This window comes from Lithobates pipiens, unplaced genomic scaffold (genome assembly GCF_037356315.1).
Source record: "Lithobates pipiens isolate NorthernLeopardFrog02 unplaced genomic scaffold, aLitPip1_a1.2 Scaffold_1, whole genome shotgun sequence".
NCBI lineage: Eukaryota > Metazoa > Chordata > Amphibia > Anura > Ranidae > Lithobates > Lithobates pipiens.
In genome coordinates, this window is record NW_027507685.1 from 207,923,409 (window position 1) to 207,995,497 (window position 72,089).

At 43.6% G+C, this 72,089-nt stretch overlaps 1 protein-coding gene across 1 annotated transcript; it reads right to left on the bottom strand.

The window, feature by feature from the left end:
- Positions 1-24,056: 24,056 nt before the first annotated feature.
- On the bottom strand, positions 24,057-47,245 carry LOC143982454 (olfactomedin-4-like). Its single transcript, XM_077481168.1, has 5 exons — positions 47,115-47,245; positions 43,171-43,335; positions 36,718-36,930; positions 29,209-29,368; positions 24,057-25,256 (listed from the first exon to the last, which is right to left on the bottom strand). The coding sequence occupies exons 1-5, from the start codon at positions 47,169-47,171 to the stop codon at positions 24,379-24,381; spliced, it is 1,473 nt and encodes a 490-aa protein (XP_077337294.1). The 5' UTR covers positions 47,172-47,245; the 3' UTR covers positions 24,057-24,378.
- Positions 47,246-72,089: the final 24,844 nt, after the last annotated feature.

The following is a 72,089-nucleotide window of genomic DNA, read 5'->3' on the forward strand; positions in this document are numbered from 1 at the left end:
GTGACAGGTACTCGGGTACCCTGATGTGCCGTGACAGGTACTCGGGTACCCTGATGGGCCGTGACAGGTACTCGGGTACTCTGATGTGCCGTGACAGGTACTCGGGTATTCAGATGGGCCGGGACAGGTACTCGGGTACTCAGATGGGCCGGGACCGGTACTCGGGTACTCAGATGGGCCGGGACAGGTACTCGGGTACTCAGATGGGCCGGGACAGGTACTCGGGTACTCAGATGGGCCAGGACAGGTACTCGGGTACTCAGATGGGCCGGGACAGGTACTCGGGTACTCTGATGGGCCGGGACAGGTACTCGGGTACTCTGATGGGCTGGGACAGGTACTCAAATACTCTGATGGACTGTGACAGGTACTCTGATGGACTGTGATTGACAGGTACTATTAGGGGTGGTGACAGGTCCTCTTTATTGGGGGGGGCAATCAGTGTGATTGGTGTACACTGTATGCGGTAACAAGATGTTACCGCAATCTCCTCCTCACACACGATCGGTGTGTGAGGAGGAGAACCCGGTAACATCCCGTTACCGCGGTTTGTTTACATTTTAGTGATCGGCTGTGAAAGGATCACAGCCGATCACGTCGGTAAACAGCCGGCCAATGGCTGTTTACCAGCGTCGGTGACGAGCAGTGTTCCCGGGGAACACGCCGCCACCGACGTGCACGCGCAGCGCGCTCGCGATCGCGCGCATGCGCCGTGCACGTTCGGAGTGTGACCATCTGTGATCGGCCGGGACTTCATCACGGCCGATCACGTGGTAAACAGCCATAACGAATGGCTGTTCACCCCCCTTCGGTGGCGAGCGGTGTCTCCGTGACACGCCGCCACCGAAGAAACAGGGATGCGCGCGCACGATCGCGCGCATTCCCTGTTTAAACAGGAGGACGTCATATGACGTCCTCCCGCCACAATAGGTGCGCCGCCTGGCCGTCATTTGACGGCCGGCGGTCGGCATCCAGTTAAACAGCCTGGCCACATACAGAGGACCAACATTGAAGTAGTATCTTCAGGCATTCTAGGAGCAAAAATTACACATCACATTCCATTCCTACCCATCACACCTTTGAAGGCCCACCCCAACGTATATTCTATGAGGCCTGGGCTGCAGATTGGTACTCGGGTACTCTGATGGGCTAGAGACAGGTACTCGGGTAACTTGATGAGCTGCAGACAGGTACTCGGGTACTCAGATGGGCTGGTGACAGGTACAGGGTTACTCTGATGGGCTGGTGACAGGTACTCAGGTACTCTGATGGGCTGGTGACAGGTACTCGGGTACTCTGATGGGCTGGTAACAGGTACTCAGGTAATCTGATGGGCTGATGACAGGTACTTGGGTACTCTGATGAGCTACAGATAGGTACTTGGGTACTCTGATGGGCTGGTGACTGGTATTCGGGTTCTATGAAGGGCAGTGACAGGTACTCAGGTACTCAGTACTCATATGGACTGAGACAAGTACTCAGGTACTCATATGGACTGTGACAGGTACTCGGGTACTCTGATGGACTGTGACAGGTACTCGGGTACTTAGATGGAATGCCAGGTACTCGGGTACTCAGATGGACTGTGACAGGTATTCGGGTACTCTGATGGACTGTCACAGGTACTCGGGTACTCTGATGGACTGTGACAGGTACACGGTTACTCTGATGGACTGGTGACAGGTACTCGGGCACTCTGATGGGCTTGTGACAGGTACTCGGGTACTCTGATGGGCTGGTGACAGGTACTTGGGTACTCTGATAGGCTGGTGACAGGTACTTGGGTACTCTGATGGGCTACAGATAGGTACTTGGGTACTCTGATGGGCTGGTAACTGGTATTCGGGTACTATGAAGGGCGGTGACAGGTACTCAGGTACTTAGATGGACTAACAGGTACTCGGGTAATTAGATGGACTGCCAGGTACTCGGGTACTCAGATGGACTGTGATAGGTATTCGGGTACTCTGATGGACTGCCACAGGTACTCAGGTACTCTGATGGACTGTGACAGGTACTCTGATGGAGTGTGACAGGTACACGGGTACTCTGAGGGGTTCTGACAGGTACTTGGGTACTCTGATGGACTGTGACAGGTACTCGGGTACTCTGATGGACTGTGACAGGTACTCAGATGAACTGTGACGGGTACTTTGATAGGTGGTGACAGGTACTTTGATGGGTGGTGACAGATACTTTGATGAGTGGTGACAGGTACTCTTTAATGGAGGGGCAATCAGTGTGTGTTGGTGTACACTGTAGGCGGTAACGAGATGTTACCGCAATCTCCTTCTCACATACGATTGGTGTGTGAGGAGGAGAAACCGGTAACATCTCATTACCGCAGTTTGTTGACATTTAGTGATTGGCTGTGAAAGGATCACAGCCGATCACGGGTTAATATGACCAAATCATTAGCATTAAATATAGCAGTCCCTCTGGATCTTCTTAAACAACTCACAAACAACTTTACTTTCTCTTGAGCCACTTCGCTGATCCCATATTTAGGTATCAAACTGACATCGGACATGAATAGTCTATTCAAAGCAAACTACCCCTTTATGGTGCTCAAATGTAAAAGTGGCATGAAACGGTGGTCCAGATGTGGTCTATCCTGGCTAGGCAGACTTCATGCGGTCAAAATGACCCTTCTCCAGAGGTATATTTATTCCGCTCTCTACCAATTCCGGTCCCCAAACAATTCCTCAACAAAACACAATCAGATATACTACGCTTCATTTGGGAGAAAAAAGGCTGTAGGTGTCCGTCGGATACACTCTACCGCCTGAGAACGCAAGGAGGCCTAGCTCTCCCCAATCTCTGGGAATATTACCAGGCAGCACAACTAGCGCAAATATCTATGGCTTTCTCTCAGAACACGAAACCAGATTGGCTAGCTATGGATTGGGGTGCAATCATAACCGCAGGCCAGCTATAATGGCACCCACTCTCTCACACTCAATTGCACTCTGTTCCAAACTTTTCACTCTTAAAACCATTATTTCACCACTGTGACCCCTATCACATCTGTTTAACAATCCTGATTTTCACCCAGGGGTGGAAATCAAAGCTTTTAAATGGTGGACAGATAAAGGCCTCTATCGGACCAAACACTTCCTTTCCCCCTCAGGTCACATTGTAGGGAAAACCTAGATATGCCTGACTCAGAACTCTATAGGTTCTCTCAGATTTCCCATTTCCTACACTCCATTTGGACCACTAAACCATTACCCCCTAATATCACTCAATATGAACATTGGAGTGTCAATGCAACGGATCAGAAGGGAGGCATCTCATTGATCTACACAGCTCTCATGTATAAAGAGACCAAACCTTCTTACATTCGAGTCTGGGAAGATGACATGGACAACACTTGGGAACACAGCAATTTGGTTTTGAGCTTCGAACTGGGATTTTAAAGGTATCCTCAATATCTCCCTCATAGAGACTAGTCTAAAAGTACTGATCAGGTTGTACTATGTTCCCTCCAGACTGGCCAGGTTATACCCGGTTACATTGCCAGTCTGTTTCAGGGGTTCGAGATGGAGGGTTCCATGCTCCCCATTTGGTGGACCTGCCCCCACATCCGATCATTCTGGCGGAAAGTTTTTTGCACCATTAGCTCCCTGACAGGATCTACTATAACACCACACCCTAGCACAGCCTTGTTCAATCATTCCATCCCTGGGCTTACTAAAGCCTCCCAGACCTTGTCATTTTTTCTCTTATTGGGTGCCAAAATAACGATAGCCAAGGCCTGGAAGACACATTCCACCTCCTTTCAGATGTTTTTTTTTTTTTTCATCAATAGATTTTTATTAAAGTTTTTATAGAATACAATGAACTAAAAACAAAGACAAGGAATTGCAAATAGCAAAACAGAAGATCAGAAAAAAAAAAAAACACAAAAAGTACGATATACACAGTCTGTCCTTATGTAGTAGGTGAAAGAGCATGGTGGGATTCCATCACAATCTATGAGAAGCATAAAATCGAATCCGTAAAAGCATGTAACTAGGTATCAGTGTGATCGATACCGAGAATTTCTGTTTAGAATCAAGTGTTCTATCTACCCCTCAAGGGTTATTACGTTTAGGCCATATGGACCAACATTTATCAAATTTCCCACTTTGTAAAGAATTAATAGCAAGAAGGCGTTCAAATGTGTGGTTCCTGTGAACTGCCTTTGAGATATCTGTGAACTGCCTTTGAGATATCCTCCTTTCAGATGTTTAAAAGGAAAGTAACCTGGATCATAGTTCAAGAACAAATTGTGGCCAAATTTAATGACAAACTTGAGAAGTTTAGGAACACCTAGGAACCCTGGGCCACCTTCTGTAATATTTCTCTCATTCCTGGAATACAATCTGGTAGCATGAACTCCTAACTTACTTTTTGATTTAACTAACCTATTCCCCATCTTCTCCTCTCTCACACGTTTCTCTCTTTCCCTTCTCTGTAACGCCTCTCTTGGCAAGGATGTGGTACTTTCACATTAATTAGTTGATAAGTACCTAGCTCATTTTTGTAACAATGTAGGCTCATCAAGAATTATTCATTATTTATTTTACATCTACAATTGAGCCATGGTATGTTACTAATGGGAAAGCTTGGAGGTCCCGACCCCGGGGTAGCAGCAAGATCCCTTTTGGGGCACCTGGGAGCCTGAGGACCACTGGACTTCCCCAACTATGGACACAAAATAACTCTATATAGTGTCACTTGAACAAATGAGACTTAGGTTGGTTTGATGCCTCCAAAATTGATAACTGTGACTATAACGCTGCACCCTGTAAACTGATTTAAGTATTCTGGAATACTCAATCAAATGTTTGCACATATGGTTTATTTGATTGTATTTACAATCTTGTACTTCTTTTGTTGTTACCATAACATTTTCAATAAAAATTATTCAAACAGAAAAAAAAAAAAAGTGTTTCCCAGTGCTTACCTTTCATACAGTTTCAAAATTGCTACATCTGTAAATTTCAAAAGCCAATATAAAGTAATAGTAGTGGTAAAAAAAAGCACTTGTGGGTTTAACAAAACATTTATTTGTATAATTCTCATTTAAGAGGGCATGGCAGGAGGTGTTTCCTATGCCTACATAATTTTGCTAATAGGTGTCCCTTGCTCCCATCTCAAAAAGTTGGGAGGTATGTGATTGGGGAATCAAGTGAGTTCTCTTGTTCTGCTCGCAGGGCTGAATGATAAAAATATTTAATGTATGGCCAGCTTAAAGTGGACCTTCATCTTTTTTTATCTTTCCATCTATTAAAGCTTCTGCCCTTGTTGTTTTAATCTTTGGATAGTAAAACATTTTTTTTCTCCCAGTAAATACCTTATACAGCCTACTTCCTGTTTCTTGTCTGGTCATTAGCCGAGGCTTATGACAACATATAGTTACATAGTTAGTCAGGTTGAAAAAAGACACAAGTCCATCCAGTTCAACCAAAAAAAAAATATATATATAATAATATCATACCAGCCCATATACCCAATTCTATACCCACAGTTGATCCAGAGGAAGGCAAAAAACCAGAGCAGAGCTTGATCCAATTTGCTAAAGCAGGGGAAAAAATTCCTTCCTGATCCCCCGAGAGGCAATCGGATTTTCCCCGGATCAACTTTACCTATAAATGTTAGTACCCAGTTATATTATGTACAATTAGGAAATAATCCAGGCCTTTCTTAAAGCAATCCACTGAGCTGGCCAGAACCACTTCTGCAGGGAGTCTATTCCACATTTTCACAGCTCTTACTGTGAAGAAACCTTTCCGTATTTGGAGATGAAATCTCTTTTCCTCTAGACGTAAAGAGTGCCCCCTTGTCCTCTTTGTTGACTGTAAAGTAAATAACTCGACACCAAGTTCACTATATGGACCCCTTATATATTTGTACATGTTGATCAAATCCCCCTTTATCTCCTCTTATCAAGAGTGAATAAATTCAGTTCCTCTAATCTTTCCTCATAGCTGAGTTCCTCCATGCCTCTTATCAGTTTGGTTGCCCTTCTCTGCACTTTCTCCAGTTCCCCGATATCCTTTTTGAGAACTGGTGCCCAAAACTGAACTGCGTATTCCAGATGAGGTCTTACTAATGATTTGAACAGGGACAAATGATATCTCTCTCTCTGGAGTTCATACCTCTCTTAATACAGGAAAAGACTTTGCTCGCTTTGGAAACCGCAGCTTGGCATTGCCTGCCATTATTTAGCTTATGATCTACCAAAACCCACAGATCCTTCTCCACTATGGATCCTCCCAATTGTACTCCATCTAGCATGTATGATGCATGCATATTCTTAGCCCGCAAGTGCATAACTTTACATTTCTCAACATTAAACCTCATCTGCCACATGGTCGCCAAATTAGACAGAGCATTGAGGTCGGCTTGTAAATTGGAGACATTCTGTAAGGAGGCTATTCCACTGCATAGCTTTGTGTCATCTGCAAAGACAGAAATGTTACTTTTGATCCCAGACCCAATATCATTTATAAAGATATTAAAAAGTAAGGGCCCCAGCACTGAAACTTGGGGTACACCACTGATAACCTTAGACCATTCAGAGTAAGAATCATTAACCACTACTCTCTGAATTCTGTCTTTTAGCCAGTTTTCTATCCATTTACAAACCGATATTTCCAAACCTGTAGACTTTACCTTACACATGAGCCGTGTGTGCGGAACTGTATCGAACGATTTTGCAAAATCCAAGTATACCACGTCCACCGCCACCCCTCTGTCCAAGGTTTTACTTACCACCTCATAAAAAGAAATCAGGCTTGTCTGACAACTTCTGTCTTTCATGAATCCATGCTGTCTGTTGCTTAAAATATTTTTTTCCTGCAAGAACTCGTCTATGTGGTCTTTTATTAATCCCTCCAGTATCTTCCCAACTATAGAAGTTAAACTAACGGGTCTATAGTTACTTGGTAAAGACTTTGTTCCCTTTTTATTACATTAAAAATGCAAGCAGTTTGAAATGACTTTTTTTCCGTTAAATGTCATTTTGTGCAGGGACTGTTCTAAACACGGGAAACATGTGGCACTTCACAGGCATACTATAGATACCCCCCAGGCACGATATTTAAAGGAATATTTTTTTTTCACTTTAATCGTCATTAAAACCAGTGCTCCCGCCAAAACGGCCATTTTTAAAAACATTTTAGGCATTGACCCATGTCCCCTGGGGCAGGAGCCAGGCCCCCAAACCCTTTTTAGGACAGTATCTTGCATATTAGCCATTAAAATTATCACTTTTTATTTCGAACGTTCGAGTCTCATAGACTTCAATGGAGTTCTAACGTTCGTATGAATTTGTGGTCCGTTCGAAAGTTCTGATGCAAACCGAACCGGGGGGTGTTCGGCTCATCCCTAGTTAAGATCATCAACATTATCATAACTCACAGGCAGCAGGCACTCTATCATGGCTCTGGCTTGCTCTGTCACAGTGTGTCACATAACATGGCTGCTGGGTGCTGATTTTGTAAACTTAAAAAACAAGAGCAACCAGTTGGGACTTTGTATTAAAAGGCAGGGCTGATAACGCCAAGCGTCTCCATCCCTAATAATTGATGAAAAGGAAGAAAGGTAGGACTTTATATGAAGCATACACCCCTGGAGATGTCATGATATACATGGTACTAAGTATATTAGAACTATGGACATTCCATGACAGCAATGAACTTTGTTCTATTTATAGCCCATTCACACAGGGGCAACACGACTTGTAGGCGACTTGAGTCAGGCAACTTGGACACGACTTGAGTTAAGATCACAGCGCGACTTGGGACGACTTCAAAACGACTTGTGATGACTTCAAGCCCGACTTGGGTCGACTTACAAGTCGCCCCAGGCCAGGCGACTTTTGCCGAGGCCAAGCAGAGAATGAGCTCAAGGGGGAACAATGGGGCGGTGTCACATGGGTTGATGTCACATGGGTTGGTCACATGGGTTGATGTCACATGGTGACCCCGCCCCCTTACCATGTGACATCAACCCATGTGACCAACCCATGTGACATCAACCCATGTGACACCGCCCCATTGTCCCTATATAAGTGGCAGCGCAGGGCGGCTCTGGCATTCCGGCCGGAGAGAGCGTCGTGTCAACATCTCCTGGAGAAGAAGAAGAAGAAGAACGGAAGGCGGCGGCGGCGGCGGCGGCGGCGACGACAGAAGACCGGGCCACCGCCTGTAAAAGAGCTATAAGAAGGCGCGGTGGCCCGGCAGAAGAACCGAAGAGGGGGACAAGACCCCCGAAGTCGGGAGAAGAGGCCGGCGGCGGGGAGGAAGAAAGCCGGACTCCTCCGCTAGTAAAAGAGCTACAAGAAGATAGCGGAGGAGTCCGGCGAGAAGACCCCCGAAGACGAAAGACCCCCGGAGCTGTGCAATAAAATATTTTTTCCCTGTGTTGTGTTTTTTTTTTGTACTTTTTTTCCACAGGTGAATGGGTAGGGGTACATTGTACCCCATACTCATTCACATAGGGTGGGGGGCCGGTATCCGGGGGCCCCCTTATTAAAGGGGGCTCCCGGATTCCGATAAGCCCCCCGCCCGCAGACCCCGACAACCAACGGCCAGGGTTGTCGGGAAGAGGCCCTTGTCCTCATCGACATGGGGACAAGGTGCTTTGGGGTGGGGGGGCCGCACGCCCCCCCCTCCCCCAAGGCACCCCCCCATGTTGAGGGCACGCGGCCTGGTACGGCTCAGGAGGGGGGGGCCGCCCGCTCGTCCCCACCCCCTTTCCTGGCCGGCCGGGTAGCGTGCTCGGATAAGGGTCTGGTGTGGATCTGGGGGGGACCCCCACGCCGTTTTTTCGGCGTAGGGGGTTCCCCTTGGAATTCATACCAGACCTAAGGGCCTGGTATGCTCTCGGAGGGGGAACCCACGCCAAATTTTTTTCAGAAATTTGCCGTGGAGTTCCCTCTTGAGAGCTGATAATTCTGTCAAAGTCGCCTCCGTATAAACGGAGATCCGACTTGGAGGCGATCTCCATTGAAATCAATGGGTACCAGTCGCCTACAAGTCGGATAGAAGTAGTACAGGAGCCTTTTCTGAAGTCGGAGCGACTTCAGTAGTGTGCATTAAGACGGCTCTCATTCACTTACATTGCTTTTTAAATGTTGTCCGACCTGAGGCGACCTGAGGCGACTAGGGGCGACCTGAAGTCGGATCAGGAGTTGCCCCTGTGTGAATGGGCTCTTAGGGCCCGTTCACACTACCGCGACACGACTTGCGCGCGACTTATCGACGCGACTTTGACGCGACTTTCGACGCGACTTCGACGCGACTTCGACGCGACTTCGACGCGACTTTGCGCGACTTACAAGTCGCCTCAAGCACAGGCGACTTTGCCTATGGCCAATCAGCGCTACTCAGCTCTTGTGACATCATTGTTGTTCCTGTCGCTTCCTGCTTCCTGTCGTTTGTCTTGTCCTGTCACCACAATGTTGTCATTGCCTTATTTGATAAGAGCTGTAGTAACTGCTGGTGTGGCAGTGTTAATGGAAGAGGAGGAAGAGAGGAAGCGAAGGATGAGGATGAGAAGACGACGCCACTACTGGATCCATCCAATTATTGCAAGTAGAGACAGTAGAGGCCAATTTTGGGCCATCTATGAAAATTTGCGTGTTTTTGAGGACAAGTTTCACAACTATACCCGGATGTCAATTGCAAGGCAAGTACATATGCTAATAGACTATTTTGTCCCATTTATTTTTTATTTTTTGAAAGATATATTTTGTAGCATTTAACGTAGAGAATAAAATGGCGAAGATTGATATTCAGCAGAATTGTTTGTCATCTACCTATGCTAAACATCAACTGGGGTGATCGGCAAGCTTGCATGTATCACATTAAAGCGGTGCGCTGGCTGGCTGGAAGGTGAAAAAAGTCCTGCTAGCCGCATCTTTGGAGCAGTGAAGGAGCGGTGTATTCACCACTCCTAACCACTCCTACCCATCAAAATCAATGGGACAGGGCCGCACAACCGCTGGCAAAGCGCCTCTGCATCGGCACTACCCTTTTTCGGGCGCTAGTGGGTGTTAAAACCACCCCGCAAGTGCCCCCAGACCACCGCTAAAACGACGGTAAAACGCAGCTAAAATAGCAGCCTTTTACCGCCGACGGCCGCACCAGCCCAGTGTGAAAGGGGTCCTAGAGTCATCAGATTTGCATATGTTATTACATCGGTAATAGTGTAGCTACAAATGTCAGATATTTCTCATGTAGAATATATCAAATTACATTTTTTATCCATTTTACAGTTTTGATGAATTGCTTCGTCTAGTTTACAACCATCTGGAGCGACAGAACACCTCATATAGGAGGAGCATCTCACCTACTGAAAGATTGATTATTACGCTCAGGTAAACTATCTATTTTTTTGATGCACATTACCATTATCACATTGTTATTATATGTGCAACAATCTAGCCTGAGCTCATTTGTCTTGGCTTCTCCTACGGGTCATATGAGTGCAATTATTTTGCAATCCTGTGCCCCTTTTCAGTGCAGAGTGAACAGAAGTCCACTTTGTGCAGATATCACGAAGATTAGTTGAGACAGCGCATCATCCTTCATTTGCCAGCAGCTGGCTGGACTGATGACAGTGGCAGCCTCTCAGCAAGCTGCTATCCACCCCTCCACATTGAGCGTGGGGGAGCAGAGCAGCTGAGAGACAGCACCTCCCATCTTGGGGAGAGGACAGAACAGAGATATAGACGATGTATGTTGACTCAGTTCTGTGTGAAGAAACAGCAGTGGACAGTTGCATCATTGCTGCGATGTTGCATCCACCTAGGTACGTAATTCTTCCAAATAAAAATATTGTTGAAGAAATATTGCAAAATTTATCACACCAACATCCTTTTTTTTTTGAAAAAAACTTTAATTATTAGAACAATATATAACCATATATCAACAAAACAGAACATATGTTTATTTTTAAAATCTTACAGGTTATGGTACACTGGCTCATATGGTGAGGAGCTGGTGGAAGGCCTTGGGGATGGTGTTGGTGTAACATTAGCTGAAGTTGCTGATGTCAGTGGGGATGGAGAGGGATAGGGTATAGGTGGATGGGCAGGATTAAGGGCATGTCCATACTCATTGGAGTAGGGACGGAAGTGAGGGGGATAGTAGGGATGGGTTCTGGGTGGTGGTGGGGTTGAGTATGTGTAGTAGGGTCCGGATGGTGGTGGTGGTCCAAACATGGAAGCGGATGGAACAGGATCATTTGTAATGCTCGCTTCTATGAGATCCATCACTGACTTCTTTACGTCATTTTTCCTCTCCGGCGGTACTCTTTTTAGCATTTCGGCGACCATGAGTCCAAAACCATGGTCTTCCGAATGCAGCTCGTCCAATTTCTGGTTCATACGATCAACCAGTTCGGAAAATCGTTCTATGTTTTGTGAGTTACTGCCCCTTGCTGGTCTACTTCGTTGTTGACGGAGTCGGATAGGCTCAGCCGGCTGCTGACTAGTGGAAGCCTCTCCCTGGTTGCGGTCCGCTTCTTCACCTTGCTGTTGTTCCAGCAGCAAAGGATGATCCAGGGAAAGCGACAACGAGCCTTCCACTTCTTGAGATGCTGCCTCCTCCTGTGCTGCATCCTGCCGTTCACCAGCAACTGCCCAACTTGATTGTGTTCTGCAATAAACATATAAAAGAACAGTTACCCCCTTCTTAGTAGAATTGTATAGTATCACTTTACAACTATGTAAGATTTTATCTTACTCTCTCAGCTCCAGGAAAGGCCGCAGAAACTCTAGTTCGTCTGCGTGGACATAGGGGACGATACGCTTTCCTCCAGACCCACTCCTGGCCTCATTCAATTTGCGAACGTAGCGAGAAAAACAGTCGCGCAAACCCTTCCAACGGATTTGTAATATTGATACTGCAAAACATAAATAGGAACATAAAATGGTTTATGTCTTTTGTCTTTCAGATACCTGGCAACCGGTCATTCCCTAGTTAGTCTACATTATGAGTTTATGTTGGGCAGATCAACGATCAGCTACATTATCCAAGACACCTGCCAAGTCATATGGGATGTGCTTAACAGCATGGTTATGAAACGGCCTACACAAGATAATTGGCGTGATATAGCAGAAATATTTTGGCGTCGGTGCAATTTCCCAAATTGCCTTGGAGCTATAGATGGGAAGCATGTGCGTGTCGTTAAGCCTGTTGGTAGTGGAAGTATGTTCTACAATTACAAAAAATATTGTTCTTTTGTACTTCTTGCTGTTGTCGATGCAAACTACTGCTTCACCTATATCGATATAGGATCCTACGGAAGTAGCTGCGATTCGCGTATTTTTGCAAATTCCTCATTTGGTGAAAGGCTACGATCTAATCAGCTAGATATTCCTGAGAACTGTCCTCTTCCGGGCACAACTGAACCCCCAATACCCTATGTGTTTGTCGCAGATGAGGCTTTTGCATTGTCGCAACACCTAATGAGGCCTTACTCCAATAGAAATCTGACAACCCCCAAGAAAGTCTTTAATTACCGGCTGACAAGGGCAAGAAGGATGGTTGAGTGCACGTTTGGAATTCTTGCCAATAAATGGCGTTTGTTACATACGCCTATCGCATTAAACATTGAAAATGCAATTACTGCTGTCAAAGCAGCTTGCGTGCTGCACAATTTTGTACGGGTACGTGACGGGTACCGTTTTGAGGATTCCCTTATGCATGACTTGGAAAGTGCACATATCACTGCTGCAAGGGGATCCTGCGATGGTGCCACTGTTCGTGAAAAGTTTGCATCATACTTTATTTCACCGGCCGGTGACTTAGAATGGCAATTGGATGCCATTTCCTAACTGTATTGCTCACTGCTTTGCATCTAGAATTTGCTAATGTGTTATTACGGTTATAATGTTTTCCTGCTATGTAATCTTTATTTCATGTAATAAAAATGATATGTTGGTTATTTTTTTTTCTATAATGTAATAATAAAAGAATCATTCATTCACGATCATTCATTATTAACATTTATTAACACTAGCAGTTAGCATCAGTGAAAGAATACACAAAAGTGACGTGGCAAGTGACGTGGCAGGTGACGTGGCAGGTGACATGGCAGGTGACGTGGCAAGTGACGTGGCAGGTGACGTGGCAGGTGACGTGGCAGGTGACGTGGCAAGTGACGTGGCAGGTGACGTGGCAAGTGACGTGGCAGGTGACGTGGCAGGTGACGTGGCAAGTGACGTGGCAGGTGACGTGGCAAGTGACGTGGCAGGTGACGTGGCAAGTGACGTGGCAGGTGACGTGGCAAGTGACGTGGCAGGTGACGTGGCAGGTGACGTGGCAAGTGACGTGGCAAGTGACGTGGCAGGTGACGTGGCAGGTGACGTGGCAAGTGACGTGGCAGGTGACGTGGCAAGTGACGTGGCAGGTGACGTGGCAAGTGACGTGGCAGGTGACGTGGCAGGTGACGTGGCAAGTGACGTGGCAGGTGACGTGGCAGGTGACGTGGCAGGTGACGTGGCAAGTGACGTGGCAGGTGACGTGGCAAGTGACGTGGCAGGTGACGTGGCAGGTGACGTGGCAAGTGACGTGGCAGGTGACGTGGCAGGTGACGTGGCAGGTGACGTGGCAAGTGACGTGGCAGGTGACGTGGCAAGTGACGTGGCAGGTGACGTGGCAAGTGATGTGGCAGGTGACGTGGCAAGTGACGTGGCAGGTGACGTGGCAGGTGACGTGGCAGGTGACGTGGCAGGTGACGTGGCAAGTGACGTGGCAAGTAATAACACCATGAATTTAATAAAAAGGTTAAACTTACATTTGTCACTACGATCGGTCGGCAGCATTGTTTCCCAATCTTCGAAAGTCACTCTACATATTTCCAACCAAGCACTATCCCTCTTGGATTGATCCTTGTAGTCGGGATCTTGCTTGTTATATATGCAGGGTCGCTGCCTCACATGTCTGATGAGGGATTCATTATCTACTGGCTCCCTGTGCTGCACTTCTCTGCGGCCTCGGGATGACATGTTATCTTCTTTCAATCTTCTTTAAATCACTTCTTTTCTTCTTCACTTCACCTACCCACACTTCACACAGGAAGTGATCAGTGTATGGGAAGGGGGAGGGATGCCATTGTGTTCTTCTTCCTGTTAAGTCGCTTGGTTACAGACAGCGATCCGACTTGTAGGCGACTTGTATTGAAATCTATGGGTACAAGTCGCCTATAAGTCGCCTTGAAGTAGTACAGGAACCTTTTTGGAAGTCGCTCCGACTTGAGTAGCGGTCATTAAGACGGCTCTCATTCACTTTAATGGAATTACTAATGTCAAGCGACTTGGGGCGACTTGCGGTCTGACAAGTCGCGTCCCAAGTCGCGGTAGTGTGAACGGGCACTTAATGGTTATATTATGAACTTACTATGTCAATATTTTATTATGGTATTACTATCATTGTTATTTTTATATCAATAAACCAATGACTTGCCAATTGTTGTTTTACAATGCTATCATAGAATGTCCATAGTTCTAATATACTTAGTACCACCCATCTTCATGTATATCGTAATATCTCCAGGGGTGTATGCTTCATATAAAGTCCCACCTTTCTTTCTTTTCATCGATTTTGTGAACTTATGACCAATAAGTGCCTACTACCTGTGAGTTCTGATACCATCCATTATGCCAGAGAGACAGACACAGTGCAATGTAGTCTATTCATAGACACCCCCAAAGCACACCTGTGTTGAAGTCTTGAAGTCACTGGCAGCCCCACGATTGGATCTGCTTCCCCTCTATTCCTGCTGCTGGATATCGCCAGCTGAGCTCCGCTGCCTCTTTCTGCCCGTCGCCACCTCTGCCGGCCTCACAGCCTCTCAGGTCTCACTCTCCGGGCCCCGGCTACTACTGGGTGGGGAGCGGAGGAAAATGACTCTGCCGGGGAAGGCAAGCAGATAAGCAGGCAGGCGGCTGGCCGGGATTTGAGCCAAAGCAGAAGAACATGTGAGCTGAATGGGCATGTGCCAAAAGCTGAAGAAATAGTCCATCCGCTCTGACCAGCACATCATCATCAGAAAGGGACACAGATAATAGAAAAAATACACCCGCCTAAGCTAGTAGGAGTGGGGGCGTGCAATTCAGATTTTTTTTTTTATTATTCTGCACTGACTGTCTTTGAAAATTGCCCCAGCTCCTGTTGAAGTCAAATCCGGGTACAGAACTGGTCCGGGGACAGTGTCCTCAATCCGGGGACTGTCCCCTGAAACCGGGACATCTGGTCACCTTACAGTAAGGACTATGCAAGTATAAATGAGAACTCCTTTCTATTAAAATATATATGACTTGTTTCACAGTTGGGCAACTTTTCCAGCAAATTTGGATCTCCGAGTTGCATGACAAGTTGTACTCCATGATTCTCAATGATAACCATTCATATCTGTGCTACTTCAAGTTGCAACAACTTCAAAGTAGTCCCTGTACTACTTTGGTCTGACTTTCATGTGACTTGAGGCACATAGGGCGTAATATTACACAGGCATTCCCAGAAGTTGGGGCCAAGTTGCAGCAGCAAAGTGGCAGCAAAATAATGTGACTTTCAGGTCGCAGCAGTGTGAATGAGATTCATGGTCAATACCTTTGAATTAGGCACTATTCTCACTTGCATCCTGTAAGTGGGTTGAATTCGTCCCTGCACTACTTTGGTCTGACTTTGATGCGACTTGAGGTCCATATACCTCAAGATTACACAGGCATTGGTTGCACAAGTGCAAAAGGGGCCTAATTCAGATGTGTTATCAATGAATCTCATTAGGTTCCTTTCACACTTGGCTGACTATTCATACAACTTGAGGCCCCTTTCACAATTTTGCGATCTAAAAGACCAGCGATTTAGCAGCGCTTTTTCCTGCAAATTTGATGTGATCTGAAGCAATGCCAATGTAATCTTGAGGTCTATGGATGCAGGAGTCACAGGAAAAGTTGCATAAGTGTGAAAGGGGCCTCGGGGCCGGTTCACACTGCTGTACTGTCTGACATCGGATGTGATTTGGCCCACACTGCAAATCACATCCGATGTCTGTGTGATGCAAACTCAGCCATACAGATTGTATGGTTGATTTTGCATCGCGTTTTGTGCCAAACTCGCACAGGACCCTTTTTTTGTTCCACAGCAGAATTGGATCGCATGGGTGTTGTCTGAATTTGCAGCTCGCTCTGCGATATGCAAACTGATTTGGGGGTGTCATTAGCTTTCTACTGACACTCCCAGCAGTTCGCATAACGCAGTGTGAACTGCCTGCAAGTTGTATGCGATGCGGGAACCCGCACTGGATTCACAGCGTTCCCGCATCGCTCCAGTGTTAACTGGCCCTGACCCTAGGTTCACACCTATGCATTTTTTTATTGCATTTTGCAGTTTGCCAAAACACTCTACAGTCCATTTAACTAATTGCCGACCGCTGCACGAACATTTATGTCGACAGAATGGCCGTGTGGGCGCGTGCGTCCCTGTCGCAAGCTCCGTGACCGTTGGAAACGCGGACTCTATGTCCGCTGTTGTCCCGCGATCGTGTCACAGAGCTGCAGAATGGGGAGATGCCTTTGTAAACAAGGCATTTCCCTGTTCTGCCTAGTGACATGACAGAGATAACGACTCCCTGTCATCGGGAGCAGTGATCAATGTTTTGCCACTGGTAGCCCATCCCCCACACAGTTAGAATCACTCCCTAGGACACACTTAACCCCTTGAACGCCTCCTAGTGTTTAACCCCTTCCTTGCCAGTGTCATTTACACAGTAATCAGTGCATTTTTATAGCACTGATCACTGTATAAATGACTGGTCGCAAAATAGCGTCAAAAGTGTCCGATCAAAAATCGCAGATAGCCGCCATTTCTATCCCCTATTTCTATTCTCTATCCCCTACTTTGTAAGCGCTATAACTTTCGCACAAACCAATCAATTTATTGTGTTTTTGGTTAAAAAATAAATAAAAAAAATTAAATGTAGTAGAATACATATCGGCCTAAACTGAGGAAAGAACATTTTTTTTTAATATATTTTTGGGGGATATTTATTATAACAAAAAGTTTTTCAAAATTGCTTTTTTTTCAAAATTGTTGCTGTTTTTTGTTTATAGCGCAAAAAATAAAAACCACAGAGGTGATCAAATACCACCAAAAGAAAGCTCTATTTGTGGGGGAAAAAGTACGTCAACTTTGTTTGGGAGCCACTTCACATGACCGCGTAATTGTCAGTTAAAGCAACACACTGCAGAATCGTAAAAAATGGCCCGGTCATTGGGCAGCCAAATGGCTTGGGGCTGAAGTGGTTAACATGGTTTCCTATGGTACTAGTTCATATATACATAACCGTGATCGTCTCACGGGGAGGAAGAATGGGGAGATGCTAATGTAAACAAGCATCTCCCCGTTCTGCCTAGTGACAGTGTTACTGATCTCCGCTCCCTGTCATCAGGAGCAGAGATCAGTGACGTGTCACACACACAGCCACGCTCCCCCACAGTTATAAACACGCCACAGGACACACTTAACCCCTACACTGCCACCTAGTGGTTAACCCTTTCACTGCCAGTGTCATTTATGCAGGAATCAGTGAATCATAGCACTGATTGCTGTATAAAGGACAATGGTCCCAAAAATGTGTCAAAAATGTCCAATGTGTCCGCCATAATGTCACAGTCACAATAAAAATCACTGATCGCCGCCATTACTAGTAAAAAAAAAATATTAATAAAAATGCCATAAAACTATCCCCTATTTTATAAACGCTATAACTTTTACGCAAACCAATCAATTGAGATTTTTTTTTGATTTTTTTTTTTTTTTTACATTTTTTACCAAAAATATGTAGAAGAATACATATCAGCCTTAACTGAGGGAAAAAAAGTTTTTTTTATATATTTTTGGGGGATATTTATCATAGCAAATTGTAAAAAATAATGCATTTTTTTTCAAAATTGTCACACTTTTTTTATTTATAGCACAAAAAATAAACCACAGGGGAGATCAAATACAACCAAAAGAAAGCTTTGTGGAAAAAAAAGGACATACATTTTGTTTGGGAGCCACGTCGCACAACCCCGCAATTGTCAGTTAAAGCAACGCAGTGCCGAATCGCAAAAAGTGCTCTGGTCTTTTGCCAGCCAAATGGTCCATGGCTTAAGTGGTTAAGCATTATTTAAATCACATTATTTAAAGCGTTGCTTTCCATTTGCATTAGAACCTAGTTTCTGAGAGTCGAAGTCTTATTGGCCTTATTTGAGCACTATTTTTTGACACTGCAGGATAATTTTGGGGCGCTAAAGTAAATGTCCCCCAATGAGTTCTATATGGTTGATTTGAGTGTGAGTATAATATACACCAAATTGTTGGGGTCAGTGATTGCAAAAATAAGCTGTGGTTAAGTACATAATCCTATGCTGTTGCTCTGCCTCTGCTGGGCAGAACATTTACTGTTGGGCAGAAGACCAGTCTTCTTATCAGTCCCACATGGCAATGCAGAAAGCTTTTTAGCCTCCAGGCCTGTGGGACATGCCCAGAGGATTTGGCACACTTAGCATGTGTGTCTTCCTCACCAGAGGAAGCCTTGAGGCTGAAGTGTGGATGCTGGACCACTATGCAAATGGCATGTGTTTTAAATGGGTGAAAGCTTCAGCACCCCCACTCAGAAAGCATCTGAATGTGAGCTTGATCATAATGAGGGTTTGTGGTCCTGGAGACTGCTAATGGTGGTAAAGTGGAAATAAACCTTCCTAGTCTGTACAGACAGGAAAGGTAACATTCTAGCATCTATTTAGATCTGCAGTTGCCATGTTGCCATATATGCAATCAGCTATGACACCAACTATATGAGTAGTTTGGTTGAGGGCTGACATAAGCACACTGACAGCTAGCCATACCTGGGTTAATTTCAGCATACCTTCAGCGAGGTTCTGATGCCAAACCTGAACCCCTTTAAAATCACACAAAATCCCACACAAAATTTAATTTGGTGTGGGGCAGCAATTTTAATAATGCGCTGTGAGTGGCCAGAGCCACGATATCGTCATTCCCGCGCAGTGTTCAGCATCTGCTGGACTTTCAGCCGAGAATCCCCTGTGCGCATGCGCCGCTGCAGCCAGCGGCGCATTGCGAGGGGAATATCTCCTAAACCGTACAGGTTTAGGAGATATTTTTTTACCTACAGGTAAGCCTTATTATAGGCTTTCCTGTAGGTTAAAGTCAAAAATTTGACTATACAACCACTTTAATAGCACTTAGTTTTCCAACCACCCAATCGATTAATAAAAGTTTCAAAAAGTCCTAACCTAGATACTTCTGTTGAAATACGAAATAAATTGGGCTTGATCTTAAAATGTTGAACACCAAGGGAAGTTAAGCATTTATTAAGCAGTGCCACAAACTTATAATAGGTAAGCCATTCTGATGGCTAAGGAGGTGATTTTTAATCTGATTAAATGCAAATAAATAGCTTAGGTAGCAAAAAGGAAGGGTCAATAATTTGTCTGAACAAAATCCATTGACCTTTTTCGAAGCTGATCCAATTTACTAATTACTAATAATAATGCCCAAGATCTACAGGCAGGGGGCTTTTTAGACTCTATAAGCCTTCTTTAAAATAAAGGTCCCCAATATATCTGCCCCCAACTGAATGAGTAAAAGTCACCCAGTACCCCCACTCAAACACAAAAAAATGTAAACTAAACACCCAGACAGTTTGGCAAGTCCTTTACTAAAAATGTAATGAAAAAAAAGTCTCATGATGTAAATCCTTTGAAGCATGATCCATGTCAATCATAATAATGACTCCCACAGAAAAATAAAAATGCTTGCCATTGAAATGTTCCACTCTAGACAATTGCTTGCCAAAAATGACTGCTCCCTAGTGGACAGCTGAGCTAAACAAAGGAACAGGGTATACCCAGTGATGTCATTGACTAATTATAGACAGAACTATATGTGGTCAATGTTTGGCGTTTTTTTTTTGCATTTCTGAGCTTCAGGATATATTTCTTGGTTCAAATTTTCTTGCACAACGGTAAATTGGATCAGCTTCGAAAAAAGGTCAATGGATTTTGTTCAGACAAATTATTGACCCTTCCTTTTTGCTACCTAAACTATTTATTTGCATTTAATCAGATTAAAAATCACCTCCTTAGCCATCAGAATGGCTTACCTATTATAAGTTTGTGGCACTGCTTAATAAATGCTTAACTTCCCTTGGTGTTCAACATTTTAAGATCAAGCCCAATTTATTTCGTATTTCAACAGAAGTATCTAGGTTAGGACTTTTTGAAACTTTTATTAATCGATTGGGTGGTTGGAAAACTAAGTGCTATTAAAGTGGTTGTATAGTCAAATTTTTGACTTTAACCTACAGGAAAGCCTATAATAAGGCTTACCTGTAGGTAAAAAAATATCTCCTAAACCTGTACGGTTTAGGAGATATTCCCCTCGCAATACACCGCTGGCTGCAGCAGCGCATGCGCACAGGGGATTCTCGGCTGAAAGTCCAGCAGATGCTGAACACTGCGCGGGAATGACGATATCGTGGCTCTGGCCACTCACAGCGCCAGAGCTGCGATACCCGGAAGAAACGCAGAGGGAACATGTCAGCTCCCTCGGCGTGGATCGGGCCAGATGTCGGGGCCTTTTTCTAGGTAAGTATTTCATAATGAGCTAGTATGCGGTGCATACTAGCTCATTATGCCTTTTCCTTTGCAGGTCAGGAAAAAAAAAACTTCAGCGGGTATACAACCGCTTTAAAGGAGAAGTCAAGCCTGAGCTTTTTAGACTGGGCTTCTCTTAACCACTTCCCGACCAGCGCACGACGATGTACGTCGACAGAATGGCACGGGCAGGCATATTGGCGTACATGTACGTCCAATATTCGTTGCCGCCGTGCCATCGGGAGCGCGCCGCCGGCGGCGCGCTCCCGCGCTGGTCGGGACCCCCGTGAGTCCGGTCGCGGGACCCGCTGACTCGATCGCCGCGGGCATCCCCGCGATCGTCTCACGGAGCGGCCGAATGGAGGAAATGCTGTATAAACAACATTTTTCCATTCTGCCTAGCAACTAGTGACGCTGATCTCTGCTCCATGTGATTGGAGCAGAGATCAGTGTACACTAAATGAAAGCCCAACCCCCCCACTGTTAGTAACACACCCCTAGGAACACTTAACCCCTACACTGCCACCCACTGGTTAACCCTTTCACTGCCAGTGTCATTTACACAGGAATCACTGCATTTATATAGCAGTGATTACTGTATAAATGACAATGGTCCCAAAAATGTGTCAAAAATGTCCGATGGGTCCCCCACAATGTCGCAGTCACAATAAAAATCGCAGATCGCCGCCATTACTAGCAAAAAAAATAATAATAAAAAATTATTAATAAAAATGCTATAAAACTATCCCTATTTTGTAAACGCTATAACTTTTGCGCAAACCAATCAATAATCGCTTATTGCGATTTTTTTAACCAAAAATATGTAGAAGAATACGTATCGGCCTAAACTGAGGGAAAAAAATGTTTTTTTATATATTTTTGGGGGATATTTATTATTACAAAAAGTAAAAAATAATGCGTTTTTTTCAAAATTATCGCTCTAATTTTGTTTATAGCGCAAAAAATAAAAACCGCAGGGGTGATCAAATACCACCAAAAGAAAGCTCTATTTGTGGGAAAAAAAGGACGTTAATTTTGTTTGGGAGCCACGTCGCACGACCGCGCAATTGTCAGTTAAAGCGACGCAGTGCCAAATCGCAAAAAGTGGTCTGGTCTTTGACCAGCAAATTGGTCTGGTCTGAAAGTGGTTAAGAGTCACATGAACACAATTAGTTTTGCACTCCTGTGACCCGTTTTCAGCGGAGAAGGATCTGAAGTCCGCTCTCCGCTGATGCCACTGCCATCAGTAGAGGTAGGGCGACATCTCGACTTTCAAGTTGGGATCCACCAGCTGCCCTGATTGATGGCAGTCTCAGCAAGCCTCTGAGACAGCCTCTGCCCGCTCTTCCACAGCTCAGCTCTCCAATGAGCGCGGAGAAGCAGAGAGGAAAGACACAGACCGTCAGCAGCTTTCCTCTCGGATCTGTGAAAACTGAGCCATCTGCGGTGTTCAGTGGCTCAGTTCTCAGTGCAGAGACGGCGGGGGACAGACGGTCTGATGCTCCATCCACCAAGCTAAGTATGAATCAAAAATAAAAATAAAACCCATACTTCTCTCTTAACCACTTAGCAACTGCCCTATGTACATTTACTTCGGCAGGGTGGACGCTGTGTGCTGGATCACATATCTGGTACGTGATCGGCACTTCTGGGTAGGGTGGCTGTGCTGTTATTTGTTACAGAACAAGCTGATCAGCAATTACCAAGGGCCCACTGATCGGCTCAGTGATTTACGGAACAGAGCTCTGTGTCAGACAGGCAGTATTGCTGTTTTTAATTACCTGCAAAGGTAAAAAAATGACAAGATCACTTAGTAAAAGCAGCATACAGTATATTACATGCATTACACATAGTTAGGTACATGGTTAACCCCTTGATCGTGCCTTGATGTTAACCCCTTCCCAACCAGTGTCATTAGTACAGTGACAGTATATAGTATTAGCACTGATCACTGTATTAGTGTCACTGGAGATGTCAGTAGCAGTTAGTCAGTTCCCCTGCCCACTCCCCCCCAGCATCAGTTTATGATCGCAGGCCCAATATAAGTGATCACTGCCATCACTAGTATATAAAAAAATGATCTATGGGTGGTTAATTTTTCTAGACTGGTGTCAACAAGATACCATCTCATACAGTACAAGTTCTTACACTCACTCCTGCCAGATTGGCTAGGATCTTCCCCACTCAGTCATCCAGCTGCTGGTGGTGCACTTCTTCTAGGGTGCATTTCATACATATATTCTGGGAGTGCACGGCTTTACAAAAGTTTTACTAATCCATGAGAACGTTGTATTTTTGTTAATTTGGATCATAAATGTGAATGCATCATGTCAATTTTATGTATCATTTGTTAAAGCGGGAGTCCGCCGTTTCTTTTTTTTTTTAAAAGCCAGCAGCTACAAATACTGCAGCTGCTGACTTTTAAAATAGTGACACTTACCCGCCCAGCGCGCCCGCGATGTCGGCACCTGAAGCCGATCTCTCGATCGTCTCTCGGGTGCTGCCACCGCCATCTTGGGTATGGGAATCAGGAAGTGGAGCCTTTCGGCTTCATTTCCCTTTCCCTACTGCGCACGCGCTGTGCAATAAGGATGGTCCCCGCTGTCTCTGGGATCCGTGTGTTTCCCAGCAGGCAGCGGGGGACTTTCAGAAAGGGGCGTAGATTCTGCGGAAAGGGGCGTACCTTCTGCAGAATCTATGCCGGAAGTGGGTGCAGATACCTGTACTGTACAGGTACCTGCACCCCCTCCCCCCTGAAAGGTGCCAATTGTGGCGCCGGAGGGGGGGAGGATTCCAATGAGTGGAAGGTCCACTTTAGGGTGGACCTCCGCTTTAAAGTATATCACCTTTATCTGTAGGCAGTATGTTGAAAAAAAGTCAAATTCCATGAATTATATTTTCTAATAACTTTAAGTGTCATTGAAGTGAAATGCAAGCAAAACCTAAATTCTTTAGTTTTTGGAGTGGAGAAGCATTAGAATCTTGTACTTTATTGGCATATGTAAGCCCATTGAGACTAACTTTCTGTTCTGTAATCATTGTCACTGGGACAGGAAGTTAAGGGAAACTTAAAAACTGTCCACAGAGAAGTAGAAGAAACTCAATAGGGACACTTGTTCAGGTGCCAATTATTAAAGGGAAAATTTCCCCTCGATATGGAGAGATTTCCTCTCACTCTAGGACAGGAATCCCTCTAATTGTAACGGAGACTACAATAACAATCTGAAAGCGGTTCTAAACCTTTTCTTCTCTTTTTACAGTAGAGAAAAAAGTTTTCCTCTGAATTATCACATTAATGCTTAGTTTCAGGTCAGTTGAAACTTAAAATTTTGATGAACAGTTAGTTTGAGGTGCAAATTTCTACAAAAAGAAAAAAAAACCTCACACCATATTCCATGCTAAAGTGTTTATTTATTTACTATTATTTAATAGGAAATTACATAGAATTTATGCATCATTTCATTTGGTTCAGAACAAATGCCACTAGACAAAGATTAAATATTCCCATGTACAGTATAATTATCAGTGTTATTCAATAGGCATTCCCATGTATTTTGTTTTTTTTCTGAACTAGAATAATCTGGAAATCTTCACACATTGGTATGTTTTTGTTATGGTTTGTCTGGGGTGATCATAGTTGATGAAAATGGATCTCCTACGACATCTGACACATATAACTTGGAGTAGCTTGGATTAATTTTATTTTGGTTGATCTATTTGATTTGGATAGGGTTTATTTTGGAATGTATAATGTTAGATTTGGGTTTGGATAGTGACATAAAAGAGAGGTCATAATGGACCAGGAAGGCATCATTATACATGTAGAGCCTGTGATCATTTGGATTGTAGGACAGACTTTGCACTCTCTCCTTCATCTTATCGAAAACTACACTCAGCCTCCCTTCCTCATTAGTTTTGGTATCATACATGTAGAAGATCTCCTCTTGCTTTGTGCTGATGGCTCGGGTAGCATACAAGACCCCGCACACCATGAAAGCATTGCTGACTCCACGTTTGAACTGGGTGGTGTTCCAGGTCTGCAGTACTGCAAGACTAGTATCGTTAAGTTTGCTGATAACAATATTTCCATGATTCTGCTCAGTTGAATAAATGACCCAAAGACCCTCTTCATCAGCTGATAAGTCAATGTCTTGAAAAGCAGTGTGAGAATAGGAGAAACGGTTTGTGTATGTGGCACCAGGGAGAGCTGCTCTGGAATACACATGCTTATTCCAGTCATATTTACAGATGTTCAACGTGTTCCAGCAGTTATAGTACATCATGTTATTGTACAAAATCATTCCACCACCTTGACCACAATCAGAATAATCAAGGTTATTGCTAATCCTCTTTGAGAGAACCCTCTCTGTAGCACCAATGTAGATTGTGAGATCATTATAAGAAGGGTAGAAGCGCAGAGTTTCCATGGTTCTTTCATCAGTTCTTAGTGGTGCAACCCACTGGACATTCTGATCAGCTCCTAGTAGTGAATCTCTCCCCCAGCCTCCAAATAAATAGCCGCCTAGCATCCAGTTTAATTGGACTACAAATGGTTTGCTGATGTTAATGATTTGACCATGTTCACAAGTACCTGCAAAAAAAAAGAATAAACAAATCAAAAAATAAAATAAAAAATACAAAACAAAATGTAAATGCAGCAAAATGCAACATCTGGACCAGCCAAGGCTTTGCTAAGAACACGTTGTAATATCAGGCATTGCTACATTTGACTAAGTTCTTTATTCATGGATGATACCAAGTTGTCAGCTTAACTATATCACTGGACATTTGACAAGGTGTGATTTCAATGGCTTGCAATATCTATAGGTAAATCAATCTGACATACAGACGTGTTATATTTATGGATTTTCTTGGTTGGCTATGAATGATGATTATAGTGGAGGAAAGGGAAGAGTGAGCGAATTTTATTGTATGCCCCCTGTCGTTTTTCTATGGTTGTTCCACATGTTATTTTGGGAAAAGAGGAATATCAGCTCAAAATGACTCAACCATAGAATTTTGAAAGGTGACAAAATTATGTAGACACACAAAAGAAAAAAAATATATAATTAGCATAAACACATGTGGAGCAACTAGTAAACCACGTTATCTGGTGCACATAGAGACCAAAACGTAGTTAACGAACAGTCTCTCAGTATGGGATCAGAGGGTTAGGAGAAAAGTCCAGGTACTCTTAGCCCTTGTACACACGGTCGGACATTCTGAAGGAAAATGTCAGATCGGACCGTGTTGTCGGATAATTGTGGGCTCCATTGAGAGCTGGATATAAAATTTTCTGACAACATGAGAGAGAATACCGATCAGACAAAGTGCCACGCATGCTCAGATCAAATTAGGAGACCAAAGCTATTGGCTACTAGGCTGAACGTAGTGCAGTCGGGAATGAACGAACGTCCTCACGTTTTGCAAAATCAGATTTTCTGACAACTTTGTCCGACCGTGTGTATGCAACACCAGTTTCGGACAAAATCCGTCGTAAAAAATCAGACGGATTTTTGTGGTCGGAATGTCCAACCATGTGTATAAGGAGTGTCAAAGTCAATAATAAAGAACTTTCTTACTTTGACTAAATCCAGAGAATAGCCATTCACAGCTGGATGTTCACTCTAGTTGGATAGTCCCTCTCTCACAAGGCCTAGCAGCCAACAGGGTGCTTAAATTAGGAACAAGTATCTGCCACAGACTTTGTTGTAGAACATTAACAAGGAAACTTGAATACTTGTAGAACACTCGTATGGTACCAGTATTTTTCAGTCGGTTCGGCGATACCTCACGAAACTGGATTCACTTAGGTCCCTCATCCTCACCAGGCTCTTGCTAAGAAGCCAACCCATGCGTGGCCTTCTACTGAAGAGTCCTCCCCTGGATAGCTACGAAGTTGCAGGGCCTCTCCAAAACCGAAGACGGCACCGGACCACCTCTGAATCCTTTCCTTAGATTCCTTGCCTCGGGCTAGCCAGCACAGAGACATAAAGTCGGGTGGATCCGCACCCCAGGCCATAGCCTTCCTGGGGGGCTGGTCAGGAGGACCAGGGCCATGGAGTCAGAACATACTTCTGGACCGGAACCCCGAACCACGTGACATCTGCATTTTAAGTATCCCTTCCCAGAAAGCACAGCAAGAGTGACACTCCCACTGGGCTGGCTCTGAGAGAAAGTAACCTTAAAGCATCCAACCAGACTGTGTTCCTATGCCTGCCAGAAGAGACAATGCCCCTTATGGCCAGGCTGAACACTCTATAGTCCAGTCAGACTGATGCTGAGTTCAAAATTTGGAATAATTATACCCAAACTAAACTGCAGTTCAGGTGTAACATTAAATTTCAAAACACATAGCGCGTGCTCTTCAGGAGCCAACGCTACATCTTTTTGACTTATATTGACCTACAGCTGATCATTACAGTGTTCATTCTTAAACATGTACTAGAATTCTTGATGTAATGGAATTACCATCCTAAAAAGTGGTTACGTTTATATAGAAGAAGATGACACTTGGACATCAAAGACGACTATATTAAAAGGTTTAGAAGGATGATATTATCAATTAGACTTTATAGGAAAAATACACATCAGAAATATATTATGTCTGGTCTCTAACAACTCATAATTTCATCCTGATAAATGATGTACTGGTTTTATGACCATGGAACACTGTCCTATGGAAATCTGGATCTACCAAGGAGTTGGCATTATAAAATAAATACACAAAACACATTATAACATACCTACAACACACTTCTCAGACCTTTAGATTGGGTGTAGCTGGTTCAGCAACACCCTGTTCAGAAAGATGAAAAGATAGCTCCAGCTGGGGACTCTTAATTTACCATCAAAACTACTAATTATTGCTGAGAATCACTCTACAAGGGCCAGTGAATCTTGGAACATCAAATAGGCCTTGTTCAAGTGACCTGATCTCTGCACTGTATCAAAGAAAAGAGAGTCTTAACTTAAAGCGTAACTCCACCCAAAAGGGCAAGTTCCGCTCTTCCTCCTCCCCCATCCTCCTTCACATTTGTCACAGGTCAAGAAAGATACGGGACTATTTAGATTGTACATGTGCAGTGAGCAGCTGACTGTGAAGCAGCAAGCAGTCACAGCCCGCTGCCCACAGTTAATATGTGGCGCCTGGGACTGAAGGCATGTGATGACAGCACTGGATCTTGGGACAGGTCTGTGTCTAATTATTAAATGTCAACAGCTACACTTTTGTAGCTGCTGGCTTTTAATTTCTTTAAAAGTGATTGAAGAACTACTTTAAGTATCTTTTCACTTTCAAATCCATTTTTTACAGTTGTATGTCTGTTTTGTAATATATTTTCTGTAAATACTTACAATATAAAATATTTTAAAATCATTAAGCTGAATATTTTAATGCTTTAGCTAGAAATTTAGGAATCCTGCATTTCTGAAGAAGTTATCATAGTGTAAGCTCTGTTACATTTTTTCTGGGCATAGCAGCAAGGTCAGAATCGCAATTATGGATGGTGAGTGTGAATGGTGCATGTTTCCATTAATATGTGCCGGTAGCTACCATGTGTATGTGCTCAGTTGACTTGCCCCAGTGATAGTCACTCCTAATCTGTTGGTACTTAGATTGTTATCCCACTAGCTGTAAAATCTTTGTGCAGGGTGAGGCAGAGATCATGTACATCACACTTGTTACTTCTGGGTATGAAGGAGTATAGGACTTGCTTCATTCCTTCCATGTTACAATGATGATCCCTTACGACTGAACTAGTGTTGTGACAACTCTGATAGGAGATCTGCCTAGAGAACTTACAAAGTTGCCTTTTCTAGTTTCCAATGACTGAATAAATCTATGAGATAGTAACAGGAAGATAAGTACTGTATATGACCTCACATCCTGCAATACAGGGCCAGTGGAAGAAACCACCTGACAGCAGAGAGGGTTATGATTTATGCTTAATGATGGCATCAGGTTCAATGTGTGTAAAAACCTTCCAGCACTGCAGGCAGGAAATATAAAGAGAGCAGAATAAGGAGATGCTGATACTACACTTACCTTAGGGGAGAGCCATGTCCATGGCAAGTTTCCTGACCTACCCAACAGGTGTTATCCTTCAGAGCTGTCATAGGCATTAAAGTTTGATTTTGTTTTATCCCCTTATCTGTTCTGGCCTAAAAATATATCTTGTGCTTATAATAATTAGGCAGGTGTATAAACTATTGGACTGAAAGAAATATGGGGCCAACCATTCCTCAAAAATTCTAGTTGCTTGGCTGTTATGATCGCCAACTTTAATAATTTCTAAGTATCTGACCCAGTACAAGTATTCAGATCAGAAAAACAGAACTCATCTTTATACTTGTTGCAGGACAATGACTCAATATATTGAAGTCAGGAGTTCGGTTTGACAGCCAGGTACCTAGATACTTTTAGAGAAAGAGAACCAAAAATGGCAACAAGGTGTGGACAAGGGCCCATGGGTGCTGTATATCGTAATACATTGTTAAATATAACATTTGTCTCCTGAATTTCAGTCTTTCTTCTAACCTACCAATATCAGGTGAAGGCAGGGAAGGATAGCTTGGTTTTGTATTGTTCTTCTCACATTCCTCCAGTCGTTTCTTCAGAGCCTCAATCTCCCGTCTGATTACCAGCACGTTGTTCTTATCATAGATTTCCAACTGGTTCACCATGATGGTAATGTTACGAATCTACAAAGAAAATACAGACAAATTAGTAAAGACTTGTTTTAAAGTGTTTCACTGCTTGTTCAGAGTATGTAAGTACTTTACCATTCATAGTCTTGGCACAAGTTCACTTAAATAGGAACATACATCTCAGTGTTTATAGAAATGAAGGGTGTGTCTACAATGACCAATATGGACAATCTGGCATGTTTTCTAATCTTTCTGCATGTCTGGGTGTTCCATAGAAATAACACAACATCATTATGGTCATGAAATGTGACCTAGTCCTACCTAAAAGTGCCCACATTTTATATCTTATATATATTTAAATATTTTGGTAATTAGGTATATACAGCACCCATTTTTCTTTACCACTCTAAACATTTTTTGAGTAATCATTTTCTAGTTTAGCTCCCTAGTGACCTATTTAGGACCCGTCTCCATTTTATTTTATTTATGACTCTGAAGAGGGCCAAAGTACAGTAAGACAATGCTCCAGTAGGGATGAGCTGAACACCCCTCTGTTCAGTTTTCGCCAGAACCTGCGAATGGACCGAAAATTCATGTGAATTTTAGAACCCTGTTAAAGTCTATGGTTCTCGAACATTTGAAATCAAAAGTGCTAATTTTTAAAGGCTAATATGCAAGTTATTGTCCTAAAAAGGGTTTCGGGACCCGGGGGTCTGCCACAGGGGGCATCAATGCAAAAAAAAGTTTTAAAAACAGCCGTTTTTAATGATGATTTTAATGATGCTTAAAAAAAGTTTAAATATCATACCTGGGAGGTGTCTATAGTATGCCTGTAAAGTGGCGCGTCTTTACCGTGCTTAGAACAGTCCCTGCACAAAATGACATTTTTAAAGGAATAAAAGTCATTTAAAATTGCTTGCGGCTTTAATGTAATGTCTGGTCCCAGCAATATGGATAAAAATCAGTGAGACAAATGGCAAGGGTACCCCCCCAGTCCAATACCAGGCCGTTTGAGTCATGTATGGATATTAAGGGGAACCCCGCATCCAAATTAAAAAAAGGAAAAGCGTGGGGCCCCCAGGTCCAATATACTCTGAACAGCAGTATACAGGCGGTGCAAACAAGACAAGGACTGTAGGTTTGTTGTTAAGTAGAATCTGTTTGTAATTTTGAACTGGTACATTTTCAGTTTATTAAGCTTTTTGGAAAACATAGGGAAGGGTTATCACCCCGTAACATTTTTTTTTGCTGTCTGTGCACCTCTTCAAAAGATTTCACCTAACTTTCTGTCCCAATGACAAATGTTTTTTGAAAATTTAGAGTTTTTAGTGAAACAAGAATTGGTGATAAAGCATCAGTGGAGAGGAGACACGTTTTTCCCATATCAACTCTTACAGGAGAATATTTGCCTTCCTAGGGGTAGATTTCATCTCACTTCCTGTTGTCTCCTTCCGTTTGCAAGTAGGAGACGTTTGTAAGTTGGATGTTTGAAAGTAGGGGCCTGCCCTATATGCTCTGCAGAAATTTGGGCCTAAGGTGTTGGTGTTGTAACAACACTGTATGGCCTCACAGTTACTCTTTATGGGCACTGGAACACCCTGCTGTGAAATATTATATCAAGAATTGTAATTACATGCACCTGTTGAACAGGGGCAGAAAAATTGGGCCTTAGGCACGGGTGCCACAAAACTGCAACACCTCACAGTTACTCCTGGTGGGTGCAGGAATGGGCCCTGCTGTGAAATATTAGATCAAGAATTGTAATTACATGTCCCTGTTAAACGGGCTGAAAAATGGACCTTAGGCACTGGTGCCGCAACACTGCAACACCTCACAGAAACTCTAGTTGGAGTGCAGGAATGAGCCCTGGTGCAAAGTATTGCATCAAATATTGTAATTACATGCCCCTGTTAAACAGAGGCTAAAAAATTGGGCCTTAGGCACTGGTGCTGGTGCCACAACACTGCAACCCCTCACAGATACTCTAGTTGGAGCACAGGAATGAGCCCTGCTGCAAAGTATTGCATCAAAAATTGTAATTACACGCCCCTGTTAAACAGGGGCTGAAAAATTGGGCCTTAGCCACTGGGGGCAGTACCCAGAATCAAAAATGTTCTTACAAGCTATCGGCATGATCATTGAGGAGGAAGAGGATAGTCACTCAGCATCAACATAGGCAGCCTTGAAGGGATCTGACATTTAAAAAAAAAAAATTTGGTTACATCAGCATCAGGTGCTTGGTAGCTGGTGGTGATCCAAGACTGATGCATTTTTATGAAGGTCAGTTGATCAACCAAGTCGGTGGATAGGCGCACCCTGTTATCAGTTACAAAGCCTCCAGCAGCACTGAATGTGCATTCTGAAAGAACGCTGGATGCAGGACAGGCCAGTAGCTCAATTACATACTGTGCAAGCTCTGGCCAGTGATCCATCCTCAAGACCCAGTAACCCAGAGGATTTTCGGTGGGAAAGGTGTCCAAGTCTAATATTGCCCCTAGGTATTCCTGCACCATGTAAATCAGACACTGGCGATAGTTGCTGGAACCGGTCATACCTTGGGGTTGCGGACTAAAAAATTGTCTGAATGCATCGGTCAGACAGCCACTTTCTCCACCATTCCTTCTGTGACTGACCGAAGCCTCAGCAACACGTTGCCCAGGACCAGGAATTTTTAACCTCCCAGTCTCTGGGAACGCGTTGCACAGACCTTTCTGACCTTTCTGCAAGGCCTCCCGAAGATGTTTCATCCTCTGCTCCCTCTGCGACAGCAAGATAAGATCCGCAACCTTACCCACCCTTGTAACGGGGATCAAGGAGGGTTGCCAGCCAGTAATGATCCCTCTCCTTGATCCGACGAATATGAGGATCCTTCCACAGGCTTTGCAGAATCAGGGAGGCCATGCAGTGTAGGTTTGCTGAGGCATTCAGTCCAGAGTCCTCTGAGTCACTAAGGATGACATGATCTGTAGCCACCTCCTCCCAACCACGTACAAGTCCATTAGTTTCTTGAAACTGTAAATGATCCCTTAAAGACTGCTGCTGATGCTGAGTGCCAGGATCCACCTCCATGCTGACCCAATCTTCCTCCTCATCCTCTTCCTGTGTGATCGGTGGGCCAGCAGGAACACTGTCTGGATAAAGGGGGCCTTGAGAGGTAAGGAAGTCCTCCTCTTCCTCTGTTCTACCTCAAGTGCTCTGTCCATTATTCCAGGCAGAGTGTGCTCCAACAGGTGGACAAGAGGGACAGTGTCACTGATGCATGCACTGTTACTGCTCACCATCCTCGTGGCCTCCTCAAAAAGTGATAGGACAATGCAGGCATCCTTGATCATGGCCCACTGGCGTGGAGAAAAAAAAACAAGCTCCCCTGACCCTGTCCTGGTGCCATAGTTGCACAGGTACTCATTGATGGCCCTCTGTTGTGTGTGCAGCAGCTGCAACATGGCCAACGTTGTTTTCCACCTGGTGGGCATGTCACAGATTAGGCGGTTCTTGGGCCGGTTAATTTCCTTTTGGAGGTCAGCCAGCTGAGCACTGGCATTATATGTCCAGTGGAAATGCACACAGGCTTTCCTGGCCTGCCTCAGGACATCCTGTAAGCCTGGGTACCTGCCCAAGAACCGCTGCACCACCAAGTTAAGGACACGAGCCACACAGGGCACATGGGTCAGTTGTCCCTGTCGGAGGGCGGAGAGGAGGTTGGTGCCATTGTCGCAAACCACCATTCATGGCTTAAGCTGGCATGGCGTCAACCACCTCTCGACCTGCCCCTGCAGAGTTGACAGAATATCTGCCCCAGTGTGGCTCCTGTCCCCCAAGCACACCAGCGCAAGCACTACATGCCATCTTTTTGCCTGTGTACTTGCCAAGCCCCTTGAATGCCTAAAGAGCACCGCTGGTTCAGAGGACAAAGCACAGTAAGAGGCCATGGAGTAAGAAGAAGAGGAGAGGAGGAATCACCAGTAATAGCATTTTGAAGGTGTGGTGGCGGAACAACCTCCAACACTACTGCACCTTGTCCTGCATCCTTCCCAGCTGCCAGCAGAGTCACCCATTGCACCGTGAAAGATAGGTAACATCCCTGTCCATGCCTGCTGGACCATGAGCCAGTGGTAATATGCACCTTACTGCTGACCGCCCTGTCCAGCGAGGCAAAGGCATTGCCTTCCACATGGCGGTAGAGAGCCAGAATCGCCTTCCGTGTGAGAAAATGGCATTTGGGTACCTGCCACTGAGGAACCGCACATTCTACAAACTCACGGAAGGGGGCAGAGTCTACCAACTGAAAAGGCAGCAGTTGAAGTGCTAGCAATTTAGCCAAGCTAGCATTCAACCGCTGGGCATATGGATAGCTGGGAGTGAACTTTTTTCGGCGGTGCAGCAGCAAGGGCAGGGAAATTTGCCTGGTACTATCGGACGTCAGTGTACCGATAGCAGATTGCCCACAAGTACTTCGCTGTGACACACCTAATTCTACATCTTCATTCCTCTCAGTGCAGGTTTCAGAGAGGACTGAAGGTATAGTGGGGTTGGAGATCGCAGCTGATGAGGAGCAAGGAGAGGTCCACTTTGTCCTTTGGTGTGGGTCTTTTAGGTACGCTTGCCAATGAACTGAATGGCAGGTCGACATATGTCTGGTCAAGCAGGTGGTGCCCAAGCTGCTGATGTTTTGGCCATGCGAGATACGCTTGAGACATATATTGCAAATAGCAATGGTGCGATCTGATGCATTTGTCTCAAAAAAGGCCCACACCAAAGAACTTTTTGGAATAATGCGGAGGCAGCGATCTGCACATGTGGAGCTCTGCGGTGTGATGCAGTCCTTAAGTTGTCCCCTGGAGGGGAAGTGCCTCCTCCTCCTCCTCTCTCCTATCAGGCACCCATGTGGAGTCAGTGACCTCATCATCCCCTCCCTCCTCATCACTGGAGCAAACCTGGCAGTATGCTGCAGCTGGAGGAACATGACTGCCAGATTGCTGTCCTTCTGGGGCACCCCCTCTCTCTGGGCTCACGTTACTGCCTTCCTCTAGCTGGGTATCATCATCAGAGCCTTCAAAACGCTGGGCATCCTCCTGGAGCATGTACCCAACACTGTGGTGAAACAGTTCGGGGGACTCCTCAGGAGGACTAGGAAAGGAGTAACTGATGCCTTTGACCCGTGGGAAGAGGCTGCATTGGCAGCTGCTTCGCCAGACAAAGTACCCTGCACCTGGGTGAAAGAGGATGAGGAGGATAAGGACGGCTTGATCATCCACTCTAGAAAGTCTTCGGCATGTTGCGGCTCAACATGGCCAGCTGCTGAAAAAAAGGACAAGCGTGTCCCATGGCCACGTGCTGATGAGGATGCACCGCGTGTCCACGACCAGCACTGTTGCCTGTAGACACAGAGCCTACTTGTCCTCTTTTATTGGCTTGTGACTGTCTGCTTCTCCTTGTTGGCCTTCCAGACATATTAATGGCCTGAAGGGAGATGTAGCTGCACAAAGCTGGGACGTATATAATGATTATACTGCAGCTAGCAGAAGAAACTGCCTGCCTGTAGTATTATTAGTATGAGAACACCAGCAATTGCCTTCAGGTAGCTTTATGTGCACACCATGCAGAGGACACAGTACACCAACTGTAAATACTGCAGCTGCCTGCCTGTGGTATAGGATCAGAAGAACACCAGCAATTGGGGTAGCTTTATGTGCACACTGTGCAGAGTACACAGTACACCAACTGTAATTACTGCAGCTGATGGCCTGTGGTATCGGATCAGAAGAACACCAGCAATTGGGGTAGCTTTAAGTGCACACTGTGCAGAGTACACAGTACACCAACTGTAATTACTGCAGCTGCCTGCCCATGGTATAGGATCAGAAAAACGCCAGCAATTGGGGTAGCTTTAGGTGCACACTGTGCAGAGTACACAGTACACCAACTGTAATTACTGCAGCTGCCTGTGGTATAGGAGCAGAAGAACACCAGCAATTGGGGTAGCTTTAAGTGCACACTGTGCAGAGCACACAGTACTCCAACTGTAATTACTGCAGCTGCCTGCGGTATAGGATCAGAAGAACACCAGCAATCAGGTAGCTTTATGTGCACACTGTGCAGAGTACACAGTACCTCAACTGTAATTACTGCAGCTGCCTGTGATATAGGATCAGAAGAACACCAGCAATTGGGGTAGTTTTGGGTGCACACTGTGCAGAGGACACACTACCCCCACTGTAATTACTGCAGCAGCCTGCCTGTGGCATCGGATCAGAAGAACACCAGCATATATACACAACATCTAGGATGCATATATATAGACTCACTGCAGATAACTGCAGATGACTCGCCTCCTGCCTGCTCTAACTCAAATGAAATGAAATGACACTGCCTATCTCTCTCTATCAGCACGCCGGAACACACTACACAAGGCCGACTTCCAGGTGGCCTTATATAGTGTGGTGCGTGCACTAAACCCCCTGAGCCATAATTGGCCAAAGCCACCCTGGTTTTGGCCAATTATGGCTCACTGTACAGACGGAGATGCGATTGGCCAAGCATGCGGGTCATAGTGCATGCTTGGCCAATCATCAGCCAGCAATGCACGGTGATACCGCAGTGAATTATGGGCCGTGACGCGCCACTCTAATTTGGCGCAAATGGCCCATAACGCTCGCAATTCGACGAACGGTCGAACAGCCGATGTTCGAGCTCATCCCTATGCTCCAGTTAAAGCATATTCAAGCACAAAAATAAAATTTAATATAATACAGCTTGCTGGTCCTTTGATGGTGGTGACCAGCGGTGGCCTGTCCATAAGGAGCGCAGGGGCACTGCTCCTTGTACACACGGTCGGACATTCCGATGGACAATGTCCGATAGGACCGTGTTGTCGGATAATCCGACAGTGTGCGGGCTCCATCGGACTGTTTCCTTCGGAGTATGCAACGGACCAAGTTTTCCAGCTGGGCTATAAAATTTTCCGACAACATGATCCGATCGGACTTTGTCCAATCATGTGTAGAGAATTCCGATCGGACAAAGTGCCACGCATGCTCAGATCAAATTCCTAGACCAAAGCTATTGACTACTAGCCTGAACGTAGTCCCGTCCTAACGAAATAACGTCATCACGTTAAGTATGATCGGATTTTCTGACAACTTTGTCCGACTCTGTGTATGTAACAGTTTCGGACAAAATCCGAGGGATTTGGTTGTTGGAATGTCTGACCGTGTGTACAAGGGCTTAGATATTTTAGACATATTCACAAGGGAGGCTTTTGAATAACATGCATAACATATGTTAAATGCTCTTATTTGGGAAGATTTTTGTTGAAATAAAAAATCTTAAGGTATGTTCAATATTGCTCTTGTACAAGTAACAAGGCCCTTACCATATCGTGAGAATACACAGTTTTGTCTTACCTCCTGGTAGAGAGTCTCTATTATGACACTAGAACCATTAAACGATGCTTTCAGCTGTAGTATGAGGGTCTCCATCTCTTTGATCTCTAACTTGATGAGTTCAAACTCCAGCTCAGTGTAGGAGAGACCTCCATTCTCCATGATCTCCACACGTTTGGTCAAGTTCTTCATCTGCTCTATGTACACAGTCAGTGTGCTCTGATAGATGTAGAGCTGTACAGAGAATTCACATCTGTAGTTATTACTGTCAGTATACTTTACAGTCTGCTAAAAATATATTTGAAAACAAAACTATGTTTTTACCATTTTTGTCCCATGATGGAGATTTGGACAAAAGTATATTTAAAGCCTATTTTTTTAAGATTTGAATACAGTGGGGAAAGGTTAACAATTTAGGAAGTGAAGGGACATCTCCCCAAAAAGAACACACAATAAATAAATAAATGTCTGACGGATTAAAACATTCCTTACTTTAACCACAACAGAATTAAAAGTTTTGTCAGATGCACTTTTAGGCACTTGCAGTCTGTGCTCCCCACTGTAGGTAGCGCTTGACCGAAGTGGCAATGCAGAAGGGGCAGGAAACCTTGAGAAACTTGCTGCCTCTATGACCATCAGGGTAGATAGCTGTCAGATTGGACACCCGACCCCACATGACCACTATTTTAGAACCTGCCTCCTGGGTATGACGTGCTTTGTGCATGTGGCCAGCATAGGGACAGGTTTCCTGTCTGGCAGGGACCACACATAGTGGCAAGGAAAGGTTCCCGAGGAGGAAGGAAAGTGCAGGGACTATGCAACTCCACTTAGGAAGCCTTCATTTTGGGTGTGAACCAGCCAGGCCACATTTCCACTCCTCAATGAAGAAGCTGTTAGCATTATTTCAAGATCACAATACTCTGCTACTGTTTATAAGTGGCTCTGGTCGGCTGTACCTACCCTCCGGGCCTGATTGTACATTGTCAGGACTTTCCTTAAATATTATTGTAGGCAGGTGGCCTACTGCATTGTATGTTAGTTAGCTATTTGTTAGTTAGCTATTTGGCCGACCAGGTCAGGTTAATATATTTTGCCACCTTCCCTGAGTATGTTCACAGACTTTTTCTTGTCCAGCTTCCATCCTGTGTATTATAAAAAAGGAAGAGGTTCCGATCCCAGAGAGGGAGTCAGAATGAGAAGGCCTGAGAAAGAATCAAAACATTGCAGAGGTCTGTTGGGACCAATAGTCCACCAAATCATTTTATTTGTAATTTCTTTCACATTCTCTACTGTAAGTATCAAAAATTTGTATTTTTTGAACTTTTTCACACTCACGAAGCCATGGATGTATTTAATTTCATGAAGGAACGCCAAATCAATATTGAAAAAGTCAATATAGAAGTCAACAGACCCCCAGTCCCAATCTAGATCTAGAAAAGGGGTTTAAACAATTACAATATGACATGGAGAAGCAAATTAGGTTAGGGTGGGACATTGGGTGAATGGTACCAGTTCTTTAATGCCTGCGAACAAAAGCTCATGTAAATGATTAGGAGAGGCAGAGCTAAGAATGCGATTTTGGAATCTAAAATTGCAGATGTAAAAGAAAAAAATCGAACCATTCAAGACCAATAATGAATATGTAGAGAGAGCTAAAACTTTATTTCCCCATCATATTTGGATAGATGGATTTGTAAAGAAAAAAAAAATGTAAAAAATATCACTTTAAGGATTTTGAGAAAAATAAAGTTTATAAATGGCAGGAGACCCTCCCGCCTCATCATCAGAAACATCAGCAGAAAGGGAGATTGAAATTCATACAAATGGCCAAGACACCAAAAACTTCCAGTACCCCCCCAAAAAAACAAACAAACCTCTAAATAATCCAAAAATGACCCCCCACCAAACCCCTACTCTTATCCACCTCCATACCCAGTGCCCACCTACAATAGGTTTACTCCTTTGGACAACAGACCATCTGAGTACATTTACTATGATCAGAGTCACAATCACTATCCACCTAGACCTCACTAGAGAATGCTACTATAAAGAAATGCAGAGGTTACTTGATGATACAGCCACCTATAAAAAGCTTAATGGGGATCCCACAGCACGATTAACAACTGAACTGTCAAAGTGGGTAACAGAAGGATTGAATAAACAAATTTTTAATCAAAATGAAGCAGACTACATAATTCTCCATGCTCCCAAGGTTCTGGTGTTTTATATTGTGCCAAAGATACATAAAAATAAAGAATTTCCCCAAAATGAAAAAATCCCAGATAAAGTTTGTGATAAAAGGTCTAGACTTGGCGATGGGGAACAATTATTTTTGGGCCAAGGATCACTACTATAACCACACCGGGGGCATAGCCATGGGGGCTCGCTATGCCCCGAGTGTGGCCAACGTAGCGTTAAATAAATGGGAACAGGAAACTATAACAACACAAACAAATCACTTTCCTTTTTCAAAAGGTATATTGATGATGTTATCTTGTTTTGGGAGGGATCTCAGACAAACGTTGAAATATTTTTGGCACAAATGAACAATAAACAATATGGTTTAAAGTTCACAGCGGAACTTAGCAAAAAAAGGTGAATTATCTAGATCTTACACTTACAAAAAACAATGGTATTATTGGCACAAAGACATTTTTTAAGGCAACTGACAGAAATGGCTTTGTGCCAGCCCACAGTTGTCACCATCCTCAGTGGATAGGGGTTATCCCAAAAGGACAATACATGTGATTAAGGTGCAATTTCAACAAAAATGTAATTTTTTTTTCTCCAAGCAGAAACACTTACCAGTAGGTTCCTTGACAAAGGCTACCCATTGGAGACACTGAACAAAGCACTTGATCAGGTGTCTTCAATGGATAGACAATCCCTTATGAAGTGAAGTGGCTTTTGTATCAGGATTCCACAGACAATACAAACAAGTTGAATCCATCTTCAGGAAATTCTGGCCTATACTTTTAAAAGATAAAGATTTACATTCTTCAATACCTTCAAATCCTAAATGTATCTATAGGAGGGCTCCAGGATTAAGGAATCTAATAGCTCGCAATGTTCCAGACCCCCCAAAGAAACCTTCAACTTTTCTGGATGGTTCTGTCTTCCATTTCTGTACTAGATGTAAAGCCCGTAGAACAACAAGAAAACCAGGCACTTCTAAAAAAAATCTCACACTTCTAGTAACTTGTAACTAAAGAAAAAATTAAGATCAAAACCCTGATTACATGTTTTTCAGACCATGTCACCTATGTGTTGGAGTGCCCTTTTTCCCTCCAATACATGGGTAGAATTACACGACAACTCAGATTCCGAATAAACTAACACCTTGCTAATACCAAAAAAGGTTTTCCAAACCATAGTGTATCAAAACATTTTTAAACTCTTTCATAATAATGATCCCACTCTTTTGACATTCTATGGAATCAACAAGATTTCCAAACATTGGAGGGGAACACATATGAAGAGAGCAATTTCACAAAATGAAACCCAGTGGCTGTATAAATTGAGGAATATGCAGCGTTATGGTATGAATATAGAGTTAGATTTGAGCTGCTTCTGTCAAATGACTAATGGTATAATGTGCCCGCCATACTGTCGCCATCTGGTGGATATATGGTGTTTTTTTCATTTGAGTTTCCAATTCCCTCCTCTCATCACCATTTCTCCAATTACATTCTTTATAGGCATTTTCTATATGTTGGTCCATGCTGTTACAAATTCTACAGTACATTATTTTTACAAACCTAGATTACCTTATAACATTTTAGGAAGTTTTACATTATTATTGACATTTGTGTGTTGATTTTAATTCCGCTGTACTTAGTTTGCCACAGGAGTTCTTTGTTACTCTTTAGGGGAGGAGCTTCTTTTTCACTTATTATTTTAGTTTTATTTGTAATTTGTTGGTGTAGAGGTTTCTTTTACATTCCATGCTTGGCGCTCGCAGTTCACCCAGCTGTGTTAGGAAAGCGAATGACTATGACTATGAACCACCTCTCAGCCAATCAGGTACCCATCACCTGATTGGCTGAAATGACAGGTGATGTGTTTGGATGCCTATCAGGCATCCAATCATAGCAAAGGACAAGAAGAGAGGACGGGAGAATTCATTGTGGTGCATGGAGGACACCGCTCGCCACCCGGGGGGGGGGTGGGGCACGCTGGCAGCATTTGATGGGCACAGTGGGAGTATTTCATGGGCACAGTGGGAACATTTCATGGCACAGTGGGAGCATTTCATGGGGCACAGTGGCAGCATTTGATATGGCACAGTTGGAGCATTTTATGGCACAGTGGCTGCGTTTGATGGGCACAGTGGCGGGATTTGATGTGCACAATGGTGGCAATTGATGGCACAGTGGCGGCAACTGATAGGCGCAATGGCTGCGTTTGATAAGCACAGTGGCTGCCTTTGATAAGCACGGTAGCTGCGTTTGATGGGCACAGTGGCGGCAATTGATGGGCACAGTGGCTGCAATTGATGGGCACAGTGGTGGCAATTGATGGGTCCAGTGGCTGCATTTGATGGCACAGTGGCTGCGTTTGATGGCACAGTGAGGCTGCAATTGATGGTCGGACATTCTGACCACAAAATCTGTCGGATTTTGTCCCAAACTTGTGTTGCATACACACGGTCGCACAAAGTTGTCGGAAAATCTGATTGTTCTGAACGAGGTGACGTCAAACGCGTATGTCGGGACTATAAACAGGCCAGTAGCCAATAGCTTTTGTCTCTTAGTTTATTCTGAACATGTGTGGCACTTTTTGTCTGTCAGAATTGTCTACACATCATCAGAATTTATGTGATCGGATTTTGTTATCGGAAATTTTAGATCCTGCTCTCAAACTTTGTGCGTCGGAAATTCCGATGGAAAAAGTCAGATAAAGTCCACGCACATTTGGATTTTCTGACAATATAAACCAATCTGATTTTTCCATCGGAATTTATGACCATGTGTACAGTGCATTACAGATATCCAGTGCCCTTCCTTCATCTTCCTTTACTCACTGGTCTTAACACAACACTGGTGGTCTCTTGCCTTCCCTTCCTCATGCATGACTATTTTCTCAGGTTCCAGAGGTGAGAAAAACATCATCCTCACAATTTATCCACCTTACAATTTATGGTGACATGACACTCTGGTCCTCTTCCATTTTCCTGATCAAACTCACTTCATATCCCACCTGCACATGTACTTTTATGGCTGGATTACGCACAAAGTAATTTTGTCACTTCTTGTTAAATTTTACTAATAACTTCTCAAGTCAGAGTAAAAGGACATTACTAAATCAATAACATATTCCCAAATCAAACCATACTGGTATTGACCTCGTCATTGTCAGGGTGCAACAACTCACAACTGGTCTCGGTATAGCACATGGAGAAGTTATGTCATCGGCCCAACCACAAGATTGACATAAAGTGCAAAGTTATTTATGGAACACTTGTGGAGTGTGCTGACAAGATATCTTACAGGATCAGGCACAAGCTTGTAACAAAGTTTTTAGCGTCTATTTCATCTTGCAATCCACTATTGATTCGAAATAAAATCTTTGAAGATTTCTCTCTTTAGATATCAAGAGTACCTTGAATAACACAGTCTAACTGCTAGGTTCTCCCCATTAAGGGGAGACACCAGTTCATACTCTTATGGTGGCCTCAAAGTCTCTCCACACCTTAAAAATAAGTCTCTTTTCAGTCTCTCAGAATGCCTCCATCACCCATCAATTGGCACAATTTCTCCAGATTGTAGGTAGAGTTTCCCCAATCAAAGGGGTCAGAAATATCAGAAATATGTAAGTACACCTTACATACAAATTGATCAGGGTGAGAATATTGAAGAAACAAATTCAGTATAGCATCCAAACAACTAACATTTTCATATGAAGCATGACAATAAGTGAAACATTCACTTTACCTACTTTCACTTTACCTTCCTTTATCTCTTTGAAAATATACTTGCGTCTAGTTATTAATTCACCATTTCCCCCAACTCCCTTAGTCAGCATACTAATGATCTTTTTCTTATCTGTTGGCAGTAAAGGGGAGGGATTCCTCAACACACCAACTGCAAATTCCTCGCCCTCTTTTACATGCAGAAAGCCTCATGGCCACTTAGTAATTTGCCCGTTTTTTTTTTCTGATGTATAGACCTTTACAAAGAAATGTACTAGAAGTGTTATATTGCAGTAAAACTTCTATTTAAATGAAAAATTATTGCATTTGTTTATTTAAATTGCTGGTATAAAGAAAATGAAGTGTTAAAAAAATATAATTTGTTAGTTTAATGAATACATTTTTACATATCAATTCTTCATGGCCTACATAACATGGTGCATCGCATTCATGTGTACTATATACCTTATACTAAAAATGTGTCCCTCTTTTGCTTCTCAGACAGTTGTGCGGTATGTTAATCTATATTCCCTAGTTATATATAGAAGATACAATATTTATACCTTAGTGATTTCCTTCTGCACAGTGATTGTCAGGTTGCGGTTTGCTATCTCCAGCTTCTCAAAGCGGTCAACCGGGAAGGTGGTATCTGGGAGGTTGATGGTGCAGTAACAGACTCCATTCTCATCAAGGAATCCAGATCCAGATTCAGAGATCAAACTCTGCGTCTTGTAAAAGACAAAACATACACATTACTAACCCATACATAATTGCTCTAACAGATAAACACACAAAGTATTAAAATATAATTAGAATCATTGGAAGGGGTTCTAATATTTATATCTTATTGTGAAAATAACTACAACAATATGTTAAATGCACTGGTATTGCCTTTTGTTCACACCAGATGCTTCGTCATGTATTTCCAGTGGATGCAAAACACATAGAGATGAGAGAATAAATGCTTTGCAGTAGAACCTGTTCCAACAAAATGTAAAGGTGAAATCCAGGGACATTATAAAAATGACTCTTTTTGTGAGGCTCCCCTCACTCTGCCAGGGTCAAATACAAATTTTTGCCTAGAGTACCAAAAAGCACATTTATGTACCTTATACCACACTCCTACTGGCTTCTCCTTCCATGCAACCCGTCCCCTACAGCCTCTGCTCTTCAGCAATCTAGCTGGTGGTTACAGCTGAGACATCATCACATACAATGCAGGACATTGTAAGTGACGACGCCGGGGGACCCTTCTACAAGTCATAGCAAAGGGGTGAGTGGTGGCTGTTGAGGGATCAAGGATAAGATAAGAAAACATGCTTTTCCCTATTATCCCAGGCAAAAAGAGGACTTCAGCCATGTACTGCAGTGTGTGGAAGGAGACACATTGCATGAGCTTTTTTTTTGTTGGTGTCACTGTTCAGATAAAAAAAAAAAGTCCTATGCGCTGCATTGTGGGTGTTTAAAACCCACCCAAATTCTCAGAAATGGAAATATAGTCAGATAACCTTTTCACTGAGGCATATGGGGCTGTATGCAGAACAATACATAAATAATAATTAATCAAATAAATAAAAAAAGGCAACCTCGTTTATAATGGTTTGAAATGGGCGCAGACCTTTATTATTAGTATTTAATATAGTTTAACCAATAAGAACATGTCTTTATTATAATAACATGACACTCACTTATATAATACCATACCACAGTTTTAACTCAGCCATAACAGCTCAAGTTAATACCAAAAACCATGTTCAAAACTGTATAACTGGTCCTTTTCTAAAGGAAAGGATGAAAACCACATAATAAGGTCAGCGACATGGGCTTTTAACCAGTAAATTTAAACTTTAACTGCCAATATTAACCCTTAGTCTACCCCGGTCCCATAGATGGGAGGAGCCAATTTCTTTGCTCCTCCCTCTTCCTTTCAATGAATATCCTAGAGGCGATTCAGTTCGCATTGTGCGCTATACAAGTATTTCATTCATTTATTCATATCAGTTGAAAGCCTAACATATCGTGGCACAGGAACATGAAGAGAAAAATATCTAAAAACGTTATATAAGCTCTGATACAGAATAGGGTTAATTTTACTAAAACTGGATAGTGCAAAACTTGGGGCAGCTCTGCATATAAACCAATCAACTTTCAGGTTTTATTGTCAAAGCTTAGTTGAACAAGCTGAAGTTAGAAACCAACTGGATACCATGCACAGCCGCACCAGATTTTGCACTCTCTAGCTGTAGTAAATCAACCCCATTGCATCTAACCAGCTGACCACTATAGCCAAAGACATATTTAATTTATCTTGAAGGACATTGCTGGGAATATATTAAGATTTTTGATTGCAACAATTAGTGACTGTATAAGATCAGTTCAAGATCAAAGTGAGATGCCTTTGAGAAAGTTTTGTATTGACTTTGTAGAGAGGCAAAAACCAGAAGCAATATAATGCATGCATATACTGTATATTGTTTCATAAATTGAAATGATTGCTTTCCACGGCTGTGAAAAAACATTCACAGCTGATGTCAGAATAAAGCAAAATGTCTGTAACTCCTAAAGTACATCTAAAGGCTCTTGTGTGACAGCCTCATAAATAAAAAAAAAGCTTTTTACATCCCTTTAGTTAACCAAATCTTCCTTAATTTTTGTCTCACTTGCTCCTACTCCAAGACACTGCATCCCAAGTGGAAGGGATTCAGCAGCATAGTCAGTTCTGCCAATGTATTAGTGCTTGGTGTGGCCAGCTGCTACTTGACAAGCTACAAGCTTGCCCTCTGCAACATCTTCTCATCCTCTGTAGTAAAAGCAGCCACAGCCTACATGAGGGACAATTCTGCTTTGAATTCAGTATCAGTAAAGCAGTATAGTCCCCCAATAGAGAAAGCTGCATGAAATGGATCAACAGGCATTTCTGAGACTTTACCGGGGGACTAAGGGAAAAAGTAGTTTAATTTGTAATTTTTACCTAAAATACCTAGGTAAAATTAATATCTCCTAAACTTGTACGGTTTAGGAGATATTCCCTTTGCATACAGCCACTGACATCAGTGGCACATGTGCTCTGAATGCCTGGCTGAATGTCCAGCAGATGCGATGCATACTAGCTTATTATGCCTTTGCCTTGCAGGGTTTTTTCTTTTTTTTTCAGATGTGCCGGTATACAACTAATTTAAGGGCAGATTCACTCACAATTAGAGCTGGAATCCAGAAAGACAAACTCAATTGAGCTCTGTATGTAACTATATATTTTTATCATTACCTAGTATCAACGTCTTTCAGTCCCAGTACAGCAAAGATTAGGTATGAAAAGCAGAAAGCAGCACAAGGAGGCAGTCAGTTGCTGAAGTGCTCATGTGCTAATAAAATGGGACATGCTGATAGGAGAATGGAGTAAAGTGACAGAAAGATGAGTTTCAAACATTCATCGCCTGAAGTAAAACGCCTTAAGCTCAAAAATGTAGCATTTTTGACCCCATAGACTTCAATAGGAATGCCTGACTTGAGCATTTTACGAGTGTTTTCTGCTCAAATAAAAAAGCTCTCCAACCCTAATTTCCTCTCCCTCTCCTCCACTAGTGCTTTCTATCGGTTATACAAGAATACATGAAGTTGTAAAACGCTTGTAATACTCTTCTAAAACGCTTTAAAAATCTTGTAAAAAGCTGCAAAAAAGCTCAAAAGAACACCCGAAAAACGTCAGCAAATCTCTACACTCGAATGGAGTGCGAATGGAGCCTAAGTGCTACTAAACTTTAGGAGAGAAAAAGCAGGTATTTTGCTCTGCCGGACAGAGCAGCAGTACTGTGTTTCAGAGCTGTGTATATCTCAGGACTGAGTGGGCAGAAATACAAATCCTTTGACAGGTAAAACTGTTCCCTTACAAATATTTAATTTTTCCATTTAGCTGTTTGCCTGGAGTTCTGCTTTGAATGTTACAGCACATAGGGGATTATTTACCAAAGGCAAATCCACTTTGCACTACAAGTGCAAACTACAAGTGGAAAGTGCACTTGAAATTGCACTGAAATTGCACTTGGAAGTGCAGTTGCTGTAGATCCGAGGGGGACATGCAAGGAAAATAAAAAAACTGCATTTTAGCTTGCAAATGATTGGATGATAAAATCAGCAGAGTTTCCCCTCATTTCAGATCTACCCCTTAGATTTACAGCGACTGCACATCCAAGTTCACTTTCAGTGCAATTACAAGTGCACTTTGCACTTGTAGTTTTCACTTGTAGTGCAAAGTGGATTTACCTTTCCTAAATAACCCCCATAGTTTTTAATGCAAGGCTATAGTCCTGCTTTAAATATATGTACTAAGAAAAAACTTCATATGACAATTAATGACATTGGCAGTACATTTTTATACCCGCATATGAACTGCAGTGTGTGTTTCCTAAAAAAATAATAAAATAATACAATGCTTTTGCAGGAAATCTTTCCCTAAAATTATGGCAGTGGCTAATAATGTTTAATCTCTGTTAAGTTGTTGTTGACTTACCAAAGTGACAGCTTGAGTCTGCCAGATGGAGAGCAGAAGAATGAAGAAGGTATACATGGTGCCTCTCTGATCTTCTGTACTGATGACCTTCTTCTGTCCCACTATATATACCTATAAGGCCACGTCCACCCCCCATTTATCCTCTGTTATTCATTAATAAAAGTAGGATGTGAAAAACTGTAAATGATAACATGGTTATAAAAATGTACTGATTTTGATGAGCAGATAGACAAATTGAATGATTATTGCAAACAGGCTATGACATTTCGATAACTGTGTAAAATACTGTAAAAGTTTTAGAGATAAAGGAACATAAATATCTCTTTGTTAGATTTGCAAATGTACCTCCAGCAGACTCTTCAAGCACTATCCTTATTTGGGAGGAATAGCAATTACTGAATCCAGCTCCACTAGTCTATCCCCCCTGCATATTAAGTTGCAGGTCTGATGGCATCCCATTGACCCCCTAATACCTACAGGCAATTTTTAGTGACTCTTTCGCTATCTTTAAAACATGAAATAAAGGTCTCCTTTATTACTTACTTGCCCTGCTGCCCATACCACCAAACTTGGCTAGGGTGAAGCTTGCTCTAAGATTTTCTGTATTTGACACTGTTGGCAATGTGGAATTTTGGTGTTCCCTGCTGTGCTATATGGTTTCCTTTACCAGCCAATAAATTACTACAGGAAACATGGGCTAGCAAAGGGAACCAAACCACACAGCATGGGACCATGCATCTGACACACTTTAATGCCGCGTACACACGATTGCACATTACAACAACAAAATCCACGGGATTGTTTCCGACAGATGTTGGCTCAAACTTGTCTTGCATACACATGGTCGCACAATGTTGTAGGAAATTCCGAACGGCAAGAACGTGGTGACATACCACATGTATGACGGCACTATAAAAGGGAAGTTTCAAACCAAGTGTGCCACCCTTTTGTGCTCTTTCTGCTAATCTCGTGTTTATCTTTTGTTAGTAGAAGTTTGGTGAGAGACGATTCACGCTTTTCAGCCTCGTGCTTTTCAGATCGTTACTGCTCTTCAGTTTGTGCTTGTGGGTTCATATCTGTTCTTTAGTGCATGTAGTCAGTTTACATTTGTTTGTCAGTGCGTATTATTATTATTATTAATAAAACGTATTGATCTTCAGTGTGTTCTTGTCTGCTTGTTTCTGATTTTCAGCTCACTCTTCTCAGGCCTTTCTGTTTTTTAGTGCTTTCTGTTAAGTTCGCTCTGGCCAGCTGACCATTTTGAAGCCATGTTGTGTTTATGTACTCGTTGCAGACTTCATGCTCTTGCTTTGACTCAAGCCCAGTCCATGAACAGGGTGGGGAGGAGTTCATGGACGAAGAATTGGTTTCTCCAGCGTGACCAATTTTTACACATGCCTTACACTGCTCTTCAGTTTGTGCTTGTGGGTTCATATCTGTTCTTTAGTGCATGTAGTCAGTTTACATTTGTTTGTCAGTGCATATTATTATTATTATTAATAGTACGTATTGATCTTCAGTGTGTTCTTGTCTGCTTGTTTCTGATTTTCAGCTCACTCTTCTCAGGCCTTTCTGTTTTTCAGTGCTTTCTGTTAAGTTCGCTCTGACCAGCTGACCGTTTTGAAGCCATGTTGTGGTTATGTACCCATTGCAGACTTCATGCTCTTGCATTGACTCAAGCCCAGTCCATGAACAGGGTGGGGAGGAGTTCATGGACGAAGATTTGGTTTCTCCAGCGTGACCAATTTTTACACATGCCTTTGTTGCGGGAGATCCGTGAGAATATTCCTGATGATTTCAGGAATTATCTCTGGGTAACGGACCCCGTTTTTCACGGCAGTTGGCTTTGCTGTCCCCTTATATTATGAAGCAGGACATCTGCATGCGGCAAGCCATCACTCCCGAACAGAGTGATGGTACTTGAGGACAGGGAGAAGTCTGCAGGACATCAAGTTCTTGACAGGAATCTCCCCCAGGCTCTGTTCTGCCGTCATTCAGGTCCTGCAGATGGACTATATTAGGGTTTTCTCCTTTACTAACATCACATTCTATGTATTTAATGCTTGATAATGTATTGTATTTCTTTCATCATTCCCTAATTACCATGAATGTAATATGCTGTGAATGTCCTCTTTATCCTGTATGCATGCTTGTATTTTTTCAAGTTCCTTTTTTGTACTTCATGCATATTTGCCTTCACTAACCTCCCCAGCATGCTATCTTGGGCCCATACACACCTAGCCTAGTGACTTAACAATGTATTTTGTAGCTCAATTTACCCTAAACACCCCCAAAAATGTGTACAAATGCTATTTGTGTCCTTAAATTCAGGCAGAGGCCATAGGCTTTTTTTGTGTTCCCAAACTCATTTGAAACTCTTCCTCCCCCCAACCGCTAAGTCAGCTGATACCAATCCTCTGCTGACTTTGCCCAAACCGTGCACACTATACCTACCTTTTTTGTGTTCATATTTATGGATGAATTCACCAAAGCATGTAGTGAAAGGGCCTGCCTGAATACTTTCAAATGGTACTGTTTCTAGTTTTGTTCTCCTATTATCTTGATAGTGTGACATTTGGGAATGTTTAACTCAGTGGTAGGTGCATTTTCAGTAAGTTCACAGTGAACAGGAACTTTCGTTTAAGGGCATTGTAGCCCACTTTTATTAAGAGGAACAAAATAAAGTTCATACATACACTTGGTTGCCCACACAAAAACAATAAATAAAAAATGCGGAGCCATCTGGCTCTCTTCAGCAGTACTTCCACTTAGGTTTTACGTTTCAGCCCTCTTGGTCATATAACAGGGTTCCCGTGCAACTACTGTACCTATTTTCAGCTTCCTTGCTGCTCAGGCATTCCACTTCAGGCTCTCATCTGTCTCCTTAGATGCACACAGCTTCAACACAGCTTCAACGCACACAGCATCTATCTAGAAAGCAACCCCTAACTGCTCTGATCCTCAGACTTGGGTCTCTGGCTTTCACTAGTGCACACCTGCACTTTCTGGACTCCTGGAAACCTCCTGTCTCTCTGGGTGAAGCTCAGAACCCTAATCCTGACTCTGCTATAAGGCAAGTACCCACCTGCTCAATCAACCAGACAGAATCCTGGCTGTTCCCAAAACCCGGTCCCAGGTTTGAAGATTCCGTCCCACCCATAACGTAATGGACTCTCCGGGTTCCAGGTCCCTAACTGGATTTTACAAACTTTGGAGGAAACTGACAAAACAGATTCCTCCACATTAAATACCCCTGGAGCCCCTTAACCTGCCTATTTGAGAAACCTGGACGACAACAACTAGGACAGGGAGCTGTACTGTCACAATAGGTAATTGCAGAATGTATAAATGTGCATGTATGTATTCATATTTTTGTATTATCACACTTACCTGTCCAGTGGGCTGCCAATAGTGTAAGTAAGGAGGGGCTGGCCAAAGTAACACACATTATTTATTCATTCAGCTCTAAATGAAGTGGAGAGGGTTACCTGTCCAAAACATCTACCCTCTTTTTACAATGGGCCATCAGAGGGGGTGGGGAATCTGATAAGTGGACCTTATACTTTTGTCTTTAAATACTCCTTCAAATAAATGTTAATACTGATTTTGGCCAAGAATGTTTTGTGTCTAATCCGCTTGTAATGTTTTTATGTTCAAAAAGACTAATTATTGTTTTCTTGTTTGACTCCAGAGCTTCCTTCAATGCCACAGGAATGGCAGACTGTGGCATCCCAGCAGTGGGATTTCCCAACTGCGGAGGGGCAATAGATGGGAAGCATGTCCACATTGCCCCACCCCCCCAAGTCAGGGTCATACTATTATAACTATAAGGAGTTTAATAGTATTTTGTTGTTCGCGGTGGTGTCGGCTACATATGAGTGTGGACGTGTGGAAGAATGGCCGGATTTTGGATGGGGGAGTCATCGTCCAGACTGAATTTTACCAACGGCTCCAGAATGGGGGCTTGGTATTACCATCTGCTGAAGAGAACGTGGAAGGCTCCCGTTCGTCTTTGTGGCTGATGAAGCATTTGGTCTAGGTGAACACCTGATGCGGCTGTTCCTGATGAGGAACCTTACCCCAGAGCAGAGGGTCTTTAACTACTGGCTGGCCAGAGCCAGAAGAATCGTGGAGAATGCTTTCGGAATAATGGCCAGCCAGTTCTGCCTATTCCTTATGGCAATAAACATGGCGGAATAAAAAATCAATTATCTTGTTCTGGCATGCTGCATATTGCATAACTTTTTATGAAAAAATGCATTGAACTACATGGCCTCAGTTGGGACTGAGGCCAGATTATTACCAGATACAACCCTGATGGCTCTTGAAACTGGCCGTCCTGGCTTGCCACCTCAAGGCGCCAGCGAGGTCCGTCTCAAATATATGGAGTACTTTGCGGGTAGGGGGGCCATTGATATGCCAACAAATTCTGAAACAACATTTTAAAAATACATTTTTCATTTAAAATGAAATAAGATTTCCTTTGATTTACTGCTTGTGTTTCTTTTAGCGGTCTCCTAGGTTATAAACAGATTGTGACAAATTATAAAGCACTGTGGGAGTTTTTTACTAAAGGAAAATCCACTTTACACTCCAAGTGCACTGCAAAAGTGCACTTCAAACTGCACTGAAAGTGCACTTGGAGTGCAAAGTGGATTAGCCTTTAGTAAATAATCCCCATTGTCACTGTAAACAACTTACTCCAAAAATGGTATTGTGCATTGAAAGAAGGAAGCCACACATTTTTGAGTAGAAAACATTTTACTCAAAGAACATTCACAATTTCACATGTGTGTTATTATAAATGGGATTTTGAACAAACCAACATTTTGTGTATAAAACTTTTTATCAAAAATTACACTTTTTTTTGTTTAAACACGCATGTTTAAAAACATAACGTACACAACTCAGGAACTTAAAAAGTTCAACTTTTTGAAAAAGTGAAGGCAATATCAGACATTAGTATATCCAAACTGTGTTGATCTTGCCTTCGTCAGATGGGGTGATGTCACCCCTGTAAAAAACACATTTTGAAGATGCACACAAATTGGGACTCAAAATGGGTATTTCTCTCCTGATCCCATGCCTAATGTCAACATGTGCTAGCTCCCATCATGGGGGATCAATGGATGTGTTTTGGGGGTGCAAACCCTTCCTCTCAGCTACTAGAGTTGCGAGGAAGGAGTTGCACACACAAAACGCGTACCTTGATATCCCGTGATGGCAGATAGCGCATCTTGACACATTGTGTGCATCTTCAAAATTTGGCATAGAAAATATATTAAAACTTGACGTTGAAAAAGCAAAGATACAAAACGGTAAAATTTTTCATGGTTTTATAGTCTGCCTAAAACATCAATGATGTTCTTCATTTTTTGTTGAACATCATTGATGTTTTCCTTTAACGTTTCTAAAGTATAATTGCACCCCATTATCTCCCCGATGAGTATCTGGGCACTTGCACTTGAGAAATGAGATTCTTCCACCATCTCCACCATTTCTACAAAGGACATATTTGAGGCCTTAAATCTCCTCCCAGATCGGGACGTTCATGGCTCCGGGCTTTCGTTGTTGCTGCTATATGCTTCCCTTTGCTCTTTCTCAGCCATGTGCTCTTCCCACTGCGTAGAAAGAGAAGAGGCGGGAAATATACTAGAAAGAACGTTGGAAATATACTAGAAAGAGCGTTAGGGACAAGCGGAGTTTCACGCATACGCAGTGTATATAAAGCGTAACACACGTGCGTCGTACGTACGTTCTGTGAGCGGAGGAAGGAGTAGTGAAAGCAGAGATTGTGATAAAGAAGGTAAAATGTTAACTTGGTGCATCAGTGGCCTATACTGCTTATAGATTGAGGCCTATATTGGGTCAAGATTAAGAGAGTTTCATCTGACATTTAAGGGTTTGTCTTATGTTGTGTCTTGTAGAGAAAATGGATCCCTTCAATGATAGGGAATTTCTAGCAAGATTCATTGATATGTTCAGGGAGATGCCCTGTCTGTGGCAGATGAACCACCCATTTTTTAATAATCAAAGAGGCAGGCAGCGATGGAGAAACTACTTGAATTTGTGAAACCGCAGATACCCACGGCAGACATCAACTATTTAAAGTCCAAAATTGGTGGCATGAGGAGCACTTATCGTAGAGAGCACAAAAGGTCCAGGATTCCCAGAGATCAGGAGCAGCAGATGAAATTTATGTACCCAGGCTGTGGTACTATGACAGACTGCATTTTCTGGCAGACCAGAGGGAACCCAGGCAAGCACTCTACAATATTCCTTCAAGGCTTCCTTCCACCCCAGCTGAGGCTTCTGATGACCAACCTGGACCTTCCAGGCAGCAACATGTGGAGGAGCCCAGCTTAAGTCAGGTATATCATTGTTCAACTTATTTCTAGTTGTCAAGTTAATGATGTTAAATAGATGTTATTTATGATCAATAATTGATGATTTCACAAAGTGTTTTACATATCAATAGACAGTAGAAGACAAAAATGATTAGGACAATAATGAAAAATGCTAGGGTCAGAATGATAGTCTTTTCTATTTATTAGCATTCAATTTGTAACAGTCGTCAGCAGAAAATTGTGTGTGATTGATGAACCAAAAACTAAAACTATGTCCCTTTTTCATACACAGGAAAGCCTCAGCCAGGCTGTGGAAAGTGGCAGTCAGGAGGTGGCCGGGCCCAGTAGCCTGCCCGAATCCCAGGTCTCTCCCCTCCGCATTCCAACAGAAAGTCCCAGGAAGGAGTAAGGAGGCAGCAACTGGCCTATTTCGGAAGGCTACTGTGGCCCTCAGAACCCCCCACAATATTCCAGATGACTATGCCTACATGACAGCTTGCAAAATTCAGAAAATGGAGGAGGGCCAACGCCTATGTGAGTATCTGATCTTACAAGCCCTAAATAAAGGGTTGAGGGGCAAACTCACAAACCAAAGCCACGTTTGTGAGTTCAACCATGGTCCTCCTCCTCTTCCTCCACCTCCACCTCCTGCCACAACTACAACACCAGAGCCACAACCTGAAAGGAAGCCTGGAAGGAAGTGTTTAAGGAAGACTGTCAGTCTGGTCTGACAAACGATGCAGGCTGTTATATGAGGCAGGGGTTCATACAACCAAATACCATTCCTGCCTGTACACTGCTAAACAGACCTACTTTATCACTCTCATTAATACCCTCTCACTATCAGGGAAGCGGAATGGCGCTTTGGCGCACACATATGTGCAATAGAGCTGCGCTTTGGCACATGCACATTCACGGCTCTGCTCCAGCACAAGTTGCTGGTTAGTTTTCAGCTCTCCTGTGATCCTTGCTTCCTGTTCCTGTGTACCGTCTACCTGCTGTGACCCAAACTTCAAGACCATGCTGACTCTCTCCTGGATCCGACCTCTGGCTTGTTTTACAGACTTCCTGCTCTCATCTTTGTTTGACCCCCGGCCGGTTCTCAGATTGTCTCCTGTGATTCACCTTCAGCCTGCCCCTGGATTGCCTTCTTTCTTCAGCGCTTCAGACTCTTGCTTGTTCCTGGACTTCTTGCCTGTGTTTGACCCCCGGCCTGCCTTTGGACTTTTGCTTACTTCTTCACGGACTTGTTTGCTGCTGGCTTCCTGGACCTGGACCTACTACCTACCTGCCATGCACAGCTATCTTCTTGACCTTCACGCAAGTCGGATGTCCTACTGGTAGCTTGTGCCTCTTGGTGCAAACCACTCTCTGTACCATCTTTAGGGGTGGTGTGCACTGAGTCGCAACAGCGACCGCTCTCTGCATCTTGGCCTCGGTGAGTACTCCTTTTGCTGATACTCACGCAGTCCCTGTCAACTCTTTTCTACCTTTACCACTCTACTTCGTCCTCCATTACCTCCACCCACTAACTTACTGCCCAGGAGATTGCTAATCACTTCAAAAATAAGGTTGAAAGTCTTGAGATCTCCGCTCTACAGATATCTCCCTCACTTTACACTCCTCCTGCCCAATTAGAGATGGCCTTACGGTCAGTTTGAGGCGAACTTTGTGCATTCACTATTCGCCAAACTGGCGGACATATGGCGCTGTTCGCGGCCGCCATATTCTTTTACATTGTGAAGAACTTTGACCCATGACACATCCATCATGTGGTACAGGACAGCCAATTAAGACATTTGAGCACATGGACATACCCCCTACCTTATAAATAGACCTCATCTGGCTGCCATTTTACATTCTGTCTTTTGTCAGTGTAGGGAGAGGTTGCTGTGTGGAGCAGGGACAGTCTGTAATCACTAGCTATTAGGTCCACAAAAGTCCTTTTAAGGACTGGTATAGGTGTACTATTTGGTGTGCAGTATATAGGGGTGTAATACACATATAAAATACTTGCAAATATAGAAAGCATAGTATAGTGCATTTCTACTGTGCAGCATTGTGACTGCTGAGCAGTTCTGCAGCTTTTTTGTCAGTTTAGGGAGAGGTTGCTGTGTGTCGCAGGGACAGACTGTAGCGACATAAATCACTAATGGATATAGGTCCACAAAGTTCTTTTAAGGACTGGTATAGGTGTACTATTTGGTGTGCAGTATATAGGGGTGTAATACACATATAAAATACTTTCAAATATAGAAAGCATAGTATAGTGCATTTCTACTGTGTAGCATTGTGACTGCTGAGCGGTTCTGCAGCTCTTTTGTCAGTGTAGGGAGAGGTTGCTGTGTGTCGTAGGGACAGACTGTAGCGACACAAATCGCTAATGAATATAGGTCCACAAAAGTCCTTTGAAGGACTGGCGTAGGTGTACTATTAGGTGTGCACTACATAGGGGTGTAATACACGTATAAAATACTTTCAAATATAGAAAGCATATTATAGTGCATTTCTATTGTGCAGCATTGTGACTGCTGAGCGGTTGTGCAGCGATACTACAAAGAGTGACAAACGCAATTAGGAAAAAGTATTATGACTGGTGTGATAGACCAGTGGCCCCCCAAAACGACAGATTGAAGCGGGGTGTTATATACCTTCTTCCACATATGACTCACTTGTAGAAAAAAAGCACACCGTATTATATGCCGTACCCTCCTCTTTGAAGAGGTTGAGCGGTGTCATATATATTTTTTTTTCAATTTTCCAATATAATTTTTATTAGTAAAGAACAGACAATTACAATAAATCACAACATAACTCTTGAGCTGATACAGAATGCCTTAGTACATACTCACACTTCTTGGTCTAACATTTCAGTAAAACAATTCAACCGTATGCATATTCCAAACTTAAGTACTAACTGTTCCCCTGAAAAGAATACCGCAGCTGCATGTGGTGAAGGGGATGTATAAAGGATGATCGTTCTGAGCCAAGTTGAATGATACAAATCGTAAAGGTATTGCCAACAACTTTCAAGTAGAACCATAGCAGCCCCTCTCGACCCCCGCACCCCTAATGGGACCTCACTGTGCGGGGGGAGTGGGGAAATGGGTTTCTCACGACATATCGGTAATCTTGGTCTACATTTTGCAGGGGAGCTTGCCTCTACCTTGAGAAAGTTGAGCGGTGTCATATATTTGGGTCCCGCAGTGAGTTGCTTCCTTCCGCTGGTTCTCCCCTCTAGAGTTTAGAGGCAAGTCTTTACCTTTCCCAAAGATGGCCAATGTCCACACACGGCGTCAACTCCAACACAAGTTTATTTTCTTTTTATGCTTCAGTAACCGGAGAGTTGAAAAGAGAAAGGGGTTAGCAGATAGAACTGATTCAGGCACACTCTTGGCTTCATCACCACTTGGTCCCGAGTGGGTACAGCTCACTTGGATAGTCACCCAATGGCACTAGCAGTCGGCATGTAGCTCGATCAGTGACTTAGTCCCCTCCAAGGACAAAGTCAAGGAGATCCCTCCTTAGGTAGCAGGCTAGCAGCACTCCGCAAAGGCAGTCTGCGGAGCAAGGAATCCTTCCCTCCGACAGGTCACCAGGCCTCTCCTGAGACAGCAATCTTTATCACTTGCCTCCTGTTATGGGACCGATCCTCTCCTGGCTTCCTCTTAGACAGAGCGGCCGCCCACCCCTGGGCTTCCTGGGTTTTCTTTCTGGCTTTGTAGACCCAGTTAAAGGTACTGGGCCTACCTGGAACTCTGTAGCCTCGGGCTGAAGGTGCCCAAGACCCCACAGGCAATGCTCGTATCCCCCTTCAAGGGGATACACTCCTCCGGGTACAGGTCCCTGGGTATTCACGCCCAGAACAATGATGTCTGCCCCTTTTGTACCCTCTTCCGGCATGCACAGCGGATAAACCACGCCCACTGCATGGCTGCCAAGAGAGGAAACCCAATAGCCACTCCATCACTGGTGGTTCAACCCCGGGTATACGTGTCAGCACCACCTATACACCTAAGGGGAACTGCAGGTGAAACAGGAGGTGAAACAGCAGCAACGCGGAGTCCAAACAATTAGAAGACCCGAGCCAATTATTGCTCAGGTCACCCCTAAATTTGGGATACCCGCTACAATAACTTATATAAAAAAAACTTTTCCAATAGAAGGATCATCTCCTGCACCCCCTTCATAGCCTGGCCTGGCCTTGCCTCTCCTCCCTGGCCTTCATGCGCTCCTGAATTGACGAAATTTCACAGATAAAAAAAGAATGCTTGAGGATCGCAGATTCGCTTAATACTTCTGGTATGTCAGTGTCCATGTTGTGGAACTATGTGTGCACAGCTATTAAGTATTTTGTGGCTGCAAATATGACCTGGAGGTTTTTAATGTTCGCCTGCCATTAAAATGAATGGGACCCAAACATTTGTGCACGTTCGCGAACCGCCCCGTTAGATGTTCGTCCATCACTATGCACAATCAATACTTCCCTCTTTTAACCCAGCTACTATAGAGGAAGTCACTAAACTTTTTTCTAATGCCCACCTAACCTCCTGCCCCCTGGACCCTGTTCCTTCTAAAATACTACGGTCACCATCTGACTGAATCCTACACTCCTTAACTCATATCTTCAACCTCTCACTCTCTACTGGAATCTTCCTCAACCCTCTAAAATATGCGCTAGTCAATCCCTTACCAAAAAAGGTCTCAGACCCCACCAATCTTAACAACCTAAGACCCATCTCTTTACTCCACAGAAACTGCCCTCCTAAAACTCACAAACGACTTACTAACAGCCAAAACCAATGGTCATTAAAACATACCCTTTTTTAACTAATGACACCACCAAGCTTCTAATTCAATCCCTGGTTATCTCTCGCCTTGACTACTGAAACTCCCTCCTCATTGGATTACCTTTACATAGACTATCCCCCTCTTCAGTCCATAATGAATGCCACTACAAGACTCATCCACCTTACCAACCATTCAGTGTCCTCCACCCCTCTCTGCCAATCCATCCACTGGCTTCCACTCACCCAATAAAATTCAAAGTATTAACAATAATTTACAAAGCCATCCATAACTCTGCCCCCAGCTACATCACTAACCTAATCCCAAAATACCAACCAAGCCGCTCTCTTCGGTCATCCCAAGACCTCCTGCTCTCTAGCTCCCTTGTCACCTCCTCTCATGCTGGCCTCCAGGATTTCTCCAGAGCTTCTCCAATCCTTTGGAACTCCCTACCCCAATCTGTCTGACTGTCCCCTAGTCTATTCATCCTTAGGCAATCCCTGAGAACCCTTCTCTTCAAAGAAGCCTATCCTGCTTCTAACTAACACAGTTTTACCTCCTCCTTCAGATCATTCCTCCCACAGCTATTACCTTTTGTATCAATTGACCCTTCCTTTTTAGATTGTAAGCTCTAACGAGCAGGGCCCTCTGATTCTCTTGTACCAAATTGTAATGTAACTGAAATGTCTGCCCTCATGTTGTAAAGCCCTGCGCAAACTGTTGGCCCTATATAAAACCTGAATAATAATAATAATAATGACCATAGCCTGGGGACATATATGTCATCTCTGCTGTTCCTGATCACTTGTAGTCCTGGACTGGATTGTGCTCACTACTATATATATATATATATATATATATATATATATATATATATATATATATATTTTGAATGTAAAATTATTGATGTGTGCCCTGGGATACAAAGGCTTCACAAATTTCAGCAGTTTATCCAGCATTGCCTTCCTCTTTATTTTGTTATTTTGTAAACTGGGTTTGAGGGGGGAGAGTGAACCAGAAGTACATTGGGCAGACAGGTCAGTTAGGGGTCAGACATTAATGGAGGGTGGAATGGGGATAGATGGGGGGTGGGATATGGCAGGTGACAAGAAATTTCCCATGTTGCAAACAGCCATTGAAAACTATAGTGCAATTTGTACTACTAAAAATAATATGAAAAACACCAGAGCAAAATGTAATAATGCATTAAAGTGTTTGTACACCAATGCCAGAAGTCTGCCAAGCAAAATAGGTGAGTTGGAAGCTGTGGTGCATGAGGAGAGCTATGATGTAATCGGTATTGCTGAAACTTGGCTTCAATCCTCACATGACTGGGCTATTAATATTCCTGGCTATGCACTCTTTCGGAGAGACAGGGTAAAAAGGAAAGGTGGCGGGGTCTGTTTCTATGTGAGAAGTGATCTCAAAGCAAGTGTGAAAGAGGACCTGGTGGATGGAGAGTGTGATGAGTCCGAAGCATTATGGGTGGAACTGCATTTAGATGGGTGTAGTTCAAAGTTAATCGTTGGAGTTTGTTATAGACCACCCAATGTGAATGAGGAGGTGGAGACTCAGCTCTTTGCACAGATGGAAAGGGCTGCAAGGGCTGGGACAGTGATAATAATGGGGGATTTTAACTACCCAGAAATTGACTGGAGTAATGGCACTGCTGGGACAGTTAAAGGGCAAAAAATGATAAACCTATTACAGGACAATTTTATGGTCCAGTTTATTGAGGCCCCAACTAGGAATGAAGCTCTGTTGGACCTGGTAATCTCAAACCATGCAGAGCTTATTACTAATGTCCAGATAAAGGAACACCTGGGTAGCAGTGATCATAACATGATTTCCTTTGATGTTAGCGCTAAACAAGAAATACATACGGGTAAGATAAAAACACTTAACTTCAAGAGAGCAAATTTTCCAAGGATGAGGGCTACTCTCCAGGACTTAGACTGGGAGAGAATATTCGCTTCAATGGGAACAGAACAGAAATGGGAATTCTTCAAAAAGACTGTTTGGGACCTCACTGCAAAGTATATTCCCATGGGCAATAAGTTTAAAAGGCTAAAAACAAAACCTATGTGGCTCACGGCCAAAGTTAAAAAAGCTATAAACTGTAAGAGAAGAGCTTTTAAAAAATATAAAAATGAAGGAACGCTAGTGTCATTTAAATGTTACAAAGAAATTAACAGAATATGTAAAAAGGAAATCAAGGATGCAAAAATTCAAAACGAACGACAGATTGCAAAAGATAGTAGGACAAACCCCCAAAAATTCTTCAAGTATATTAATAGTAAAAAGGTCAAGTCTGAGCATGTAGGCCCTTTACAAAACAATCTAGAGTTGGTGACTGGGGACAAAGAGAAGGCTAATTTATTAAACACTTTCTTCAGCTCTGTGTACACAAAAGAGCATGGGGGAGCGCATGTCCATAATGGGGTTGATAGTGACACAGCCCCAAATGATCCACAATGGCTCAAAAGTGATATGGTCCAGAAATACTTAGACAGAATAAAGGTGGATAAAGCATCTGGCCCTGATGGCATCCACCCACGGATCCTAAAAGAATTGAGCTCTGTAATTTCAGAGCCATTGTATCTAATTTTTAGGGACTCATTAATGACGGGAATAGTCCCACTGGATTGGCGCAGGGCGAAAGTGGTGCCTATATTTAAAAAGGGATCAAAGTCTTTACCAAGTAACTATAGACCTGTTAGCTTAACTTCTATAGCTGGGAAGATACTGGAGCGTTTAATAAAAGACCACATCGACGAGTTCTTGCTGAACAAAAACACTTTAAGCAACAGACAACATGGATTCATGAAAGACAGAAGTTGTCAGACAAATCTGATTTCTTTTTATGAGGAGGTAAGTAAAACTTTGGACAGAGGGGTGGCAGTGGACGTGGTATACTTGGATTTTGCAAAAGCATTCGATACAGTTCCCCACACACGGCTCATGTGTAAGGTAAAGTCTACAGGTTTGGAAATATCAGTTTGTAAATGGATAGAAAATTGGCTAAAAGACAGAATTCAGAGAGTAGTGGTTAATGACTCTTACTCTGAATGGTCTAAGGTTATCAGTGGTGTACCCCAAGGTTCAGTGCTGGGACCCTTACTTTTTAACATCTTTATAAATGATATTGGGTCTGGGATCAAAAGTAATATTTCTGTCTTTGCAGATGACACCAAGATATGCAGTGGAATAACGTCCTTACAGGATGTCTCCAATTTACAAGCCGACCTCAATTCTCTGTCTAATTGGGCGACTATGTGGCAGATGAGGTTTAATGTTGATAAATGTAAAGTTATGCACTTGGGGCCTAAGAATATGCATGCATCATACATGCTAGGGGGAGTACAACTGGGGGAATCCATAGTGGAGAAGGATCTGGGGGTTTTGGTAGACCATAAGCTCAATAATAACATGCAATGCCAAGCTGCTGTTTCCAAAGCCAGTAAAGTCCTTTCTTGTATTAAGAGAGGTATGGACTCCAGAGAGAGAGATATAATTTTGCCCCTGTTCAAATCATTAGTAAGACCTCACCTGGAATATGCAGTTCAGTTTTGGGCACCAGTTCTCAAAAAGGATATCGGGGAACTGGAGAAAGTGCAGAGAAGGGCAACCAAACTGATAAGAGGCATGGAGGAACACAGCTATGAGGAAAGATTAGAGGAACTGAATTTATTCACTCTTGATAAGAGGAGATTAAGGGGGATATGATCAACATGTACAAATATATAAGGGGTCCATATACTGAACTTGGTGTCAAGTTATTCACTTTACAGTCAACAAAGAGGACAAGGGGGCACTTGTTACGTCTAGAGGAAAAGAGATTTCATATCCAAATACGGAAAGGCTTCTTCACAGTAAGAGCTGTGAAAATGTATAATAGACTCCCTGCAGAGGTGGTTCTGGCCAGCTCAGTGGATTGCTTTAAGAAGGGCCTGGATTATTTCCTAAGTGTACATAATATAACTGGGTACTAACATTTATAGGTAAAGTTGATCCGGGGAAAATCTGATTGCCTCTCGGGGGATCAGGAAGGAATTTTTTCTCCTGCTTTAGCAAATTGGATCATGCTCTGCTAGGGTTTTTTGCCTTCCACTGGATCAACTGTGGGTATATAATTGGGTATATGGGATTGTATGATATTTTTTTTTTTTTTTGTGGTTGAACTGAATGGACTTGTGTCTTTTTTCAACCTGACTAACTATGTACAGTAACAATGTAAATGGATCAGGGAATGGCCGATGGTCCCTGGCCAAACCTTCCCAATGGAAAGTTGACTGTGCAAACATTACTGTATCTCCTTCCTCCAGGTCTCTCCCTCCATCTTTTCTATGCACAAATTATCCTGATGCGGACTAGCACATTTGTAAGAAAGAGCAACATTGTCAGTGAGAGCAAGAATAAAGCTGGCCATAGAATGAGCGATTTCTTACAGGAAAGAAAATCGATTCTCTGCCTCAGCCAGGCAGAATATTTACTTTTGGTCAGACGATCAGTCTGCATCATCGTGCACAAAGTGTATTATCATTTGGGACCCTCGTTCCACTCAATACTCTAAATCCTGAGGAATGGCCTGTGGGAGCCAGACACTACGCAACAAGTCTTGGGACACTTGGCATTCATGCCAGAGGGAGCTTTGAGGCTGAGGAGCGGATGCTGGCACACTGAAAATGGCATATGTTTTCAAGTGGCTAAAGCTTCAGCACCCCCACTTAGAGGGCATTTGAGTGCTGGAGGTAAGCCTGTGCACACTGAGGGTTTGTGGTCCTGGAGGCTGCTGGTGATATTAAAATGGAAATAAACCCTCCTATTCTTTACAGACAGGGAAAGGGACATTCTAGCAGCTACTTTATTTAGATCTGCAGTTGCCGCGTTGCCTGATCAGCTATGATACCAACTATTTAAGGATTTAAACGTTTGTCTGAGAGCAGTCTAAAGTGCACTGACAACTGTGAGACAGTTGTCACTAGTGATCAGCTGAATGTACCAAGGTAGGTTTCTGTATATATTCAAGCAAAGTTTCTGAAGTATGGATGCCAAATCCGCCCCCCTTTGTAATCAATGGGAGTTGAGTCCTTGAGATCAGTGAATTTTCTAGGCTAATAGACAAGAGATTTTGAAAACGTAACAGTGCCCAGGGAACATGTACCAAAGCGTGTACCAAAGCAAAAAATCAGTTTGGCATGTAGCAGCAGTTGTAACAATGCCTAAAAAGAAAAATTCAAAATGCAAAATGTCTTCAAGTAACATGCTTGGGGTGCCTTTAACCTGCCTGTGAAGTGGTGCATCCACACAATGTCTAAAACCTACTACAGAAAAAGTGACATTTCCACAATTAAAATGCTGTTTAACTTGCCAGTAGATGACAGCTTCCAGCTGCTTCACAGTAAAGGAATAGAGAAGAATGCCCTTTATCTATGCCAGACCCCTATCCTTAATGAGGGTGTGGTATAGATGTTAATAGGGGAACCCATGGGAATCAGCATGTGGCCCTCTCCTCCTGAACTATACCAGGCCACATGCCCTCATAGCATCTTGTCCCCATGTTGATAAGGACAAGGGCCTCTTCCCCACAACACTGGCTCAGTAGTTGTATTGATCTGTGGGCAGGGAGTTTTTTTGAGTCTGAAAGCCCTCTTTAAAATAAAGGGCCTCCAGCTACACACCCCCACATGAATGAGTAAGTGGCACATACTATCCTTGCTTAAACACAAAAAACTTGAATAAATAAACATACACACAAAGTCCCTTAATAAAAATAATATTAACAATTAAAAAAAAAAATCATATAATATTAAAGAACAGCCTGGAGACGGACCACGGGGTAGGCAAAGGGCTGCATGAGTATAGTGAACTGGAAACACAGGGATTGGCCAGAAAAGTTTAAGGGGGCGGTTTAGTACGGGTAGCAGTGAGCTCATCCCGCCCCAGCGTCAGCCGGCGCGGAGTAAAGATTCCCACCCTCCCTCCCTTGTTTCGGAAGACGTTACAGGACGGTTGGTTGGGCGGTGTTTAGTTCAGAGGTGCTAGGGTTTTTTAGGTGCTAACTTCTTTTGCTTTCACAGGGGTGCTGGATGTCGTAGCGGTTGGCGGGTGTTGGTCGTGCAGGTAAAGGAAGATAACCCCTCCCCACTGAGAAGTTGATGCGGGACCCATTGGAGATATGGGCTCGTTGCTGGGATGCCATATAACGATGGTTATATGGAAGATAGTGAATGGGTGCACTGCGGTCAAGAGTTGGTTGTCTCTGAGCTAGCACGTCAGCTTGAGGCCTAGTTACAGTTAGACGACCGCAGTGCATGTCGCTCGTTATGTTAATGGGGTGGGGAGGGGGAATGCCCTGCAGAAGACCAACGATTTCAGTTTGATCAGTTAAATGATAATTATATTGATGTTTGGTTTTGATATGTTAATTAATTGTTTGGATTAATAAAGGGGCTGCTACGGCCACTAATGACTCCAAAAAGGTGTGGTCTCATTTAATGGTGATGGGATAGGTATTGGAGTTGGGTGGTTGGTGCAGTAGGAATGTAAACCTCAGTTATACTATAGTCAAGGATTTTTTTTTTGAGGCTGGATTCACACTGATGTGAATCGGGTGAAGCTTTCCCTGCATCCAATTTGCATGACAGGAGAGTGTGACTGGCTCTCAATGGAGTCAGTTCACATACCTCTGGGGCAGCTGCGGTCCGAATTGCAGAAGGGTCCTGTGCATCTTCTGGTCCGTTTCAGGTACCTGACATGGTGAACAGACACGCACCAGACCCCTTCTGTTAGTGTGAACCCAGCTTGTTTACATTCAGCTGCAGGATGCAGGAGCTGTCATAAGGGCAAGCAGTAACTGGGATTGAATATGGTAACTTGTTTTTTTCTTACAGCCGGCATCATTCATCACAGTTATAAAGGATTGACATTGCTTGGTGAGACAAGTGGTGATGGATTACTTTTTTATGTAAAAATTGTACCATGTACGCTTTACCCATTCATGTGGGGGGATGGTATCTGAGGGCCCCTTATTGTTAGTGATAGTCTACACATGTTAAGGGAAGTGGCCTTGTAGGTTCCGGGGGAGGAGGGGGACACGCTGGTTACCTCCTATTTCCTGACCAGCTGGGCTGCATACTTGGATAAGGGCAGGCAAATGGACAGCATAGATATTTATTGCACTGCAGCCAATCCTGGGAAGGTGTGCTCAAAAGGTGGCTGAGGAGTGCAAAAATAGTCTGAGCTCTGGAACAATTAGGGTTCCTGTTCAGAGGAGACCACCTGTCTGGGTGCTTGGTGGCTACCTCTTATTTCCAAGCTGTTCCACTGATCCTAGGGGCTGATCATCGAGGTTCCAGCTGTGGCATAGCCGGAGAGCCAAAACTCGGGAGTTTTATAACACCCCAAAGACTTCACCTTAGGATCCAGCTACATTTTGTTCCCTAAAAGGCACCTGGAGAAAGCTGAATGGGCACAGCTGCTCCCCTAGCTATGTAAGTACTGCTCTTCTGCAAGATCTGGGTGACTGTACACTATTGAGATTGCTGGGATAGTTCTTCTCCTGAGAGGTACATACTAACCAGTCCCCTCTAGTTCTGCAGAAAGACTTTATGCTAATTTTGGGATAAGTATTCTGTGTGTGAGGTTCACATTGTTAATCGCTCTTGTATCTCCTGGGAGAACTGTCCTTTTAAACTGGAAGATAAGTAGTTCCCCTCTGGAGGGGTACATACTCTACTATGTTTTATTTTGAGTTGGCAGAAGATTAGTGAAGTTGCAGCTTAGAGAAGTGTGTACTCCTGTTTCCACTATGACCTTGGAGTATCTTATACTACCCTACACTCCATCCAAGTTACCCAAAATAAAACAGCAAAAAAACATCCCCTAGACTACTGTTAGTGTCAGTGTGCCAGCATTATGCTTTGTGTGTGCTGGCAGCCTCTGCACCTGTGAGGGATAACCCTAGCCATCATCATCATCAGTGCTGGGGCCGCTATTATAAAGTGTACAGTGACTGTGTTTGTGATCCTCATCAACCAGTGACCTTCTTGGGGGTTTGCTACATTATTAAGGACATGTTGTGATATGTTTATTTATTAATTACATTTTTACTTATTTACATGGAGATGTATCTATTGGAGGGGCTTCAAGACTTTGATTAGCCCCCAGTCTACAGACCTCCACAACTACTGAGCCAGGGTTGTGGGGAAGAAGCCCTTTCCTTCATCAACATAGATACTGTAGACACCCATGTAACACCGTTAGGAACTTGTTACATGATACACCTGTATCCCCATCGCCAGAGTCCTCTTCCTTGTGACAGCGGGTGACAGCGGGTGGGGATTCTTCTCACCTGCATTTGCTGTTACATTTAAAATTGGCGTGGTTGTGAAGAAATAAACTCCAAGTCCTATATTCCACTGCAGCAGTAGGACTGGACTGCAAGTATGCTGATCAAACTTGAATATAATTTTAGGATAAATATTGTTCCAGGCAAGTGTAATGTGGTCATTAATTATTTTTCCCATCTGCATATGGATTGGTTTCAGGCTTGGTACCAGATGCAGAAGTAGACAACATAGGATATTTCTTCCTGCATCTTCTTTTGAATCTGGTTTTAGTGTTTTTCAGTTTGTTATATCACATTCAGTGGCAGTCTCTAAGTAGGCCTATCAACTGGTCACCTGGTCTATATTGCTCTTGTAGGGCTTGCTCCTGAGGAGAATGCGCTATATGTTTTTCAAAGTTAAATCTCCTGAAACCACAGTTGGGTTTTTTGGCTAATTTTACAAAATGTATGGTTTCAGTACCAGTCCAGCTGGGTTGCACTGGGTTCTTCTTGAACACAGGTGTCACTGCCACCGCTGGCAAGAGTAAGAACGCAGTCTAGCTGGGTGTATTGAATGCAACGTTTCTTTCAGAACCAGCCCAATGGGAGTGTTCTCCTGCTGTGCATTCTGGGAGGTGGTATTTAAGGTACCGACATAACGTGCTACGGGGTTCCGTTACAGAGAATATTTTCTGCCTGTTTGGTTCTGGTCCTCCTGACCAGACCCCTGGCCCTCCTGGCCTAGGGTGCGGGACCATGCATTTCCAAGTCTCGGGGCTGGGTAACCTGAGGCAACGCAACTGCAGGGACAGACCTGAATGGATTTCGGGGGCCTGGTGATCCAAAGGTGGTCCGGTGCCGTCTCATCTAAGGGAGAGGCCCAGTAACTGAGCAACTAAGCATCCAGGGGAGGACTCTACAGGAAAAGGCCATGCGCAAGGCTGGCTTCTCTGAAGGAGCCTGGAGGCTTAGTTGAAAGACACTAAATGGATCTACACTCATACAGTATCGCCGGATCAACTGAGAGATACTGGTATCGTATGATAGCTCTTTAAATTTCTCAAATATCCTACGCTCAAGTCTGTGGCAGAGACTTTCTCAAATATCCTATGCTCGGGTCTGTGGCAGAGACTTTACTTAACACCCTACAGGCTGCTAGGCCTAGTGAGAGGAGGTCTATTCGGGGCTGTGGAATCCAGCTGTGAAACGTTTATTATTCTCTGGATTTTTTTTTCTATAAGAGACTTTCCTTTTTTGCAGTCTAAAGTACCTAACCCTCTACCCTAAACTGAGAGACTCTGTTTTTTCTTCAAATAAATAACCCAAAAGAAGATTCGGTGTCAGTTTCCACATTTCTTTGGGCCATCTACCACGGGACCCCCTAGACGGAGAAGCATTCAAGAAGGTAACGGTAAGCCCAATAAAACCAGCAGCTCCTTCGGGGATCAGTGCTACATGTGGGGGCTCGTCCGAGATTTACCGTTACCTCTCGCAACTAAAAAGGAACTGTCTATGTGAAATTTATATGGTAGAAGGTTGTGATTTTGTGGACTGCGCCATTTTACATGGAGTGATTGACGGCCACTGTTTGGCGCATAAACTGTGGGTGGACCCAAAAATAGCCAACGAGTTGCATGACCGGAGGAACCAGTGGGAGGAGTCTTGCCTGTTTCTTTTTCCTGCATGAGGCACCGTGTGAGTGTGTCGTAGGAGAAAGATATGAGAGGTTATTTTTTCTTTGCAGAAGAGAGAAAATGTTCCGGATGCCAGGAAAATCGTCCATCATGGGACCCAGGATGCCTTCGGTGGGAAATTCCACAAGTATGAGACTGCCTGGGACTTTACTCACGGATACAGGAACTTGCCTGAGATCGCAGGGGCGTTTTGTACTGTGCATTTAAAGACCAAAATTAGCTGCACTAATTTTGTACTGTACACAACGGAAGACGTTGAGGCACTGGGAATGCTCTGCAACAAGTGCGAGGGACTGGTCGCAAGTCTCCGGCCATTTGTCCATTGTCTACAATGTGGAGAATATTTGTTCAAAGTGGAGCAACCCACCATGCCACCTCGGGCATACTGCATGGACTGGGCCACGGGCGTTGCCACAGAGGAGTCTGTTGTCTATGCTCCTGTGGCGAGGCCTTCAACTTCTATGCTGATTACTACAACCAGTGTCCCAGAGGGAGATGCTGTGACCACCATTACCGGAGGAGCACTCCGGATGTCATGGACACTACCTCATCTACCATTACCACAATTACTGTGCCTGCTTCGAAGGAAGTTGGTTACGTCAAGGCCTCCTGCGGCCGCAGTAGAAGTCCATCCTAGAACTTGTCTGAATCGAATCAGGGGAAGGAGATCATTCTCAAGGAATCCACCACAGATATGGATGAGAACTCTGGAGAAATTGTGTTAAGTGGGACTGTACATAATTATTTGCCAGCAGAGGAGTTGTGGGACTCAGAGATAGATTCCCTGTCCGATTTGTCAGGGGATGAAGATTTTTTTGAGACTTTGTCCCAAGAAATGTTGTGGGCCAATGCAGATGATGTGGCCGAAACCTGCAATGTTTCTGGCTGGTTAGCTTTAAATTTGGGGAGTGCATGGCCTCAGGTGGGAACCCTTACAACTATTGACTTGACTTACCTAAACCTGTTAGTTTGCCTGAAAAACGTCTTTCTGCATGGTGCGTAAATCACCAAACTCTTGTGTGTCTCCCGGGGATGGAAGTGCTCGAGCTCTGCCTAGGCTCACATGGTCCCAGTGGCTGCTGATCAAGAGGGTGGCAACAGAATACGGTTTGGAGTTCCCTTACGTTCCTAAGGAGATTACGCAAGAAATTGTGAAAAATCTGGAACATTGGTATGCCAGTGATGTGTGGGACTACTTGAAAGTACCTAAACCCTTCAGGAAGCAAGGATTTTCCCCTGCTATGTATGAACGCTTCAATGGGTGTCTTCAGCATCGGGGCTTTGGGAGACACATATACTCCGACAAGGTTGTCATTTGCCGGCCGGGAAAGGACAATGTTGTCTATTTTATCACCACGGTGGATGCTAAAGGGAAAATGCTAACTTTGCCTGATCCAAGGTTTAATGGGTAAACCATTTATAGAGACTGAGTTTTTTTTCTTCCCTCTGCTTAAAAGAATTTTTGAAGTACATTGACTGTGGGGATATTTAGTAAGTATTAGGTCTACAGGAAGAGAGCTCCATGTCAAGGTCAACTACTGGCCACAGCACTTGTATGAACGGACTTGTATTTTGTTACAACTACCACTAGGTTGTGTGGGTCTGCACAAAAACGTTTGGACTATTGCATGCAAACATATAGGTTTTTAGCACTGGAGAGAGAGTCTCATTTTCTGATGAGAATGAGATTCTGCCTCCTAGGATTGTAGCCACAGTATGTGTTTTTGTTGTTCTTGTGTGTTTTTCTTTTCAGGAATCACCAAGATCATCTATCAAGCTGCCGGAGAGTGGGTGGTGTAGATAGTCAGGCATGGGGTTTGTGTACTATGTGACTTGTTTATGTCAACTGTTCAATCTATTGTATGTTCAATATCTGTTTCCTTCCCATTCCCCATTCCAAAACTTTAAGTTCAGGTACTCGACTTTCAGGGCTGAAAGTGTTTTTTTTTTGTTTTCTTCTTCCCAGGCGAATGAGGACATCATCTAAATGGGAGGGGAGAGTATGTAGCGCTGTAGTATGTTTTTCAAAGTCCTGAAACCACAGTTGGGTTTTGGGGCTAATTTTACTAGATTTATGGTTTCAGTACCAGTGAAGAGAGAAAGAGGGAAGAGGGATGAGGGAAGGAGGAGACAGGCCCAATGCTAGTAAAAGAGCTGGAAGAAGATAGCGGTGGAGCCCAGAAGAAGAACCAGAGACCGGGAGAAGAACCGGAGAGCAGGAGAAGAGGCCGGAGAACGCAAAGGAGTCGGAAGAGACCCCCAAAGTTGGAAGAAGACCACCGGAGCTGCATAATAAATTACTTTAAAAACATGTGTAGTGTGTTTTTTTTTATTGACTCTTTTCCCAGAGATCAGTGTCACTTGTTCCTAGGCAGAACGGGGAGATGCTGTTTACAATGGCATCTCCCCGTTCAGCCTCCCCGTGAGACGATTGCGGGTATCGCAGTGATCAAGTCCGGGCGGCATATATAAATGGACGTACCTGTACGCCAATATGCCTGCCTGTGCCATTCTGCCGGCGTACATCGGCGTGCACCGGTCGGGAGTTGGTTAAAAACGCCTATGCCATTTGCAGCTCAAAGACGCCTAGGTGGGCATGAAGCCATAGACTAACATGGACAGGCGTTTTTAAGCTGCAAAAAATGCTCAAAAAAGCGGCTGTAAAAACGTCTGTGTGCATGAGGCCTTAGGTGGACGAAAGTAAAAATAAAAAAATATGGTTACTTAAGTGTGCACACCCTTAAACTAATACTTTGCTGAAGCATCTTTTTATTTTATTTTATTAAAGCACTCAGTCTTTTTGGATATGAGTCTATCAGCATGGCACATCTTGACTTGGCAATATTTGCCCCCTCTTCTTTGCAAAAACACTCCAGATCTGTCAGATTGCGAGGGCATCTCTTGTGCACAGCCCTCTTTGGATCACCCCACAGATTTTCAATCAGATTCAGGTCTGGGCTCTGGCTGGGCCTTTCCAAAACTTTAATCTTCTTCTGGTGAAGCAATTCCTTTGCTGATCTGGATGCATGCTTTGATCTGGATGCATGCTTTGGGTTGTTGTCATCCTGAAAGACGAGGTTCCTCTTCATGTTCAGCTTTCTAGCGGAAGCCTGAAGGTTTTGTGCCAATATGGACTGGTATTTGGAACTGTTCATAATTCCCTCTACCTTGACTAAGGCTCCTTTTCCAGGTGAAGAAAAACAGTCCTAAAGCATGATGCTGTCACCACCATGCTTCACTGTGGGTATGGTGGGTTTTTTTGTGGTGATGTGCAGTGTTTTTGTGCCAAACATATCTTTTGAAATTATGGCCAAAAAGTTCAGCCTTTGTTTCATCAGACTATAACACATTTTTCCACATGCTTTTGGTAGACTTCAGATGTGTTTTTGCAAAATGTATTCAGGCTTGAATGTTTTTCTTCAAAAGAAAAGGCTTCTGTCTTGCCACTCTACCTCATAGCCCAATTATATGAAGAATAAGGGAGATTGTTGTCACATGTACCACACAGCCAGTATTTGCCAGATATTCCTGCAGCTCCTTTAATGTTGCTGTAGGCCTCTTGGCAGCCTCCCTGATCACTTTTCTTGTTTTCCAGTTCTTGGTAATGTCACTGCTGTGCCATATTTTCTCCACTTGATGATGAATTTCTTCACTGTGTTCCATGGTATATCTAATGCCTTGGAAATCCTTTTGTACCCTTCTCCTGACTGGTACCTTTTAACAATGAGATCTCTCTGACCCTTTGGAAGCTCTCTGCGGGCCAAGGCTTTATTATTTATTATTATTTTAATCATTTTATTTTTACTTTATCTTTGTC

Bases quoted from the DNA above. Each gene is read 5' to 3' on its own strand.
- LOC143982454 (XM_077481168.1), bottom strand. From the start codon at position 47,171: ATGTATACCTTCTTCATTCTTCTGCTCTCCATCTGGCAGACTCAAGCT. The intron at 36,931-43,170 runs GTATAAATATTG...TTCTCTGTACAG, and splicing joins TGCAGAAGGAAATCACTAAG to CTCTACATCTATCAGAGCAC. The intron at 25,257-29,208 runs GTAGGTTAGAAG...TTTTTTTTGCAG, and splicing joins CCTGCCTTCACCTGATATTG to GTACTTGTGAACATGGTCAA.